The sequence below is a fragment of the Rutilus rutilus genome (assembly GCF_951802725.1).
Source record: "Rutilus rutilus genome assembly, chromosome: 5".
Taxonomy (NCBI): Eukaryota; Metazoa; Chordata; class Actinopteri; order Cypriniformes; family Leuciscidae; genus Rutilus; species Rutilus rutilus.
The window spans coordinates 14816097-14888185 of record NC_140213.1 but is presented as its reverse complement, the minus strand read 5'-3'; the positions used below and the strand labels follow the sequence as shown (position 1 = coordinate 14888185).

The 72089-nt window shown below is 37.9% G+C and overlaps 2 protein-coding genes and 1 long non-coding RNA gene across 4 annotated transcripts; all 3 read left to right on the top strand.

The window, feature by feature from the left end:
* Positions 1-15093: 15093 nt before the first annotated feature.
* LOC311290907 (uncharacterized protein) lies at positions 15094-29315 on the top strand. 2 transcript variants are annotated; one of them, XM_084409656.1, is made up of 7 exons: positions 15094-15169; positions 15964-16071; positions 20547-20631; positions 20804-20922; positions 23553-23634; positions 23778-23852; positions 29070-29315. In XM_084409656.1, the coding sequence occupies exons 2-7, from the start codon at positions 16066-16068 to the stop codon at positions 29180-29182; spliced, it is 480 nt and encodes a 159-aa protein (XP_084265782.1). In that variant the 5' UTR covers positions 15094-15169; positions 15964-16065; the 3' UTR covers positions 29183-29315. The 2 variants fall into 2 exon arrangements, with proteins under 2 accessions (XP_084265782.1, XP_084265783.1); XM_084409657.1 differs by lacking the exons at positions 15094-15169; positions 15964-16071 and having other exon boundaries at positions 20551-20670.
* A 4952-nt stretch (positions 29316-34267) lies between these two features.
* On the top strand, positions 34268-39657 carry LOC311290909. Its single transcript, XR_014627478.1, has 4 exons — positions 34268-34355; positions 36881-36946; positions 39424-39457; positions 39574-39657. It is a non-coding gene; the product is annotated as an uncharacterized lncRNA (long non-coding RNA).
* Positions 39658-45977: 6320 nt separating this feature from the next.
* On the top strand, positions 45978-66978 carry pdcd5 (programmed cell death 5). The gene is made up of 6 exons (XM_084409588.1): positions 45978-46371; positions 47115-47158; positions 51003-51064; positions 66192-66283; positions 66368-66439; positions 66536-66978. The coding sequence occupies exons 1-6, from the start codon at positions 46306-46308 to the stop codon at positions 66581-66583; spliced, it is 384 nt and encodes a 127-aa protein (XP_084265714.1). The 5' UTR covers positions 45978-46305; the 3' UTR covers positions 66584-66978.
* Positions 66979-72089: the final 5111 nt, after the last annotated feature.

Below are 72089 nucleotides of genomic sequence, written 5' to 3'. Positions count from 1 at the left end.
TGGTTAGACCTAAACTGCATTTCGTTGCCTTGTACCTGTACTTGTGTAATGACAATAAAGTTGAATCTAATCTAATCTAATCTAATATATATATATATATATATATATATATATATACACACACACATATGTGTGTGTGTGCCCTCAGCACATGCGTTAAAAATTATCCGGCGCCGCCCCTGACTGCAAGAAACAGTTTACAAGAAACTTTTTAACTGCAAGACACTACAGCGTTGGCTGTTGTCTACTGGCTATTTAAATCTAGCGGGTTTGTCTCGTGCATGGTCTCGTGTCGCAAATACAATGACACTGGTAGTGACGATTCTGTCTGACCAATCAGTGATCTTCAGTGTTTTCACGTCACATTTTAGTACCGGTACGGTACGCTTGGAACCTCAACAGAGGTGGTACCATTTAAAGCGAGCCGAAGCGAGCCGTACCGTACCGTACCATGCAGTGGAAATGCGCCATAAGCGTGCCGTACCGAACCGAGCCGTACCGTACCATGCAGTGGAAAAGCGCCAAAGCGTGCCGTACCGAACCGAGCCGTACCGTACCATGCAGTGGAAAAGCGCCATATGGGAGCTCAGCTCCCACTGGCTCCCACGTAATTCGAACCATGGTCCTAGATTAAAAAGGTTTTACTTAAAAGGGGTATAAAATAAAATGTGTTTAGTGGTATATATACCACAGTTTGGGAACCACTGTGGCTTACTTTACTCCATCTGTGATGGGTGGGGATAGTGAGAGCTTGTGTGTGTGTGTGTGTGTGTGTGTGTGTGTGTGTGCGGGCGTGCGTGCGTGCGTGTCCGTATGGTGTGTGTGAGTGCGTGTGCTAAGGTTTTTTTATTTTTTTATTATTATTTTTTTTTTTTTTTTATTTATTGTATCTACTCTGTTGTTCTGCTGTTCTATGTCCCTTACGAAAATTAACCATGGTTTTTTTGTAGTAACTATGGTTTTTTTGTAGTTACCATGGTTTAACTATGGTTTTTGCAGTAAAACCATAGTAACTACAAAATGAACTAGAGATGCACCAATTACAATTTTCTAGGCCGATTCCGATTTCCGATTTTTCATTGAGTTTGACCTGCCGATACCGATTTTAGCCGATTCCGATTTAATTTTTTTCTAACCACTTTACAGCACACACAAATATTTATTTTCGATCTTTTCTTTAACCCTTTCACACATAAGTTTAAAATATTCTAACTGACAACCCCACTCCCAGAGTGAGTTTTTTCAGGGCGAACGTTCCCTTTAATGTTTCCATGGCGACGCGTCACGCGATACACCGCAGCCACAATAATACTGTATGACAGATGTGTCGCTTTTATTTCGCTTTTCCTTTTTTATTCAAAATATTCACAAACTTGCTTACCATGTCATCAACTAGCCTATCTGGTATTCCGATTCTCAAATACGTGTAAGTGAGTGTGTTTGGTCGTTTAAAAACCTTTATAAATAATCTTGATCTATAAACATGAGATGGGCGCCGCAATGTTGTCCTGTCAGTCGGATTTATAGCACGTGAATTCATCAGTTTCTCCCGAAATAAATGCAAGAAAGTGGCCGGTGAACTGAGAAGAATAGAGTAAACTTTATAGTTACTTCCACTATGTTTGTCTGATATGAATAAAACATGTCGGCAAATTATATTTGAATAGATTGTTATTGCTGCTTCCACAGACATCAGTGTGTATTTTACAAACTCCAAATGTATTGTTTTACTCGTGCTTATGTGTATTTAAATATATGAAGCCTAAAATAAACATTATGAGGTTGAAAACACTGCTTAGTTGTGATATGACAGCGCTGAACGCGTCCGACTCTGGCTCAGCGCCAGCCAACGCGCGAAAGCACAGTTTGAATCTGGCAGTTATGCGACGTCACTGAACATTATAAATGTGGCGCCGTACTCTCAGGGGCACAGAGATAAAAATCCCATATATGAGACCGTACCGCTCAAAAGGTTAATCATGCGGCGCCCGAGTGCATTTGACCGGCATAAAATCGGCATATGGGTGATTCTCTGAATTGGGTGCCTTTTGGGTCATACCTTTTTTTTTTTATATACCTTAAATAGTTATATTTCTGATCATTTCATGTGATAGTGGATTAGTCAAACCTTTAAGAAAATACATTTTCCCACCTCAGGCATGAAATTCTAATCGATATTGAGTGTTTTTTCTTACTGAAAGTTGTTTTGGAGTTCAACCCCGTCACAGACCACTTGGACCCTGTTTAAATATGATTTAAAAAGATTTTCAAGTAAATTTTTGTAGAAGCTTTTCAATGAGATGTCCCTTGTTTGATATCATTTATTGCATGTAGAATTTAATTTTTAAATACTCACCATTTGAATACCAATTCAGGTCATGAAAACTGTATCTAACATTGGTCTTCATATCTTATCACAAAATATGTATTAACATTAGGATTTAATTAGGCTTTCATATTTTTTCCGACTGTCCTGTAAATTCTGCACACAGCAAAACAAACATTGACCTAATTTTATCTTCTTATCACGAAAATATTAATAAAAACTGTCAAATAACAGGGTTGAACTCTGCATAACGGGGTTGAAAATGATAACAGGGTTGAAGTGATGATGATTATTTCAATATAGTATGGATTTCTTACCTGTAAAATGAATGATATCACATTCAACAACATTTTATTTTATTAAAGTTGGCAAAAACAAACAAACATTTTAGTAAGTATTTAACATTAAATCAAAAGCATTAATTAATCAACATCAATCGATCTTTCCATTTGGTCCAAAAAAATCCCTTATAAACACAACATAGGCTATGGAAAACTACCTTGCTGGGATCTCATTTTGATTTAAACTTGTTTTTAGTGCTTAACATTGTTTTTAACATTAAATTCGTGAGTTTTTAACATTAACATGAACTTTGAAAACAGGACTTTAAGATGTCCATTAATTCATTCTTTATTCAGAAAGCCTGGCCCAAACATCTTTTTGAATTTCCATGTGCCGTGTTGTCACAGGCTTAGGAGGTGGGATGAGCTCAAGCACATCATCAAAAACATACCAAAGCACATCCTCACGAGCAGGCCAAAAGAACCTGTTTGGCCCGACACGGTGCATGCATTTTACTTGCACATGCGTTTCATCCATCGCAAGTATTATTCCTGGGAACAAATCTTCATCATAAGTGAGCACACACCACTGCCCTAGCACCTCTGGGTCTTCCCAATGGATTTGTGTCTGCCTCTGTGACACGGCATCTGGCACCTTCTTAACAAAGCTGAAATGATTTGTGTTCCAACACTCGCATTGTAACTGCTTCTGGGTCGAGCACATACAGCTGACATCACGAGACAGTATCTCTCCTGGAGCAAGAGTTACCACCTGATGTATCCGCATGGTTGCTGGGACTGCTGGTAGGTTTGATGGCATCCTCTCAAGTGCCTGCTCAACAGTATCACCATTGACAAAGAACAACTTGATCGATGTGTTGGTCTCCAAAAGGGCCTCGAAGAGCTCATGTGCATCTTGGATGTCCCGGCCATGGCTTATTAGCATGTCAGCAGTCCTCTTCAAGGCTGCTCCAACACCATCAGGTGCTCCTTTGCCATGGCTGGCCTCAAAAAAATTCCATGTCCCTGCCTTAATGCCTCTTTTCTCCAGCTCAGTGCTAAAAAGGAAAAAATTGCCCTTCTGCTTGTACTGGGTACAAGGCCCATCACTAAAAAAGTGTATCACAGAAACCTCTGGGTGTGTTGCCTGCACATAATCCAATACAGGGTTCAGATGCTCCCAAATAGCTGCTGGGCTTTTGTGCTTTGATGGAGATATTGTGCTGAAGCAGGTCGATTCTTGGCTACCGCCTACACAAAGAATCCCTGTATGTAGTGTCGCCTGTTGATGAGATGATCCAAAGTGCACTGCTTGTATTTCAGAACTGTACTTGCAGGTGAAGTTCTCAGAAAAATCTATGTGAATGAGACATTCATCAGTGGCCATGCTCTTTCTCAGCTCACGGTAGTAGGCATACTGTTGCCTAATATTGAATGAATGCTTCTTGAACTTGCTCAGGTGTGTGTGGAACTGCTCAGCAAGTTGCTCCTGGGTTCCCTCAACAATTTGTTTAACAGTTATCTTTACTTTTGGCCCCTCCTGATCATCTGTTTTTGCCTTCTCCTCTGTCCCCCACTGAGTATAGGACACTTTTTTTACACTGTCGTACATACTGGAGAGGGGAACTGTTTTATCTTTACAGTTCTCACACTCCCCATACATACAATCCTTGCGAGTGGTATCACAGGACACAGTTTTAGTAAGTCTCTCAAGATCTCAGGTCTCGATCAACTTCAGCTGATTAAGCTTTTCTGCTAGAAAGCTTAAATTTTCATGCAGTTTGCACTGGCATGTCTCACGATCAGACAAAGAGGGGTGCACAACCCAAAAGGGACGTAGGCGGCAAAATGAAGAGTATGAGATCCTCACATTATTCTCTGCTAGAAATTTTCTGTGGAGGTTTCTCATTGTATCTACAAGAAACCTTTTTTGCATCTTTACTTTGTTTCTAGTAGTGGTTTGTTTTCTTCCTGTAGTTATCCTACTGACATCATCTCTGTTAAAGAAGCTCTTTATGTTCTTCTGAATAGATGTATCTGCAAACCTGTTGACAGTCTTTCTGGTAAAACTGGTCAGGCTTTTGCTCTTCAAAAGGTTTCTGCGTTTCTTTGAAAACCCCAACGCCTGTTCTGACCATCTCTGCAGCCTATACTTTTTGACAGTCTTTCCCACAGTAACCTTGGCTAAGATTTGCTTATCTCTTTCATTTCTGGCATTCTGGTATTTTCTCTTGATGTCAGAAATGAGTGCTTCATGAAGTAGTAATGTTTTTCTGATTCTGCTGTTCACAGGACAGTTCTTCACCAGTTCACAGACTTTGGATCTTGGAGAATCATTTTGTTTTGCTGATCGCTGAAGCCTCTTTTTGTACTTTTCTTTAAGTTTCCTCTCCTTTGTGAGTGCATGTTGGAGTTGTGCTATCTCTTTTTGCAGTTTGTATCTTGCTCTTCGGGATTGTTTCTTTCCCTCCAAATGTTGCCTGAAACAAAAAATAACATTTATTATTTATTATAAATAAATAATAAATAAATAAATTATTATTTTTATTAAATTCAATTATTAAAATAAATAATTACCAAAACTGCAGCCAACATTTAAAATCTCACATGGACAAACCCCTATATACACTTACAGATACATACACTTACTCTCTTCTAACACACACTAACTTACACTCAACTTCATCTAATCTAAATTAACTCCTTACAACTGACCTCGAGGACCCAGATCTAGGTTGCTCTGCATTTTGATCATCCGGACTTTGTGGAGGGGTATCGCTATTCCTCAAAGCTTCCCTCTTCTTCTGTCTTTTTTTAGCATCCCTCCACATCTTTCGCTTATGTCGTTTAGCTCTGTCACCCAGATTGCTTATTTTTTTCTTTTTCCCTATCTCTGTGTCCCTTTTCCACCTTTCACGCTCACTCCTGAGATATGTTTCCCTTCTCTCTGCATCTGCATCTCTTCTTGCTCTGTACTGTCTTTGCCTCTCTGCTGCTGTTTTTGCCATTGGGATGTCTGAAAATATTGAACATAAAATACCATAATAAATTATTTCTGACAGTTCACATTACAATACGACAAGTCTACAATTGAGTAATCTACTAAGAAGTGTCAAACATTCAACCCTGTCACAACGATTCAACCCTGTTATAATAAAAAATGTGACGGGGTTGAATGTGACGGGGTTGAAGTTTTTGGCTAACAGTAGCTAAAACAGTTAGCTTAGCTAAGACAGTAGCACCACATGGCATTTAGGACATCATAAAATTTTAATGTTTTGCAAAACTATTATTTAATTCTTCTTAAACCGTTGTTTACTATCATTTAGTCATATAACAGAGTTGAAATGTTGAGCCTGACAATCTTAATCTGACAGTGAAAAACATGAAATATAGGTAAGAAAAGATACTGACACTTGCCTTTCTTTGCAGCATGCTCATCAAGAGACTTGTGTGATGTCACTGCCTGGATGTGATGCCACAGGGATTGATCCATTATTTTTATAGGGGGGTAAATAGTATGGCGTGACGGGGTTGAAAACAAACTGGAGGACGTGTATAAATATTGCAATTTCATATATAATTAATGCATTTTTATATATATATGTATATTTTAGTTAAAGTAGACCAACATATGATTATATTAGCAGCAACATTTTGGTATAAATTGCACTTTTTATTTGTTTGATATTCAATGAAAATGTAATGATGGTTAGTGAGGACATGCAAATATGCTTGTTGTCTACTACTTAGGCAACCCATTATATTTAAATTAAAATAAAAAAAAAGCAATTGTGTTGCATTATAATGCAAAGGCACCTGGTTCTATTAATTGACAGCGTTAAAATGCATTTTGTGATTTCCTTCAATTGAAAATCTTTGAAGTAAGTTTGGGGGACTTGAAGGGCACCCAATTCAGAGAATCACCCATATGTCAGACTGACCGGCCGGTCGCCGGTCATGGCCGATCACGTGAAAATCGGCCAATTCCGGTCACCAGCCGATCAATCGGTGCATCTCTAAAATGAACCATAGTTTAACTATGGTTTTTGCAGTAAAACCATAGTAACTGCAAATTAACCATGGTTTTACTACAATAACCGTGGTTTAACCATGGTTTTTTTTATAGTTACCATGGTTTAACTATGGTTTTTGTAGTAAAACCATAGTAACTACAAAATGAACCATAGTTAACTATGGTTTTTCCAGTCAAACCATAGTAACTACAAATGAACCATGGTTTTACTACAATAACCTTGGTTTAACCATGGTTTTTGTAGTAAAATCATAGTAACCATAAAATGAGCCATGGTTTTTATAGTAAAACCATAGTAACCATAAAATGAACCATGGTTTTTGTAGTAAAGCCATAGTAACTACAAAATGAACCATGGTTTTTGTAGTAAAGCCATAACTACAAAATGAACCATGGTTTTCAGTGTACTGGTTTTTTTTTGTTGTTGTTGTTTTTTTTTTTTTTTTGGAGCATGTTTTTGTTCAGTCCAATGTAAATATATCTGCTGTGCATATGCTGCACTGACTTGTTTGGTAAAAAAAAAAAAAAAAGTTTCAACAGCATATGTGTATCTGCAAATATTTTTGTGAACAATCTGAAGAATTTTCTACAATTTGAACTATTTTAGTATTATGGCAAAGCGTACTAAAGTGATTTTATGCCCAACAGTAGTTGGTTAGACAAAAATCTGGTGATATGAATGCAGTGTGTGTGCCATTTTGTGATGAAGTGTGCAACCATAGATATCATATATAAACACTAGATGTCTTATGGCGCAGTCACTTCCGGCATCATCGTTCGGCCATCTTGTGACAGTGCTCTGTGCATTAAGGTGAATGATCAGCACGCACACAAATCCTCTTATCTCGCTGAAATCTTGACGGATTTACAAACGGTTTGGTTTCTTACAAACGTTATTAACGTGGCTATAATTCCGAATGCTTGAACATGTATGTTATAATTTTTCATATGTATGCAGTGTATGTATGCAGTGTCATAACTACATCTCTGACGTTTATAACAAACCAAACCGTTTGAAAATCGGTAGAAAAATGAGCAAGTTATGGTTATTTAAAAGTACATGCACCATTGAAGTAGTGAGCGAGTACACTGTGGCAAGATGGCCGCCACGTGCGGACGTCGACCTCCATTGGCCAGCAGTGCGCACGAGACATCTAGCCTTAATATATGATAGCTGTGTCCCAAAGTGAAGGCTGCGTCCTTCGAAGGCCGTATTTGAAGGCCGGATGGCCGTATTTGAAGGCCGATTGCGTCACCGCGGCGCGACGAAGGACGTCCCAATTCAAAGGCTGCATCCTTGGAAGGTCGCATTTGAAGGCCGATTGCGTCACCGCGGCTCGATGAAGGCTGTCCCAATTCAATTCTCCATCCTTCGAAGGCCGTATTCGAAGGCCGGTTGCGTCATCGCGCCGCGACGAAGGCTTCCCTGATTCAAAAGCGACGCCAAATGCACCCTTCGTTTCCCCGTGAAAAGAAGGATACATAAATGGACACTTAGCGGCATATTCTACCCCATATGTCATTGCGCGCCGTTGAAGACGGCATTTATTTATTTATTTTTAAAGGCGGCCGAGACTAGAGATCGGTGGTGGACAGCAAATTCACATTTAAATGTAAGTATTATGTTTTCATTTACTCAAATAGCTAGCGAAACCAGAGTTAAAATTTCTTATAAACTTCATCTTAACTCCTTCGTCACCATTGCGTGGCTTCATTTATCAGGTAGTTTTAGGCAAAACTTGTGGTAATAACGTTATTAGTTTAACGACCTATTTGTAATATTTGCACTTGTGTATTATAAGAAATATCACTCACCCAATAAAGCCCAAAACAATAAGAAAAGCAGTAGATAAGGCAATGGGGTTTCACTTTTATGTGTTTTTGTAGTGTTGTCATCCAAGGTATGTGGTTTTAACCAAATTTTAGTATACAGAAATATGATTTCTTAAGTATTTTGTATGCATGTCTTGATGTGTCATATTTTGCAGTGTTAACAATGCACTTAAGATTGCTCCTCTGTGTTAAGTACCCTTTTCTGCTTTTTTAGAACAATTCAGGAAAAAATTGGTCTATATATATATATATATATATATATATATATATATATATATATATATATATATATATATATATAAAGAAAAGTAATTCACACATCTTTGCTGAAATGTATTGTCCTGTTGTTGTTAACAAGCCATGGTTCATTTTGCTCTGCCTTTAGGTTTGCAAGTGTCCTGGGACAGGAGAGGGTGTGAGTGGGAAACCCACTGCTGAAACTTGGCCCTGGTTTGTCCTCATGATGAGGTGTTGGGACAGATGCATTGCACCAACCCCCCTGTCCTCATCGCCTCAATCCCTGAGGACACACCAGGGCCGAGTTCAGCAGTGGGTGCCCACGGTGAGGAGGAGCCAGGGGCAGCAGCACCAGCACAAAGGCGGCGAGACAGGACGAGTTTTTGGACTTGATCAGAGAAGAAATGCAACTACAGAGGGAGGCAGAGGGGCGCGGAGTGCACAGGAAAGAAGGGAGAGGATGGACAGGCTGTTTTCTCTTCTTGAGAGAATGATTGAAAAATATATATATTTTCTACATATTCTTGTTTAACTTTTTTAACTTTTATTTTTTAAAAGAAAAATTATGTACATTTATTTTTATGCAACTTTAATTGTGTAAATAAAAGAGAATGAATTGTTCTGGACATTGTTTATTTTTGTAATGACAGTAGGCCTAATACTTTATGCATGAAACAAATTCTATACCTTTTTATTTTTTCAAATTTCAAATCATTTGTTCTTTAGGCTACATTAGTACTTTTTCCAACTATTTACAAAATACGTTAAACATATCAAAATCAACATAAACATTTAATTTTACAATACATAAAATAAGAAAAAAATGATGTAGATGTATTGAGCTGAGCTGCTGGACCGGGATGGGCTGCCCCTGGTAATGCCTCCTGCTGGTGGGACATCATCTGGGATGGTCTCCAGAGTGTTAAAGTGAATATTTCCACTATCCACTAAGTTGTCTACCAACAGGTTTGCAGGGCTGATTCAATCGACGGCTTTCTGAAAAAAGTACTTTTAATAACTACTGCATTTATATTAGGCTACTACTGCATTACTGCGTAGGCTATGTTGCATTTTACTTCTGTATATTTTCAATATACAGTAATATCTGGTTGTTACATTATATACTTTTGTGTAGTGTAATGTAATCACATTGTGATGTGAGGGAAAAAAGTACTTCAGGTTACTTCACATTTGTAAGTGAATACTTAACGAAATATGCAGTTCCGAAAACTTGAAAAATGTAGGCTTAAGGCCCGTTCACACCAAGCACGATAACTATAAAGATAACGATAAAGATAACTATATATGCGTCCACACCAACGAACAATAACGGTCTTTTTATTCTAAGCACGCGCGCGCCCGCCCCATTTTAAATGCGCGAGACCTTTAAATTAGAATGGATTCTGATTGACTGTCAGTGTTTTATCGTTTGACAGCTGGAAAAAAATCGTTCTGAAAGTGATCCCAACGATATCGTTCCTCATATCTTTATCGTTATAGTTGTGGTGTGAACTCTGTTATTCTTTAATATGGAGAACGATTTTTAGAATTATATCTTTATCGTTATCTTTATAGTTATCGTCCTTGGTGTGAACGGGCCTTTATTGTCACAATATTAACAAATTGTTGCTAACTACAGCAGCGTCCCATATCAAAGGGCGCATCTGACGCGCTCGGACCGGTCTAGCCTACGGAGGATTGTTCTTGTCGCCTGGCAACCGTGACAGCTGCAGATGACGAGCGCGAGAAATACTGGACTTTTTATATTAAATTGGGTTTTGTATTCAAACAGGGCTAAACCGAAAATACATGATCCGGCAGCGCCGGGGCACACCATGACCTCCAGTAAAATATAAAACATAAAAATGACAATAGCCAATTCTGGCTCCATAGCTGTTTACTCAGTTATCAAAATGAATGATCAGGATAGCAGCTGTCCTCTCGCACCGTTGCTTGGCGCCAGGAGCGGTGATCACCTGGTTGCACAATTAGGAAATCCTAGGAAGGCTACATGGTGCGTCCTTCAGAGGACGCATAGGCTGCATCCTTGAAGTCTGCGTCCTTCGAAGGATGCAGCCTTCAACATTGGGACACAGCTATTATCTATGTGTGCAACCACTACTATATGTAGTTTTGGTTGCAGTGCTTCATTTTGCATGATATATTCGGTATTTTGCAGTTTGGATGTGTGGTTTTGTAAATTGTGTTAAGTATTTTAATAAAACCAGGAAAAAAATAGTTTGCAAAATTGTGTGTTAGCAATTGGAAAAAAATGTTAATTGTTCTCACGTCAAGGCCAGGGTGCAGTGATAGGTCAAATGACTGTTTCATTCATGATTGGTTGATGCATTGAGTATGTGGCATAGCAACAAGACGCTGGTTGGTCAAAATCGCTTCAGCCAAGGAATTTTCCGAACTGACAGCTGGAAGCAGGCTCCCCAGCTAACACAGTTACGTTGTGAAGACGTAACCGGACCGGACCATATTCGTCGTAGCGACATACCACATAACGTTCCAGCGACGTAACTTTGTGATTCCCATAATCGTCGTGGCGACGTTATACTAACACATTAGGCTACATTAATAAAAATCTCATGAATTTAAAACTCATTTTGAAGCTCGACCCGCTCATATGTGCAAAATGCCGCCACTCCACGTGAAGTGTCACTTTTATTTAAGATTTTGTATTGTTGTTTTTACTACCACTCAACCTCCTTAATAATAATAAAAAAAATACATATAATATATATATATATATATATATATATATATATATATATATAACGTTGTATAACTACTACGATTACTTGTAATGCAATTTTCTGGAAAGTTATCTGCGGACCAGATGGGAAAAAATGGAACTTTACCACGACGTCCTCACAACGTTCTCCATGGGATAAACTAGCGACGTCTTTTGAGGACGTGCCCACAACATTTCTGGAACGTTAGCCAAGATTCTAAAAAATGGAACTTTACCACGACGTCCTCACAACGTTCTCCATGGGATAAACTAGCGACGTCTTTTGAGGACGTGCCCACAACGTTTCTGGAACGTTAGCCAAGATTCTAAAAAATGGAACTTTACCACGACGTCCTCACAACGTTCTCCATGGGATAAACTAGCGACGTCTTTTGAGGACGTGCCCACAACGTTTCTGGAACGTTAGCCAAGATTCTAAAAAATGGAACTTTACCACGACGTCCTCACAACGTTCTCCATGGGATAAACTAGCGACGTCTTTTGAGGACGTGCCCACAACGTTTCTGGAACGATAGCCAAGATTCTAAAAAATGGAACTTTACCACGACGTCCTCACAACGTTCTCCATGGGATAAACTAGCGACGTCTTTTGAGGACGTGCCCACAACGTTTCTGGAACGTTAGCCAAGATTCTAAAAAATGGAACTTTACCACGACGTCCTCACAACGTTGTCATAAAGTAATGTCACGCTGACCAAATGACGACTAACTGACGACGTCGTCACAACGTACTGTGTTAGCTGGGTCGTTACACGACAGCAGCGCGGTCGAGTTTATTGGTTTATTTGAAATATTTAACTTGAAGAAGACGAAATTTAAAGGTGAGTTCTGATAATTTACGTTTATATGTAGTTCACAAGTCGAAAATATAAATGTTATAGCCACTTGAGTTAAACTAGCTTTGCACCGAATGCTTTTTAGCCATGTTTGACTTGTAAGTTATAAGTTACACTTTTTAATCTTTGACTAGTATTAAGTCATTGCGTGTACACATAATATGGCGTTTGTTCTCCATTATCCACTATAACTGTTAAATGTTAACTTTGCTATTAGGCAACATAAATCTGATTGCCCAAGGTCGCTGCAGCCGTTACTGCATTTTCAAATAGATGGAGAGCGGGAACTTCGGAGCACGAGCACCACAACAACCATGGCTTCGCCCTCGCTTCACAGAGGCCGGACCCGAATTATAAGATGAAGAGAAGAGGAAATTCAAAGGTGGGTTTTATGTTTATGTTTAACCAAATAACAAATGTATAAAGCGTTACAACTTAACATGACAATAACGAGTGTAAATTGTGTAGGTACGAATCGAGTCGGTGATATTAACCGTCTGCAAATCAGAGTTTCCGCTAGAAAAAAATGGTGCCGGTCAAGTACCGGCAGAGGTTTCGTTTTCCGGACATTTTGATGATATGCCGGTCAAATATCGCCTCTTAATTAAGGGGGCGGGATTATTACATGATTTATTATTTATAATAATAATAATATTACCATCTTACGTGACAGTTCTCCATTACGGACGCGTCGCGACCGTTCAAAGCGGCACTAAAAGACTGCTTTAAAACTTTCACAGAGACCTCAAACAGAAAGCACAAAGCCTTTCTTTAAAACGAATTTCGTTTTGTATTAATTGTATCTTACTTTTAATCAGTGTTTCATTATCCAATTTTCTCGATTTAATAAATAAAAAGTAAATATAGCAGACAATAAATAATCACGACATGGAGGCGCCAGCGCCTGAACTGGAGCTAACGTTAAGCTATCATCCATGAACCGAAATTTAACGTATAAGGTAGCCTACTCGCCTCACACATCTAAAAAAAAAATAGAAATATATTATCTACAGAAATCTTTACTTTTAAACAGAACCATTCAAAACTAAATAAAACGATGTAATCCTATGAAATGTGTATTTCTCTCCGGCGCGTTCACTACTGCGAAGATCGCGAGTCAGACTTCATCTTTGCAGCCGACACAGAAAACACTTGTTTATTAATAGACAATTAAAATGTCTCACTGCAATATTTTACATATTCATAATCATTACTTTTGCTGGTTCTTTGTGACAGCTTTTAGGTGCCGTTTACATGAACGCGTCACTGCATCAGCACCGAAAACAGAGAGAGAGTCGCGCGCGTTATGAAAAATTGAGTGTGAGGGATTTGTTCACTTCACACAAAAAGATCTTGGAATGAGATGGCTAACTGTAGTAGCGTTTAGTCCACTGCCTGTAATAGCCTAATTTAGAGATCACGTTTTTTTTTTTTTACCGACCGCCGACAACTTTGATCGGTTAACGTTGATACGGCCCATACAGAAATGTAATATATTCACATATATGTGAGACACTGTTAAATATATTGAAATATATTTTGAAAATATATTTTCAACATGCATAAAAATTCAAGCATAACAGTTGATCTACATGTTGCATGTATAAATATGTGTACATGTATGTGACAATATATTTCATGCCTCATGTCATATGAAAATACATGAGGCATGAATAGTGTCACATTGTCACAGATGGTGTTGGGTTATGTTTCAGTTTCTTGTCATGTGCTTCCCTGGTTTGTCATTTCTTGTGAACCTGCCATGTACTCCCCTGTTCATGTGTCTTGTTCTCATTGGTTCATTGTTTTGTTCACAGGTATATGGTCACTGTCTCAAAGAGCATGCACAAAGTCCAAATTAAAAAATTCCCCATCGTCTAAATGAAACAATTCCCCATCGTAAGTACACATTGATGGCCTAAGACACGAAACGAGCGGTTTGTGTGAGAAAACGAACAGTATTTATAGTTTTTAACTCTTGTACACAACAATGAAAAACCCCTTACAAAAAATAATTGCAGTACAATGAAGTGCATCTGTAGATTTGCACTGCAGTATAACGAAGTATAGATACAATATAACTGCAGTACATTGAAGTTCAACAGCAGTAAAACTGCAGTACAAAAAGTACAACTTCATTATAGTGAAGTATAACTGCAGTACAACTGTAGATCTGCTGTATAATGAAGTATATTGAAACCAGATTGAAACAATAACACTGATGCACTGATATGCATGTGAAGACTTTAAATGCAAAAACCTCATCTGACTTTTTTTTTTAATCAGGCTCCTATGTTTAGGTTTAGTAATTTCACTTTAATGGCAATGAGGTCATTTTAGTTGTCATTAAAGTGAAATTATTGAAACTAATAAAGGAGCTTTATAAAAATAAAATAAAAAATAAAGCTTATTTAAATAAATAAAAAACCTTCAGATGGACTTTTTGGTTTTTGCATATGAAGTCTTCATAGGTCTACCGTTTGTACTGCAGTTATGCTGTTTTGTAAGACGAACTTTTTCACAGCCCGCATAAATTGCCCGCACGTGACCAGATCTTCTTCCTTCGCGCGGTCGTTGTCCTCACAACGAGTCTCGAGATCAGCTGATGCTCATTACGGGTTACGGGTCAGTCAGCGTATTTTCCCGTAGTGTCTGCTCCATAAAATACGGTTTGGTTGATTATTCACTGACGACATCATTCATATACGTTCATATTTGTGGACTATCACAATTAAAACACAAAGACATGACAGAAATACAACCCGTGGTCATTCACAAGTGGGACGGAAGAGAGGCGTTTTCTGGAAGAAAAGAAGTTCAATAAGCGAGGTTGGCCTTGTCAACTCATTCAGTTTAGCGGTGAGTATAACGTGCTAATGCCCTCAAATCTGTTTATTTTAATTTTAGAGATATGTAAAAAGACTTTAAGTAACGTTATATGTTATTCAAACCGGTGTGAGCAAGAGGAAACGCGCTTATGTGTTAGTTTTACACTGTTTTGTGTTCTGTTTGCAGCATTAGGCCTATGTTTTTATCACTGTAACTTACACAAAATTCAGTTTATTAATGATAATGATAATTGTACTCATCTTTGTTTTATGTTAGCCTAAATTGGTATCACTTTATAACAAGAACTAACTATGAGCAATACATTTGTTACAGTATTTGTAAGTTTGTAACTTTAAGGTTAATAAAAATACAGCTGTTCATTGTTAGTTCATGTTAGTTCACAGTGCATTAACTAGGCTAATGTTTACAAGGTTTTAATAAAACATTAGTAAATGTTGAAATTAAAGATTAATAAATGCTGTATAGGTGCAGTTCTTTATTAGTTCATGTTAACTAATGTAGTTAACTAACGAACCTTATTGTAAAGTTTTACCGTTAAATTTCTTTGGAATATCAGACACTACTGGATATACATAAAAAATACAATCAATTATGTTCAATAGTTAATTGACATTAATGTGCAGACATTTATTTTTTTTTTTTTAAATACTTCTTATTGTGTGATTGCTATTTTCAGGAAAATGCTCTGGTAACAACTAAAAACAGAAGATTTAAAAATGTAGGCTAATCCAACAGAAGATAATGGGTGAAACAGATGCACTCACAGTATTTAAAAATGATTGTGTCTTTCTGCTTTTCTTCAGAAATGCATGTCATTGTGCAAGTTGTGTAGACTGTCAGTGGAGTGATAAAAAGATCTCAGATTTCATCAAAAAGATTAAACGAACGTCTTGGATTGGAACGACATGAGGGTGAGTAAATAATGACATAATTTTCGTTTTTGGGTGAACTAACTACTTTAACTACCGTTCAGATATTTCAGTATCGATATTTATCGAAATATCGATATTTTTGACAACACTACTATAGAGTAGTATTGCATCCTTCATATCTCCAAAAAGTCTTTAGTTTTATTATATTTATAAAAGAAAGATAGGCTGTACCGAGTCTTTCCGGAAAAAAGCGAGCGTCTGGAGGCGGGCCGTGTTAAAGCTGTGCTGCTAACGCGTCGATTGCTAACATAGACAGTATATGATTGCTAACAACACACAGAGCGTTTTGAAGCAGTTTTACTCACCACCTGCGACCGCGAACCTTTATCATTGCGACTGCTCGATCCTTAAGCATTAGACGATCTGCAAATCCATCGATCTGGGCTTTGTTTATAAAACAATCATTGTCGAAATGCAGGGAACAAACAGTCTTGCACATCTCCATTTTTGCCCCGGAAAAACAAACTCCATCCACTGTTCCTAACGCTGGGTTCTTTGGGAAGCTAAACACGGTAAGCTTTCCCTCACATCCAAAAACACACTTTGAAGAGACATTCTTGAACAAATCCTATGCAGCGCTGCCGATGATTTCCTGTTGATGTGCGCGGTCTCGCTCTCCTCTGGTCGACGTGTGCGCGGGCGAGCTTTTCCGGGAGAAATGCTCATATAAGGAGTTCCTCTCTGGTCTACGTCATTAGATCCATGATCGAAAAAAATCAGCCGAAACTTGTACCAACCCGGAAGTAAGACCCCCCCCCCCCTTTAAGTTAATAGTCTATTCGTGTCTCAGCTGCGAAGCTGAGGTCATGTTCAGCCTCGCTCGGTGCGAGCCTGCGAGGGCATGCACATGAAATGATAGTGTCTGACAGTTATACTTATTATTATAACTATATGACAAAAATAATTGTCTAAATTATGTTGCATATTCCTCAACAGTTCTTGTGGTGATATCACTAGTTGACAACATAGTACTATTTTCGGAAATCATAAGCTATGATATTGCGCAGGTGCACGTGATGCAGCGCTGTCAGAGCTGACAGACTCGAGTGTCAGACTCATTTCAGTGCAAAATAATTGTCAAAAATGATTTAATATACTGCAAATAGCCTACTAGTTGTTTGTTTATTTATAATTCATTTAGGCGGAAATCACACAACGCGCACGACACGTCCAATTCGCGAACTAATGACTCCTTTGAACCGATTAATTTTAATGAATGGTTAAAACAACTGATCTTTCCAACAGTGAACTCAGGAGACGTCTGAATCGGTGTATAACTAATCAGTAACACTTTATAATAAGGTTCTATTTATTACATAAATTACATAAAAAGTACAGTTTGCTAACTCAAGCTTAAACTTTAAAATAAATAAAACCACTTTTTAAAAAAAAAAAGTAAAACATTTTTCCACACAGTGCTATCAAGAATCGAGAAAAAAGAGAGAAAAAAAAATCGGATCGATAATCAGAATCGTCAGTGGCATTATTATTATTGATAAAATGTTATCAAATCCCATCCCTATGTGAAGACAGTAAAATTATAATTAAACATTAAAGAACATGCATGTTTTTTAATAGTTTTTTTTTAAGATTTAAAAGATTAAAACATTTTGCTAACATGCTCTTATTGTGTGTCACTGTCAGTCTTGTTACATCAGTGCAAAACTAGGGTATGCAGATTAATTATTATTATTATACATCATTCATCAGCATGCATTGATTAATCCCATGGCATGTATAAAAAAAATAAAGTTAGTCTGCACCCCTGCCCCCCCGACACTGTCACCTTTTTTAGTGTGTGGAGTTTGCAGGTATGATTTTTATCCATATCTTTCACATCTACTGCAGTCAGATTCACCCGTTTTCACTCTGAAGCAGGGCTCCAGACTAACTTTTCCACTGGTTGCACTGCTGCCACCAACTTTCTCAGTTGGTCGCACCTGCATATGATTTGGTCGCACCTTCTTTTTTGTTTGTTTTTTTGCTACATGCCATGGGATTAATCAATGCATGCTGATGAATAGTGGTCTTAATCTGCATACCCTAGTTTTGCACTGATGTAAAAAAGACTTGACAGTGACACAAGACCTCATGTTAGCAAAATGTTTTAATCTTTTAACTCTCAAAAAAACTATTAAAAAACATGTATGTTCTTTAAAGTTTGATTATAAATTTACTGTCTTTACATAGGGATGGGGATTTTATCAATATCAATGCCACTGACAATTCTGATTATCGATCCGATTCTTTAACGATTCTCTTATCGATTCTTGATAGCACTATGAGGAAAAATGTTGTCATATGCTTTTCAAAAAAACAAGTGGTTTTATTTATTTTAAAGCTTAAGCTTGAGTAAGCAAACTGTACTTTTTATGTAATTTATGCAATCAATAGAACCTTATTGTAAAGTGTTACTGATTAGTTATACATTGATTCAGACGTCTCCTGAGTTCAGTGTTGGAAAGATCAGTTGTTTTAACCATTCATTAAAATGAATCGGTTCAAATGAGTCGTTAGTTCGCGAATAGGACATGTCATGCGCGTTGTGTGATTATCCCAGCAGTTAGGACATGGACATCCAAGATTTGTGTCAACACAGAAAACATTTCATCATTGGATAGTTTTTTTCGTTTAATTAAAGTGTTGTTTTATGTCAGCTGAATGTCCGGAATGCTTTTCAGAGAAGACAAGGCAACTTATTTAGCACAATTCACCCAGCGGTAATTCAGGAAAAAAAAAATCTCCGAATGCTCCACATGAAACTTTGGTCTTCCGACCTTTCGAAGGTCGGAAGCCGATTGAACCGGTCGAAGTTCAATCTGCCACAGGAGCTGCTGATCCAGTTCTACTCAGCCGTCATTGAGTCTGTCTTAAGCACTTCCATCACTGTCTGGTTTGGTTCAGCTACCAAATCAGACATCAGGAGACTACAACGGACAGTCCGGACTGCAGAGAGGATTATTGGTGCCCCCCTGCCAACCCTCCAGGACCTGTACTCTTCCAGAGTGAGGAAGAGAGCAGGTAAAATCATCACAGACTCCACTCACCCTGGACACCCCCTGTTTGAACTGTTACCGTCAGGACGGCGACACAGATCACTGGCCACAAGAACTTCCAGGCACAGGAACAGTTTCTTTCCACAGGCCATTTCCCTTCTGAACACTTAACATGCCCCCCAAAGCATATGCCTGTAAGTGCAATACTCCCACTGTCTAGTGCAATAAACTCAGGTGATATTTATATCTATATTATTCATACTACTCAAAATACTGTAAATATGTTTATAATCTGTAACATGCGCTAGACTCCCACTGTCTAGTGTAATATTCTCTAATTCAGGTGATATTTATATTACTCATACTACTCAAAATACTGTAAATATGTTCATAATCTGTAAATGTTTATTCAGACTAAACCCAACTGTGACCCTACTTTTTTACTTTTATACTATTTTTATTTATTTTTTATATATTTTCATTCTTAGAATTTGTATTACTATGTTCTTGTTGTATTTGTATTTGTATATGTGCACTGGAAGCTTCAGTACCAAGAAAAATTCCTTGTGGGTGCAAGCACACTTGGCAATAAAGCTCTTTCTGATTCTGATTCTGATTCTGATTTTACCACCGTGTCGATTTATTTTGATTAAAATGTGCGAGGGAGAGAGAGCAAGACAGCGCTTAGTTTGTAGACGGTGAAGTCTTGTTTACACTTTCGCCTGCTCCGAAGAGAGTGTGTGCGCGCGCAACCGGGTCTCTCTCTCTGCTCGTTCAGTTAAACATGAAAACATGTAACGTTAGTTCATCTACATTACTCACCGATCAAATAAGTCTTTGGCGGGACAAAAATTTATTTTGGCGGGCGCTAAAACAAGTTCAATGCAGGAAAATTCATGCGTGAATTTAACTGAGTTGTACATGACCATGCACTCGCACAAATGCGACCACATACAATTTTAACTCGCACATTCTCAAAAAATGGTCGCATATGCGACCATTTTGGTCGCAGTCTGGAACCCTGCTCTGAAGGAATCACTCACATTTTCTGTGCACTTGTAATGACACATCAAGGATGTTAAGAGGCTAAAAGCAGGTTTAAAACTTGCCCCATTGAAGTCAACAGGGTGCAAATTTTAAAAATAGAATAACTCGGTGTAGGCAACACCGATTTGTGTCGTTGTTCTCTGTATTGACAGCACTCCAAATGTACAAAAAAATGAGCTCAATGTTAAAATTGACCGGTGTTCTCCTTAAACTATTACTCTAATATTAAAAATGGTTGATATTTTTTGCAAAAACATTGATGCATTATTATTATTAACTAGAACTTTTATGACTCTCTTATTATTTTCATATTTCCTTATTGTCCGTGCAGAAGCCATTTCATTTCATTTTATTTATTTTTTCTTTGTGAGGTGCATGTTATTCAGACATTTATTTATTGTTTACACCAAGATGAAGACAATGAAAGTCTCACAGCAGAGAGCACTTATGGAGAAGATCCAGAAAAAAGACTTGCCACAACCATACAAGGACATACGTGAGGACATATCAGACCTTTGAGAATTTGTTGTAGAGAGTAAGATCTGCACAATATGTGCCTTATTATTTACGTCTCTTAAGATCTAACATTTTAGGAATATTTTATATTTCTTTTGCAAATTCCTTCGTACCCTCAATGTGAAGTATCTTGTTGAGATTTTGCATTTAAGAAATGGGAAACATGGAAGAGTCACTTCGTGTTATTCAACAGTCTATTGCGGAGCTTAAAAACATGATAACAGCACCTGGACAGTACCCAGTACCATCAGACAATGCAGCCAACACTAGTGTAAGTTTCTCAGACACCAAATCACTTAAATTCTTTCTTTTGATATGTAGTTTTCTTTGACCAAAAAATAACTTCCTTGTTTTTGATTATTCTAACTGTTCTAATACTTTTCAAGTTTTTTAAAGGAGTCATACCCTAGTATTACCTTGGATACCTGCTGTATTATAGTCTTTCAGGCCCTTCTAAAAAAGAAAAGTGGAAAAAAAATCAACACAGAGCTCCTCAGACCCTTATTTCTGTAGGCATTATTGTCTCGCGAGATCTGATGCGATATTTTGGCTGTCGTGGACGGTCATTATAATAATGCAAATGAGGGGCGCGTTGATTGGTTGCAGGAAGGAGGGGGGTTGACACCGCATGTAACGATTTAGCATATCATTACAAACTGACATCATGGCGCAAGTTGTGAATGAATGCGACCGGCTTCCCGGCCAGTGTATAAGTATGAGGCTCCGTTTAGGGCTTAAATCAAACTTCATTCACGCACACATATATGAAACACGCTTGCATATATAATAAGTAGTCACACATACATGTATATGAACCCTCACGCACATAAAGTTACTCATATGAGACACGAGCACAGCACACACACACAAATATAAGACGTGAGCACACACACACACACAAACTAGACGGCGCCTCATATATAAGCGTTAGGCAATAAATAAACAATAACCGAATTCATGATGATCTCAGTCATTTGTTTTTTGCAAAGTACGTTAGCAGCCATTCCCCATACCTCGAAGCTAATACTCCCGCCAGTGTTGTGCCTGAACGCGTTCATTGAACGATAGTTCATCAACTCGTTCATATTTTGGGCGAAAGTGAACTGAACGTACCGCATTACTGCCTGATGAACGTTACTGTGAACTCGTTCATTCTGGTGTCTGTGAACGCCACGCTCTCTCAGTTTAACTTCGTTCAGTAGGATGCCAGATTTCTATAAAGCCTTCCAGGCGAAAACCCACCTAGATGCTGTTTGTTACACACAGTAGAGCAATAAAAACACAGTCTCACCGTTTCAATTGCAGGCAATTTTGTTGGAATGGCGCTTTTCCCGAGCTTCGATGCCAACTTCGCCTGATATTGCCCCAAATTTGTGAAGGATTTCGGCGTACAATGTTTAGCACAAACACGTAACGATAAGCCAGTGGGAAGGGTTGAAGGAACCGCGTCAGTAAAAATTTATTTAATCCACTGGTCCCTGATAGCTAGGTCCGTTCTTGGTAGAGAAAACACATTTACATGTTGATTCTGGCAGTCAACCACAGAGCAACTCACGTGTGCACTTCGTTTCTGCATCTTTCGCGACTGAATATGAGGGGGAGAGGGGAGAGGGTAAGGGCGAGCTTCCTGCTGCGCTGTCCATATATGGCATATCCTCCCCCGTCGTGACGTCAAGACAGAGAAGAAATCAAAGGGTGTTTCTCAAAACCAAGAATGCAAAGAACGGACTTGTGTTCTTGGGGAGAACGCTCTTGCTAGTTGTTCTTGGAAGAATGAACTCACAAGGTGACGAGCACACAGAACGCCGCTGACAGTTTGAGACGATGTGTTCTTGCTGGTATTGCGCAATAACACCCCCGCACAGTGTCTGCAGTGCCCAAACATAACGAGAATTATTGACGGTAACAGCCAGGCTTTATCGCCCAAGCCTACCTCTCAGCTCAAGGGATTACTTTACAACACTATGTAATGTATATTCATAACAATAAAGCTACCTACGCTGAAGATTCTCACTTCCGAAAACGTTTGAGCGCATTTTCGAAAAATGCCAATATTTGAAATCTACACAGTTGATTTCTCGCATCAAATGTTCTCAGAAGTGAATTTAGCGATGAAATTGTAGAAAAACGACTTGCTGTATTGACCTCTCGTTCCTCGAATGCCGAAATGAATGCTGGGATATTTCTGCCGTCAAGTTCACACAAGTTACCAACCAATGCATCCTCGGTAAAATGGGCGTGTCAAGAACACTTCCGGGATTTTTAACCGTTCTTGCCAAAATGCAAACTTGTGTATTGGGACGGTACTTGGGCAGCGACTGATGACGTTTCACAAGTCCACAAGAACGCAAGTACAGACAAGAACGCATATTGAGAAACGGCCAAAATCTCGTATTTGAGTGCGCGTGCACGTGGGCTATTTTACAAAACCTGAGGTAAACAAACGCTTCACTTTTAAATATCGGCTTCCCGGCCAGTGTATAATCGTTAGGCAATCATAACATACATTGATTCTCGTGGAAAAGTGAAGATTGTAGGTGATCACTCCTTTAAGAATAAGCCTAACCCCAGTGAGTGTTTTTACAATATACAGACACACACTAGTGCTGGGGATCGATACAGATGTCCAGATTCAATTTGATTCCGATTAGCAAGATTTCAATTTTTGGTTCGATTTAATAATTTTCATAAAAAAAAATTGTGATTCTCAATTTATCCAGAATTGTGCATCTTTATTGTATTATAAAAAAAATAAGGTTATGACACCAAACACCATTTGATTTTTATGAGCCTGAATATTCGAATGCAATATTTTTGAAAAATGCCCATCACTACTTCTTATTTTTAATAACAAAGATAAAATAAAACATTATCTGGTCATTTTTGTTGTTGTATCCTTAGGTTGAAATCTATCCTGGATCAGAAGTGTTTGTGTCCAGAAGTGCATGGAGGGCAGCATCATGCCAATACGTCCACTTCTATGGTAAGGTGTCTCCTCTATAGTGTTTTTGACATGGAGACTCTTCTCCGAAGCAACCTTAGAGGTACATTTACAAGTACTAATAGTAATATACCATTATACTTTAAATGTTTCTTCCTACAAGTATCACTGTTTCCGGTATTTAGGTGGAAAATCCAAGACCGCATGCGGTGAAGAGGCAAGAGATCGCCTGGATCCAGGGAAGGTCAAGGCAATTATGAGTAAGTTTATTAATTGGTCTGTTTAAATGTATGACTGAACCATAGACTGCAAATATAGAAACCTCCTGTATTTGAGCCTGTCATAAACAGCCCTGAAAGAGACATTTTGACGGGAAAAATTAGTGAAAAATTACATGGTTTTTGCTTTCTTTCGCAAATATTTTGTCCTCCCCCGAGAATTTTTTTGCATTCCGACCGGGGGTTAAAAACGGGGGGAAAAATGTAATAGGTTATATTTACAGTACCAGTCAAAAGTTTGGAAACATGACTATTTTTAATGTTTTTGAAAGAAGTCTCTTATGCTCATCAAGTACAGTAATATACATCAACAGTAATATTATTAAATATTATTACAATTTAAAATAATTGTTCTCTTTTTTAATAAAATGTAATTTATTTTTGTGATGCAAAGCTGAATTTTCATCAGCAAGTACTCCAGTCTTTGGTGTCTTATGATCCTTCAGAAATCATTCTAATATGCTGATTTATGATCAATGTTGGAAACAGTTGTGCTGCTTAATATTTTTTTTATAACCTGAGATACTTTTTTCAGGATTATTTGATGAGTAAAAAGTTAAAAAGAACTGTATTTATTTAGAATAGAAATCTTTTGTAACAATATACACTACCGTTCAAAAGTATGGGAACAATAACTATTTTTTAAAGAAATTAGTACTTTAATTCAACAAGGATGCGTTAAATTGATAAAAGGTGATGGTAACGATTTATATTGTTAGAAATGTTTTTATTTTGAATAAATGCTGTTTTTATGAATTAATGCTGTTAACGTTTTACTCAATGAATCCTGAAAAAAGTATTCCAAAAAAATATATTAAACAGCACAACTGTTTCCATCATTGATAATAACTGAGTATCAAATCATCATATTAGAATGATTTCTGAAGGATCATAAGACACCAAAGACTGGAGTACTTGCTGATGACAATTCAGCTTTGCATCACAAAAATAAATTACATTTTAAAGTATATTAAAAAAGAGAACCATTATTTTAAATTGTAATAATATTTCATAATATTACTGTTTTTTAACTGCAGGCTTGATGAGCATAAGAGACTTCTTTCAAAAACATTAAAAATAGTCATGTTTCCAAACTTTTGACTGGTACTGTATATTTAGTTATTTTATATTTTAATATACTTTCAAATATAATTTATTCCTGTGATCAAAGCTGAATTTTCAGCATCATTACTCCAGTCTTTAATGTCACATCCTTCAGAAATCATTCTAATATCCTGATTTGATACTCTACTAAATACTTTGGTATTTTTCAATGTTGGAAATGGTTGTGCTTCTTAATATTTTCTTTTATAACCTGTGATACTTTTTTCAGGATTCATTAATGAATAAAAAGTTAAAAAGAACAGCATTTATTCAAAATAGACAACTTTTCTCACAATGTAAGTTGTTACTAGGGATGTTAACGATTAATCGATTAATTGATGATAATTCATTTAATCGATAAAACTTAAGCAGGTTCATGCTGCTCAAACCTTCATGTAAACACCTTAATCGGTCCGATTGAGCTCGATCCGAATGAAATTTCGATCGGATTGAAAGGGGTGAAATGCAATGTGGCGCCGCATGATTAACATCGCGCAACATCAGCATCACACGTGCACACGGAACACACATGTAGGAAACCTTGTGAATTACAGCCGTTTCACACCGCAAGCGTGAACGGTGCATATTTTTTCAGCATCCATGTTAATCAATGAGTGCATTTACACTGCGAGCAGGAGCGTCGTGTGAGCAGCAGTGAAGCGGTTTCGGCGCTGAGTCTATTTTTGCTGTGCAGCTCACGCTCAATTAAAATGAAAGCACACTTTTGATGGACAAAATAAATGTGATTTCACACAAAAACTGCCTAAACTGCACATAATTTGCATGTCTAGTGTGTTAAGTTTTAACAGAAGTGTTTGATGTCAGAAAAGAAAATGAAGACTCAAAAATATTTCTAGAAAATGTACCCATTTAAACTTGTCTTAATTATTCAGTTTGGGTAAAACTATATAGTTTTATAGGTTTGGCCAGAACCTAGTGGCCTTGGGCTTGGTATTTGGGGGGCCTTGTCATGGAAAAGTTTGGGAACCCCTGATATAAAGTAACACTAGCCAAAGGATGACAAAAATGAACGGATGCTGTGTTGATGCGTTAATTATTTTATCAATATTTAATCAATTTAACGTGTTAACATTGACAGCCCAAATGTATTTATTCCATAATCTCAGCATTTTGTGCATAATCACATAGCCTTGACATCGCGATTGCGATATGATTAATTGTGCTGCACTAATGATTACTGAAGGATCATGTGACACTCAAGACTGAAGTAATGATGCAAATTCAGCTTTGATCACAGGAAATAAGTAAATTTAAAAATGTTACACTATATTCAAATAGTCAAACAGTTAGGCTATTTTAAACTTAATTTTAATTAACTGAGCATTGGTGTTTTGGCACAGAGTTGACAACTCAGTTGCGGTCTGTGCGGGCATGAATCTCAGAGTTTGTGGAACCATGTCAACTGCCTGTTGCTTGTTTATCTTTGTTTTCTTCGGAACAGGTGCTTGGAAATGTTCATTGTCACATCTGTAAAAACAAACAAAAAACAAAACACTTGAGCATGCTCATAACACATACACATCAAAAACACATCAAATAAACTGTAGGTATTATTATCATTATCAATCACTAATGGCCATGGATTAAAAAAGACAACAGTTGTTGTAATTTCATACAAGAACATGTACTTTTGTATTATGACGATGTAAACAATTGCATTTCATCAGTAAAATATAACGTCTGTTTACTCAGTATGATTCTTGATCACACTGAGAACTGAACGACACCTGCGTTCCCCTCTGCGAGGTGCTGGAGAAGGAGAGCTTGATGCAGCCACATTCCAAAAAAAAAAAAAAAAACACGCATTGTCCAAAATAAACTGATTAATGGTTATGGATGCATAATGTATGTATATATCTGTTGATGGGCCATAGGACAGAGAAATAACTATTGATGGGCCATAGACCGCGTCACCGCGAGTATCAGTTGATGGGACATAGGCTATAGACCGCACGCATTTAGAGCATTTCAAACATGTACACCTGTATTCACAAACTTCTGTGCATAAGGCAGTATTTTAGCATGATAAGCTGGGCCATAGGCTAACCAAAATCTAACATTTTATACATAAAAATATATTGTCTAGTATTTAAACAGTATCACATTTTAACTGAAGCTAAAATATATTTGGACCAAATCACATAGGTTATATTTACATAGATATCCGCAAAGCTAAATTAGGCATAAGGCAGTATTTTAACATGATAATCAGTGTCAGAAGCTAAACAAAACTGAGCTAAATATATTGTGTATATTAATATGTTTAGTAACTTATCACATTACAAATGTTTACACCTGAGCATAGCTTACAAGAAAGTAAGGGACACTGTTAGGCAGTATTTCCCATAAGATGTCAAAAGCTAGCCAAAACTAGGCACAATATAGTCTGAAATTTATACGAGAACTATATTATCAGAAGAAGAATTATATAACACCAAACAACTTACTCCGTATCCTTGGCAGGATCAACTCTCTTCAAAATACAACTGTTCGTCATCTTGAGTTTCAATCTTGCTCTGAGGAAAAGTTGAATTCTTCCTCGCTGTCCAGAATCCTCTGAAGGGCCTCTTTACCGGAGTAGCGTGCCATACTCAAAACACGATGAACTATCAGTGAATCTGATGAAGGAACTTCGTGTTTTTGTATCATAGATCAGGGGCATGTGTGATGCATATAGATCACCTAAACTATTTACCATGTGAATAGCACCTGGGGTATGGCGGCCTCAGCTCATTAGAGATGAAAGGAGAACGAAAAAACTGTACATCTCCATGGTTTCAAACGGATTACATAAAATGAGAATATTTGTTTTTGATATGAATTACTTAATTTAAAAGTAGACATTCCAAGCTTTATAAAGACATCTCTCATGAAAGTGTGGCTAATATTCGCTGAGTACAGTTTATTTTCAGACACGTTTTAGAATGGACTTCACTGACAGAGATGGCAGAACTCGCATCATGTTTAAACCATTTCTGATGACCAACAAAACACATATCTCCGACTGGTGAAAAACCTTGTAACTCCATTTGAGCTTGATTTGGTCAAAAATGTAAAAAATGGCATTAAAAAGCATAAGATTTAATTTGAAGATACCTGCTGAAACCCTGTTCTGTCATTAATTACTCACCTTCAAGCCCCAAAAAGGTAGTAAAGACATCAGTGCTTTGTGAAAAAAACATAATTTGGCACTTTATTTACATATAATCTCCAACGCTGTCATGATCCTGCCATCTAGTCCTTGAGGTTCTTTAATTCTTGAGGCAGGATCATGACAGACCCATGTTTTATGTGGACACACATTTCCTTTTTCTGGGCCATGTGCTTGTGTTGTCTCATCATCTAGCCCCGCTCTCCTTGTTATCCTTGTTTAGTCATTATTGTTTCCCCATTATCACCTGTTGCCCTCATTATTTGTTCCCTATTTAATCCCCTCATGTCTGCTGTCTTGTGTCGGTTCATTGTCATTCAATGTCAAACTTTGTCAAACATTGTCAAACATTGTGTGATCACTCTGTGAGTATTCCTGTCAAGTGGATTGTCTAGTGTAGTTCTGATCTTGTATTTGCTGTTTGTTTATTGTCTAGTTAATTGTCAAAGTCATAGTCCAGTTTAGTCACACGTTGTCCTGTCTAGTCTTGTTTTGCCCCCTCGTGGGTTTTGTTTTCCCTTTTATTTGTATATAATAAACCTAGTGTGTCCTGCAAACTGTCTGCTATTGGGTTCATCCTTCAACCTCATAACAAACGCACGTTCACACAACGTCTGCCCTTGCTGCTCTAGTGGAGATGAATATTTTGTAAATAAAGTGGTAATCATTTTTTTTTTTTTTTCACAAACAAAATACTCGACTTGTCTTTACTAACTTTCTGGTGCTTGAAAGTGGTAGTTGCGTAGAATGTCAATGGAGGGAGAGATAGCTCTCAGATTTCTTTAAAAAGATCTTGATTTGTGTAAACGGAATGTCTTACAGATTTGGAATGACATGAGGATGACTAAATAATGACAGAATTTGCATTTGTAGGTAAACTAACCCTTTAACCATAACCACTGACATCTTGTATTGTTTTGCAGATGCTGTCATAAAACGTCACGAAAAGGCAACTGTTGGACAGTTGGGCCAGGCCATTAATTCCAAGTTGGCAGAACTGAGGTTCCAAAACAAGAAGAAAGAAACAGTTTTATAATAACTTTTTTTTATTATAAATGTTTTGTTCTACAACGTACACTGCACACATTCACACCCAAACATCTAGATACTTATTAAAAACTTATGATTTCAAAAGTTAACATAACTTCAACTAAATTCGTGTTTTCAGTATAGTTGTGTGCAATTTAGGTTGTAGAACATAACTCAAAGTATCCTCAAGTTGTTTACCACAGGCTTTATTTAGCTTGATTCATGTTTGAATCAATTCATGATTGATGTTTTAAGTGCAGTTAATATTATATGTACTTACTTTACCCTGTTTGTCAGCATCAATAAAAACATAATTTTGTGTAGTAGTGTGTTCCTGAATGCAATGTAAATATTTACATATATGGAGACTATTTGCATCAAGTGGGAGTAAATGTGAATATATTATATGAAAACATGTTTAGGTTTATTTGCATATATATGAAGTATACTAAAAGGAGCACTGAATATTTGAGTATGTTTCAGAATAGATTTACATACAGTATACAGAAATCTAATGTTAACAAATATTAGACGTTAATATATGCACATATATTGCAAATTAATATATTTACATAGATAAGCATCTAAATGTATTTACATACAAAGGAAATTAATATATGTAAATATTTCCAATTAAAATATATTTACATATAAAGAAATCTAATATGTTAACATATATTAGAAATTAATATATGTACATATTTTGCAAATTAATATATTTACATATAACGGAAATTAATATATGTAAATATTTCCAATTAAAATATATTTACATATAAAGAAATCTAATATGTTAACATATATTAGAAATTAATATATGTACATATTTTGCAAATGAATATATTTACATAGATTGATATCTAAATGTATTTACATATAAAATAAAGAAATATATGTAAATATTTCCAATCAAAATATATTTACACATATTTAATATATGTGAAAAATATTAAAAAGGGGCCAAAATCAAATATTTAAATATATTTTTAATATATATTTCAAAATATATTTACATATAAATATAACATATATTTTAATCTATTTAGATTTAAGACATTTAAATATATGAAAATATATTTATTATTAATATATTTCAATATATGTGTCTTCTGTATGGGGGTCAACCATCGATCAAACAGTCATCGGTTAACATCCATACTAGAGAGTAAACTTGACGGCACTCGCAAGAAAATGGATAAGTAGCTACATAATAAAATTCACAAATATTACCCCATTTAAAAAATACATAGGCTACTGAGTTACTAAAACATTCTTTGTCAAATAATAGGCTGCACCTGTTTGTTCACAGTTTTAACGTTCATGTTTCCATTTGTTTAATTTCAAGATCTGAGGTGAATTATATCCATTGTTGCTTTTACAGCTACAAAGCTGGAGCACTAAATGATATTCAAAGTCTGATTTCACGCTTTTAACATTAAATAAAGCACATAAACAGTACCAGAGATCAGTGGCGTTTTCTTGCGGAGGCCAAGGGAAGCCAGGCTTCCTCACTTTTTCAGAATATAATCGTCATTTAATAAACACTTTTGTTTTCACAGTTTACGCAATCCTTCTGTCATCTCCTCATCGTCTCTCTTCGTTCATTACTGAGTGTTTTATGATGTGTAAAACAGCGCCCCTATAAAAGTGACATGGTGAATGAGCGTTGAAAACATGGTACTGCACCCTGTGTCTGTGAGGAGGCCAGGCTGAGTTGGCATCCCTTGATAGAAAAAAAAAAGAATGACTAACCAATCAGGTGACGCTATTGTCATGACACTGCTCCCCTGTGATTGGTCAGGACAGTGTCAAGGGAAGCCATGAACTTGTTGGCATCAAGCCAATCACATCACGTTATCATCGTCAATGAATGAATGAATGAAATAGCGGAAGATTTGTGGTTTTGTGCCCATCTTTTTAATTCCTTTATTTATTGACCATACACTCAAAACAAAACAAAGACACATTTAAATGTAAGCCTTACAAACAACCTTTTCACACGTAAGTTTTTCAAGGCGACCGTTATTGATCGTAGTATCACTTTATGGTTCCCATGGAGACGCGTCTTTCATTGCTTGTCACACCGCAGGCACAATAGCGCTGAATGATCAGCTTTTATTTCCTTTTTTTATTCAAAATTTCACAAATTTATTAGCTATAGCAGGATATATCTGATATTCCGTTTGTCAAATATGTGCAAGAGGATGTGTTTTGTTGTTCAAACACCTTTATAACAATCGCGTTAGTTGAGCTGTATGCGCAACATATTTTAGGTAACGTTATCTACGTGCTCAAAGTGTTGGATTTTAACAAGCGTAAGTCCCGGTAAGATGATGGTGGGCGCTCTAATAGTTCATCCAAATAGCAACATATAAATGGTAACGTATGATTTTCTGCCCCCACCCCTTAAAACACACAGCTTAGAGGTTGTGTCTTAATTGGCTTCCTCAGAAATTTTCCCCACGCCACGCCACTGCCAGAGATTATCATTGCCAGTTTGCCACACTTTGTGTTTGATGTTCCAGCGCGACGTCGCAGAAAAATAGAAACCGTTTCTAAATTAGAAATGTCGCGTGTCCGCCGTGTCGCCATCACGTCTGGTCAGGACAAACTCTGATTAACATGGAAAAGATACATTTTATCGCGTGTCGCGGTGTCGCGTCGCGTGTAGTTAGATAGGACACGGTGTTAGGCAATTTTAATCGGACAATTTGACCGGAGAGATTTAATTTTGTCGGACATTTCATTTTTTTTCCGGCCAATGTCCGGCAATTACCGGACAACGGAAACCCTGCTGCAAATATATTTTAAAGCAATTGAGTTTCTGTGTCGTGAGTACACATTTAATAGGTAATTATTGTAAATGAATGCTTAACCAGAGGTTCCATGCTGGTGTACTTTACATTAGTCCACAATACTGTATGCAGTTGAACGTGACTGAACACCACTGAACAGTGCACAGATAAAATAGTTGATCACTCGTTCTCTGTATTTAACCCTCTGGGGTCTGAGGGGTTTTTGGGGTCCTTGAGATGTTCTGACATGCCCTGACATTTGTGCTTTTTTCAGTTGCTTATAAACATATTAATGGCAAAGGTGTAATTACACTCTATTTAGCACAAACAGGGCTACCATAATATGTGAACAACTTGCATGTACATGTTTGTATTTTTGAGAGAATAATGTTTATGCATAGTTTTTGAAAAACTAAAGTTTCTGAAATAAGGCCACAAAACACATACTAAATATGTGCCAATAAGACTTTTGACTAATGGATGTCGTTGCCTAGAGTTTTTTCTTCAAAATGATGTGAAAATCATCCTGCCTAATCATTCACATAACACAATACATTGATTTAAATCTTGTAAAACACTTTTTGTTTGTAAAGGCAATATGCGCAAGGGGCGTCAACAATCCAACACCATCATGCATATTTAGTGGTTCACACCTGAGGAGACAATGGGGCCAGCATACTTAATGAGCCATTCATTCAGGTGTGTCACCTATAGCCACAAGAAAGAATGCAAGAGCAATATATATATATTATACCAAATTGGTTCACAGTTGGAAGCATCTCAATTTTTTTTTTTTTTTTTTTTTTTTTTCACAAATTGTGCTTGCAAATTGTATAATATCCAAGGAAAACATGTCTAGTAATTGTGCAGTTAATTCTCATACTGTATTTTCAGTTTTGGAATATGTATCCTCTCCCCAAATTTGTCAATAATAAAACACAATAAAAATTATTTAAAGAAAAGGCTTATATTTACCTTTTAAAATTTGTTTACATCTACCTTGTAAATATATATTTTTATTAAAAAGTTTACAATTACAACAACAATTCAAGTGTAATCTTTCTTTGTAAAAACTAAAGTATACATTTTATCATACATATTTCAAAGTTAAGGATTCATTACTTTGAATATAGCCTACATTGACAAAACATACTATATTTAACATATTAGCAAAAATTGGCAAACAAAAGCTTATTTGAGGTGGCAGATATTTTACAGTAAAAATGTGTAATCTATCCAAAACTAGTCAACGAAATGTTGTCTTTCATATGTCTGTAACATAGGTCTTTCGTTTTTATTATAAGGAATATAAATGTTAATTTGCAGTTTAATACGTTGCTTATACAAATACATTTTATTTCAACATATTTCAGTCGATTTTTACTCAGTATAGCAATATAGTTTGCTAAAAGCAAAACATTTATTCACAAACAGAAACGCAATTCAAATTTAAACCGTCTTTTTGCGAGCTGTGGTAAACAGCGCATCTCTGCCGTTCATTCATTCACACAGAAACGCGATTTACTTGAGAATGAAAAAAACTTACTACAGTATTCCATCCGTTGCTCCTCGAAATACCAGCACTTCTGAGTTACATTTTCCATTATTATTATTCCTCACAGCGCTGCGAGACAGTGTAAACAAGTACCATGATCTGAATAAGCTTGATGTGTTTTCTCGAGCTGATATGGGGGCGTTCACAGGTTTGCATGGATTGCCTCATTTATTTGCGTTTGAATAGCGTGCGCTCTCCGTGGGCGGGGCAGTAATTAAAACGTAATTAGCTGAGATGAGAACGACTGAAATCTCTCTCTTTTCATAAAGATTACATAAACAGAGAATATTTTTTTATAATAAAAATTACTTCATTTAAAAGAAGAGAATTCAAGCTTCATGCCTGTGTGTCTGTATGTTTGTTTGACTGAGTATTCGCTGAGTTATGGTTCATTTTCAGACGCGTTTCAGAATGGACTACACTGACAGAGAGGAGGCAGAACTCGCATCATGTTTATTTTTCTTTATTTGGCGAAAAGCACAACACTTTGTTTTTATTGTGAGTATACACAAAAATAATACACACTTAACAGGATTGATTGATGTATAACACAAGCATATAAGATAAAAAGTAAAAAAAAAAATTTTTTTTTTTTTTTTCACTGATAAGGAAAAAAACGAGCCCGACCTCAGGTGGTTAAATGATTGCGATTAACTTACCTGATTCTGCCCTAAGTCATATACAGGTCATTCATTTTAACAGAGAACTTTGTTGAAACTCAGCAAATGTGTTTTTGATTTTTAGATCATGAAGATGATGGGGTAAACTACCAGTGCTGGTCTCACTGATCATCACACATCTGGAAGTCTTCCTGCATCCTCAGCTGTGAGGCAAGTAGTACAATGAGTTATTTGAGTTTCTTAAAGGGATACTCCACTTTTTTTGGAAATAGGCTCATTTTACAACTCCCCAGAGTTAAACAGTTGAGCTTTATCGTTTTCGAATCCATTCAGCCGATCTCCGGGTCTGGCGGTACCACTTTTAGCATAGCTTAGCACAGATCATTGAATCGGACAGGACCATTAGCATCTCTCTTAAAAAAATGAACAAAAAGTTTCGATATTTTTCCTATTTAAAACTTGACTCTTCTGTAGTTACATCGTGTACTAAGACTGACGAAAAATGTAAAGTTGCGATTTTTAGGCTGATATGGCTAGGAACTATACTCTCATTCCTGCGTAATAATCAAGAAACTTTGCTGCCGTACGTACATGAGTCCAGCAGGCGTAATGATATGACGCAGCGCCAGATAATAGTCCCCAGCTCAGTAGCCTATTATCAGGCGGCAGGCGCTGCATCATATCATTACGCCTGCTGGACTCATGGTACTGCCAGACCCGGAGATTGGCTGAATGGATTCGAAAACTGTAAAACTCAACTGTGTAACTCTGGGGGAGTTGTAAAATTAGCCTATTTCCAAAAAAAGTGGAGTATCCCTTTAATCTTAAGATATTCTTTTTTCTGGTGAGGTTGAATTTTTAGTCCTAAGAGTTTGTTTGCCATAATGACAGAGTGATGTCAATCTTGATAAAGTGCCTGCTGGGATTACTACACTAGCTTTAACATATAATTTGAACATACATTTGAACGTTTATATGTTTTTAAAATGATCAAAATGATAATTTAAGTTATGTTTCCTAGCATTTACACTCAAAGTTAAGGCACTTGATGCAGTGATTGACAGGGCGGTGCGGGAATGTGATTGGCTCGGAATCCTTTTTTTAAATCCACATTGAATTTTGCTACGTTCATTGCGGGTATTTATAAAAATGCAATCGTAAGTGTCTTAACTGTGAGTGTAAATGCTATTAAGAAAAAATAGCATTTAAATGATCATTTTGCTACAATTTTAACTTGAACATGTTAAAGGGTTAATTCACCCAAAAATGAAAATTCTGCCATTAATTATTCACCCTCATGTCGTTCCAAACTTTTAAGACTTTTGTTCATCTTAGGAACACAAATGAAGATCTAAATAATGAAATCTGAGAGCTTTCTGACCCCCATAGACAGCTAAGCAACTACCACTTTAACGCTTTAAAAAGTTAAAGTGATTGTAAAACGAATCCATATGATGACATGATCGCTTCCTTTATGATGAACAGGTTGAATTTAGGCTTTTATTCACATATAAACATTCATAAATTCACACATCAGTTACGGTAAACAGAAGCTCAAGCATGTTTGCTTGACATGCAAGAACAAACGAGGTTCATTCTCGTGTGTTGCGCAGCACGTTTGAGAGAGGTTTGCTCTCACGTGTCAAGCATGTTCGGTTGAGCTTCTGTTTATGTTCGCCAATCATTGTTTAAGTGTGAAGAAAAGACTAAATTAAATCTGTTGTGGCGATAACCGCAATATCGCAGTACCGCGCTACTGACAAGCCAACCGCAGAGGAATGTAAGTAACCGCAGCAACCACGATATTCGCGTGTTTTCTTTTTTCAAAAGGCTATACCCTTCTAGTTTTGAACTTCGTGCATGTGTATTGAATGTAAAATAAGTTAATAATGATAACAAGACTGTTTTTATCATGGTGGTTTGTGGCTTCGCTGATTTGCACTTAAGCCTAAACAGACAGTGAATGAGAGTGATCGACTGAGTGCGTGCGATGACCTGCGTCTGTTTTTGAGGTCAAGTCATATATATATTCGTGAAAAGGTTGCCGTGTCCAAGGAAAGCGAAATATTTGTCTTGTCATCCTTTTAACGTTTAAGGGTATTTAACATGAATGGTGACAGTGTCAACCTGTTCATCATAAAGGAAGCGATCATGTCTTCACAAAATTTAGACTAAACCATTCAATTTATATGGATTCGTTTTACAATCACTTTAACTTTTTAAAGCGTTAAAGAGGTAGTTGCTTAGCTGTCTATGGGGGGTCAGAAAGCTCTCAGATTTCATTATTAAGATCTTCATTTGTGTTCCTAAGATGAACGAAAGTCTTACAGGTTTGGAACTACATGAGGGTGAGTAATTAATGACAGAATTTCCATTTGGGGGTGAACTATCACTTTATTTACTTAATTTAAATTCTGAAAGTATCAAAAATATTGTCCATGTGACTTCTTCATCTTATTTTTAGTGAACATCTTGCCTTTCATCATACAGTAGCCCTAGCTCTACTTTGCACATTCAAGAGTGCATGACAAATTAAAGTTAAAGCAATATTTTTGTGTAAACAGTTTCTCAAATGTGGGAACAAGCTTCTATCATAAAAGTGCACAGTATGGAGAAGATTTGCGCTGTAAAATAGGGCTGCAGCTAACATTTAACTTTTCTGGGTACTTTATATGAAGCTTTTTAAAACTGCTGTGCTTTTTTGTGAAACTGTTGTTTTCTTATCTGCATTTCAGTCATTCCAGAAAATGGACCGAGTGCATGCTGTGGTTGAATTAAGGTGTTTCCAGGATTCCTTAAAGGTATAGTTCAGCTAAAAATTGTTTAAAAAAAATTCTGTCATCAATTACTCACCCTCATGTCGTTCCAAACCCGTAAGACCTTCGTTTATCTTCGGAACACAAATGAAGATATTTTTAATGAACTCCAAGAGCTTTCTGTTCCTCCATTGGTAGCCTATGCAACTAATACATTCAAGCCCCAGAAAGGTAGTAAAGACACCATTGAGGTAATCCATGTGACTCCAGTGGTTTAACCTCAATTTAATGAAGCGATGCAAGTGCTTTGTTTTGTGCAAAAAAAACCCAGCATAATTTACCTCTATATTTACAAAATAATATTATCTAAAGCACATTCACGGAACAACTTCCGGTCTTGAGTCAACACAATTCGCATATGTCGCAGTGCTCCTCCTACTGGATTGCAGGTCAGTATTTTGTATTTTTTTGCAAAAACAAGCAAAGCACCGGCATCGCTTCATAAAATCGGTTAAACCACTGGAGTCACATGGATTACTTCAATGATGCCTTTCCTATCGTTCTGGGCCTTGAATGTGTTAGTTGCATTGCTCCCAATGGAGAGACAGAAAGCCCTCAGAATTTCATAAAAAATATCTTCATTTGTGTTCCTAAGATGAACGAAGGTGAACCGAAGTGGGAGAGGGAGTGCGGTGTGATTGGCTACTGTGAGAACCTGGCAGATCTATAACCAATTCAAATTGAATTTGAATCTAAAATCTTGTTCCGTATTGTTAATATATTTTGACATCCACACCAGAGTTTCCGCTAGAAAAAAATGGTGCAGGTCAAAGTGACCGGCAGAGGTTTAGTTTTCCGGACATTTTGATGATATGCCGGTCAAATATCGCCTCTTAATTAAGGGGGCGGGATTATTACACGATTTATTATTTATAATAATAATATTACCATCTTACGTGACAGTTCTCCATTACGGACGCGTCGCGACCGTTCAAAGTGGCACTAAAAGACTGCTTTAAAACTTTCACAGAGACCTCAAACAGAAAGCACAAAGCCTTTCTTTAAAACGAATTTCGTTTTGTATTAATTGTATCTTAATTTTAATCAGTGTTTCATTATCCAATTTTCTCGATTTAATAAATAAAAAGTAAATATAGCAGACAATAAATAATCACGACATGGAGGCGCCAGCGCCTGAACTGGAGCTAACATTGAGCTATCATCCATGAACCGAAATTTAACGTATAAGGTAGCCTACTCGCCTCACACACCTAAAAAAAAATTAGAAATATATCTATTATCTACAGAAATCTTTACTTTTAAACAGAACCATTCAAAACTAAATAAAACGATGTAATCCGTATGAAATGTGTATTTCTCTCCGGCGCGTTCACTACTGCGAAGATCACGAGTCAGACTTCATCTTTGCAGCCGACACAGAAAACACTTGTTTATTAATAGACAATTAAAATGTCTCACTGCAATATTTTACATATTCATAATCATTACTTTTGCTGGTTCTTTGTGACAGCTTTTAGGTGCCGTTTACATGAACGCGTCACTGCATCAGCACCGAAAACAGAGAGAGAGAGAGCGTTATGAAAAATTGAGTGAGGGATTTGTTCACTTCACACAAAAAGATCTTGGAATGAGATGGCTAACTGTAGTAGCGTTTAGTCCACTGCCTATAATAGCCTAATTTAGAGATCACTTTTTTTTTTTTTTTAACCGACCGCCGACAACTTTGATCGGTTAACGTTGATACGGTCAACCATTGATCAAACAGTCATCGGTTAACATCCATACTAGAGAGTAAACTTGACGGCACTCGCAAGAAAATGGATAAGTAGCTACATAATAAAATTCACAAATATTACACCATTTAAAAAATACATAGGCTACTTAGTTACTAAAACATTCTTTGTCAAATAATAGGCTACACGTGTTTGTTCACAGTTTTAACGTTCATGTTTCCATTTGTTTAATTTCAAGATCTGAGGTGAATTATATCCATTGTTGCTTTTACAGCTACAAAGCTGGAGCACTAAATGATATTCAAAGTCTGATTTCACGCTTTTAACATTAAATAAAGCACATAAACAGTACCAGAGATTATCATTGCCAGTTTGCCACACTTTGTGTTTGATGTTCCAGCGCGACGTCGCAGAAAAATAGAAACAGTTTCTAAATTAGAAATGTCACGTGTCGCCATCGCGTCTGGTCAGGACAAACTCTGATTAACATGGAAAAGATACATTTTATCGCGTGTCGCGGTGTCGCGTGTAGTTAGATAGGACACGGTGTTAAGCAATTTTAATCGGACAATTTGACCGGAGAGATTTAATTTTGTCGGACATTTCATTTTTTTTCCGGCCAATGTCCGGCAATTACCGGACAACGGAAACCCTGATCCACACAGAATTGTCTATCCATGCACAGGTCTTAAGCATTACATTTAATGACATTGGACAATTTGTGACTGTCAAAAATGTCATTTCTATTTATCATCTTCTTTAATACAGACGAGAGAGTGTGAAACCATCAGCTGTTTGCCAGGTAAATAGTGAAGTCATAGTGAATACCATTAATAAACATATAATGATTATATGGTATGTACTGTATATCTCAATATTTTGTGTTTTTAAATCTTTTTTTTTTTTTTTTGTCCCCAGTTTGCCAAAAAATCCTGTCCAATCTATACCAACATGAAAAAAAGAATTCTTGGACTGGAAGAAAGCGAGTTCTATTGGCAATTCGAGTTTATTAGTGGTAAGTACATTTACAAACCAATTAATTGTTGTCTAACAAATGTCAGTATAACAAAATATGATAAACATTAAAGGGATAAGTAACTTACCAAAAAATATTTTATAACTGTCGTCATCTACTCTCACGTTTTTTCAGACCTTTATGACTCTGTGGAACACAAAACATGAACTTTGGAAGTAGGGGTGTGCGATATGACGATGTTCTGGCGCCTCTGTCCCAACATACTGAACAACGCGACGTATATTCACATAAAATGTTAACGCAGCGGAACGGGACACTGCAGTTCACAAAAGTTCATAATTTGCATGTGCTTTAATGCCTTGTCGGTTAAACATTTAATTTGCGTGCTGATGCGCTGTTCTAACGTGTGCGTTTCTCAGCGCCTACACGTGAAGCTCACATGCACTAAAAGCCTGTCTACCAGCGCCTGGATACTGGACTAAGTTATCTTTCGAGTCTTATTGTGCTAATACTGTCAAATACACACAAGGTTTACATAAACAAAGTCGGTTATGTCTAAACTGAACGCAAACTAATAAAACAACAAAATGCAAAGAGAAAATCACTCAACTGCTCTTGACTGATAACTTTTAATAGTAGCTTTAATAAGTATAAATGTATAATTTATACAGTGAAGTCTATGTTTTGTTTTATTTTCATATTTGTTCATTTAATTACTTTCTTCAATGCTACTGTAAAATACACCTACTGTAGCTGAAAATATAAAGCACTGTTTATTTAATTTGTATATTAAGTTGTGTATGTGTAATGTGTATCTTTGATCTTAATATTTAATAACAAAGAAAATAATGACAATTTTTTTTATCTTCGCCCCTGTCTGCCATTCTTTTTTATTTTATATTTTGTTACCTAAGGCTTTGTTTTTAAAATATGGACATTAGTTTAGTTTGGCTGTAATGCTCAGTCACAAAATAGTAGAACCAACATAAAAAAGAATCGTGATAAAATCGTGAATCGTGATTTTCCTGAAAAAAAAATTGTGATATGATATTTTTGGCATATCGCCCACCCCTATTTGGAAGAATGTTCTGATTTGTTCTTTCCATGTAGTGAAATGTAACAGATATTTTTTTAAACTGTAAAAGGAATGAAAAATCACCATAAAATAGGTCCACGTGACTCATGCAGTGTTTTCCAGGTTGAAACAATACAATAGCTTTGGGTGAGAAAAAACCTTTCTTGATTATCTGTTATCATGCATTTACGATTGAATTGAGTGTCTAGAGCTCTATCCCTTTGTTGGTTACAGATGTCTCTACTCAAACCAATACTTTCTCCATCTCATTTTCTCTTTCGTGAAATGATGTATATATGAGACTTGTACTTTTTGTTCTGTTTAACCTTTCAAGAGTATAAGTAAAAGAAAATACACTCAGCTGATCATATAATATACATTCTTTCTGCTTGGCTTTTGGAGCCCTAATAATTTATGGGTTATTTATGAAAACACTGGCTGAATGGACATTATTGCACTTGGACATTATTACTCGGCTACTCAATAGTACAGTTGAGTATTCCAGCAAGCCGTGTGTTAATGTGGTGTGTATTCTTCTCATTTTAGCTCCTGTGTCCATTTGGGCTGAAGGTCAAGACAGAACCAAACCAAAGCTGGACTGTAACCTACTGGCCTATATGACAGACTTCATACTGACAACTACTGGCATGGATGCTGCATCACATGTTATTGAACAAAAACTTCTTCACCTAGAGTTTTCATCCCCCTTGAGGAGACTCCATGTCTTCATCTCTTGAGGAGACTCCATGTCTCTGAGTTACTTACAGCTGTCTGCCCCATGTCCCCGTCCACCATCATTATGGGAGATTTTAACATCCATGTGGACTCTAGCAGTTGCCCTTTTGCTGCTGAGTTCCTGTCTCTCCTGGACTGTTTCAATGTGTCACAGCATGTGCAGGGTCCCACACATGTCAAAGGGCATACCTTGGACCTGGTGTGTACCTTTGGCTTAACCCCTGTTCACCTCGAGTGCCTTGACCTAGCTGTGTCGGACCACCATGCCGTCCAGTTCTCTGTACCGATGCCACAACCTAAGCATCGTGCTAAACGAACAATCACATTCAGGAACATCAGGCGCGTGTCCATACCCACGCTGTCAAACATGCTTGCAACACACCTTGCCTCGCATCCTACCTGCCATACTGCAGATGGCCTTGTGGAGCACTATAATACCGCCCTCTCTCTGAGCCTGGATGCAGTAGCCCCTCTGAAGACCCGGTCCATCTCTTTCACCCAGCCAGCTCCTTGGTTCACCCCTGAGCTCCGCCTCATGAAAGCGGCTGGGCGGCGGCTTGAAAGACTGTACAAAAAATCTGGCCTTGTTGTCCATCACGAGATCTTCAAAGACCATGTCAGGGACTACAAAAAAGCTCTCTCTCAGGCAAAAACATCATACTACTCCACTCTCATCAATAATCAACAGAACCATCCCAAGCGTCTCTTCTCAACGATCAACCGTCTTCTCCGCCCCCCAGATGTCCCCCAACCCTCTGATGCTGCTGAACTCTGCTCAGAATTCAGCAGGTTTTTTCAGGAAAAGGTGGACACCATTTATCAGCAGCTTCACCAGACAGGAATTCCGTCCATTCCTGCCCATCAACTGCTGGACTTCAACTCAACTGCCTCAGTCCACCCACCACAGTGCTCTCTCTCCTCCTTTGCCGCCCTGGAACACAACCAAGTCATGGACCTGGTGTCTAAAGCTAAGTCCACCTTCTGCAAGCTGGACCCCATGCCTACTACCTTGGTAAAGGCATGTTTGCCTACCCTGTGCCCTGCCATGGCTAGTATCATCAACATCTCGCTGGCACTAGGGGTGGTCCCCACCAGCTTCAAAACTGCTGTGGTGATCCCCACACTGAAAAAGCCTGGCTTGGACCCGGATGATCTCAGCAACCACCGCCCTATATCCAACCTTCCCTTCCTCAGCAAAATTCTGGAAAGAGCTGTGGCTGTTCAGCTACAGCAACACATGTCCCACCATGAGCTCTGTGAACCCTTCCAATCTGGCTTCAGACCCCATCATAGCACCGAGACCGCCCTCATCAAAATCATGAATGACCTCCTCACAGCTGCCGATAATGGCCTCATCAGTCTCCTCATCCTCCTGGACCTCTCTGCGGCTTTTGACACTGTCTCCCACGCCATCCTCCTCAACCGCCTTCATGAATACTTAGGACTCACTGACTCTGCTCTTTCTTGGTTTCAGTCTTACCTCTCCGGTAGGAAACAATACATCACCATCAAAGACTCAAACTCAACCCCTGCTCCAGTCAATCATGGTGTGCCCCAGGGATCGGTACTTGGCCCCCTTCTGTTCACCATTTACATGCTCCCCCTTGGTCAAATCATTCGTCACCATGGACTCAGTTTCCACTGCTATGCTGACGATACACAGCTCTACATAAGCACCAAACCCTCGGCTCAGCTTCCTCCCATATCCCTTGTCGACTGCCTGCATAAAATAAAAACTTGGATGACTGCCAACCTACTCCAACTTAATAATAAGAAGACGGAGCTCTTGGTGGTGGCCCCCCCATCACTGGCTAAGAAGGTTGGTGATCTTTTCCTGGTTGTGGATGGCTATACCATCAGGCCATCCCCAGAGGTACGCAACCATGGTGTCATCCTGGACCCCATACTCTCACTCCAGGCCCATATCAAAACCACCACCAAGTCGGCGTTCTTTCACCTCAAAAACATCTCCAGACTCCGGCCATCACTCTCTGACTCTGTGACTGAAACACTCATCCATGCCTTCATCACATCCCGCTTGAACTACTGCAATGGTGTACTGTATGGTCTGCCCAGTAAGACCCTGGATAGACTGCAGTATGTCCAAAACTCAGCTGCTAGGGTCCTGACACGATCGAAGCCATGGCAGCACATCACCCCCACACTCAAGAAGCTTCACTGGCTCCCTGTCAAATCCCGCATTTCATACAAAATCCTGCTATTAACCTACAAATCACTCCATGGACTTGCACCCCAGTACCTCGCAGATCTCCTCCACCGTTGCTCACAGCCAAGGTCCCTGCGATCCTCTGACAAGGACCAGCTTGCCACTCCTCGCACCAGGCTACGGACCTTTGGTGATAGAGCATTCTGTGTTTCTGCCCCCACCCTCTGGAACAAACTACCTCTCCACATACGTCATGCCCCCACACTGTTGTCTTTCAAAAAGCACCTCAAGGCATACTTGTTCACAGAGGCCTTTGGTCTCTAACCTCTCTAACCCCCCCCCCCCCCCAACCAGTTCCCACCCTTTGTAAAGCGGCCTTGGGTTTCTTGAAAGGCGCTATAAAAGTCAAAGTTATTATTATTATTATTATTATGTCTTCATCTCTTGAGGAGACTCCATGTCTTCATCTCTTGTGAGTGGATATCATTTTAAACATTCTTCAAAGAACTGCTAATTTCTTCTGAATTTGTTTAGTAGTACAGTGCTATGCATAAGTTTAGACACCCATACTAAAGTTGACTAAAAAGAGGAATAAAAAATCATCTTTTGGAAACTGAACTTAATGCCTTAATTAAAAAAATTAGGAAAAATCCAACCTTTAAGGACACCAATTTTCTTTGTGAATGAATAATGCATCGTAAATAAATAAATGTTCTTCCTTAAAATACAGGGTGCATAAGTTTGGACACCCCTATGTTAAATTCCCATAGAGGCAGGCAGATTTTTATTTTTAAAGGCCAGTTACTTCATGGATCCAGGATACTATGCATCCTGATAAAGTTCCCTTGGCCTTTGGAATTAAAATAGCCCCACATCATCACATAGCCTTCACCATACCTAGAGATTGGCATGGTTTTATTTCAGTTAGCCTAATAGCTAGTTTGATTTGCATTGAGAGATGATCTTATGGAAAGTACCCCATGCCAATCTCTAGGTATGGTGAAGGCTATGTGATGATGTGGGGCTATTTTAATTCCAAAGGCCAAGGGAACTTTATCAGGATGCATAGTATCCTAAACAAAAAATAAAAAAAAATACTTAAAAATAAAAATCTGCCTGCCTCTATGGGAATTTAACATAGGGGTGTCCAAACTTATGCACCCTGTATTTTAAGGAAGAACATTTATTTATTTACGATACATTATTCATTCACAAAGAAAACTGGTGTCCTTAAAGGTTGGATTTTTCCTAATTTTTTAAATTAAGGCATTAAGTTCAATTTCCAAAAGATGATTTTTTATTCCTCTTTTTAGTCAACTTTAGCATGGGTGTCTAAACTTATGCATAGCACTGTATATGTAAGAATTTTCCATTAAACTTTTAGTAATGTTTAAGAAATGAAGTAATGAATTAATGTTGTTGTCATCTTGTTAATGTATGTACAGTATAAATTGCAAACATGCTTGTGTTGAACACGTGTTTACATGTTATAGACATTTTTAGAGGAGGTAGATGCTGTGTATTTAAAGGTGCTCTAAGTCATGTTTATTTGTGTTATTTTTTTTTGTATATAAATCATTATTACAGTGGAACAAATTGCTATTTTTTTATTTGTAAATTAGCAACTGAATTTAACCATTGCACTTTATCACCAATAATTTTGTATAACTTTGTAGTTTATTGTTTTATGTCACATGTGAGAACAAATGCAAGTCTATATGTTTTCAGATTATGTAATTTCTGTAATAAAGTCTGTATCATAGAATGGTAACTTCTTTCTGTTGTTATTTTGTAGATGTTTGTTGTAAGTAAATGGCTTAAATGTAATTCAAGAATTTTGTAAAACCATGGCTACACTGTGGTAATACTACAGTAAAACCATAACCATGACTGTAGTAACCGTGGTTTTTGGAGAAAACTACAGTCATGGTTACTATGGTTTTACTGTAGCATTACTGCAATATAACTGTTGTAAAACCATGGTATCAAAACCATGGTTTTTAAAAACCATGGTTTCCGCCAAAATACCACGGCTACTACGGTCGTAGTTAACTACAGTTTTACTATAGTAAAACCATGGTTAATTTTCGTAAGGGGTTGTTTGGACATGATCCTGAGGACCCCCATGAAAACGAGATGTTTCATCTCATGTCCTCTAATAAATGTTCAGGATCCTCTAATAAATGTTCATAAATAAATAAATAAATAGTGCGATATAATGTTACATTATTTTTTGCTTTTCGTCGGCTGTTTTCAAAGCGACAGCGAGCATTTTCTGTTGTTTTGTTTTTGCCATAATTGGCACAATAACACAAAATGTTTTCGGTGTCTCATGGCGACATCATGTGGTGAATATGCAAATCTGACGTGCGATTGATTGGAACGCAGGTCGGAAGTGGGACATTTCTCCATTTCACCGCTGAAATTCCCAGCTCCGACTTCGTCTGGAACGCGGCATAAGTATGTTAGGAAAGGGATGATAGTATACAATCTGAGCGTCAAAGTGCTAACTGCTAAAAAATAACTCGCCAAACTCTGCCCCTATGAATGGATCGGTGAGGTTCGATCGCTCTGGTTGTGATTAATACAACCTGGACCCAACATAGCTTCATCTGCTGTCTCTCCATTAATAAGCACAAAACAGTGAACACACACGAATCGTATCATATTTCTCTCTGGAAGATCTCTGTGTAAACCATGGCTGATGAAGATTTGGAAGCCATTAGACGGCAACGTATGGCAGAACTGCAGGCGAAACATGGGGTAAGAGAAACAGAGAACGAAACGACCAAAATATCGCGTTTTATAGCGGCAAATTGAACAGCACATGTCCGGCCCTTAAATATGAGTGAAATCAGTCTACATCATTCGTGTTTTTGTTGCCTGGGCCGCACTAAGTCCATCTCGTTCTCTAATATCTGTTCTCGTTCTCGAGCTGTTTTGTTTAATATCTGTTAGTGCTAGTCTCGTTCTCGAGCTGTTGTTTAGTAAGTTAAACCGACAGCAAATTGTAGCCATTGAGCTAATCAAGTGTGAAATGTTATACAGGCTAAAAATATAAATGCTTTTTTTATATGTAACTTATATTCATGGGCTCCAGAGCTTCATACTGAACATGAGTTCAGGTATAAAGAGTTACTTTTATGATTTCAGTGGAGTAAACGGAAGCTAGCTAGCAGTGGCTATTAGTTAGGCTAAGGCTAACGTTACATCAAGCGACAGCCCTCTGAAATATTCATCCTAAAAATCCGTTCATTTAGAAATAAAGATGCAAAACTTATATTTCTGCAATGTTAAGGGATACTTACCAGAAGCAACCATAACACATTTTAAATGTCTTCAAAACATGAAGTTCAATAGTCAGTCCTAGCATACATGGACGATTAACAGTCAAATTCCTTACATGGTTTCGTTTCTTAATTTATAGGCTTCATTTAGATTAAAAGTCTTAATTGGAATAGAATGATGAAAGATGATATGTGTGAATTTTACATATCCCCTTTTAGGACCATTCCAGTGACCAACAGGGGCAACAGGAGGCCAAACAGAGGTACAACAATAATAACAAACAAAAGTTTCTGTGTTGCATATGAAATTGTATTAATAATTATTGGTCTTTGGAAGAAAAAGAAAAAACATTAAGTACTATTTTGTATTTTTACATTACTGTTACTCAAGATCAGAAGGTCTCTTAAATTTGTAGTTAAATGTACACCTTTTTAATAAAATAAAATGTAATGCTCAATTTATTTAAGGGATAATCCACGGCTAGCAGTGCATTAAACGATTTTAATGCAGGACTTGGAGGCTAAGAACCACCCGAAACAAAGCGGAGTGAATTCAAATAGTTGTTAAAATTGACCCTTCGCTAAGCCCCGCCCTCCTTAGTTACTGTTGCTACGCCTGTCAAGCTTTTGCGCCTGGCACGTCTATTACAGTATGTATGCACCGGTTTCAGACATTCCCAAGGAGATAATTAGTCATTTTTGGCGAACAGGTGAAAATCTGAGAGAGCAAGACAAAAGGGACTGCAGTATGCATTTGAGGGATATATCCACGACATAATATGCAAACGATTAGAGAATAATTTCATACGCTGACCATTCAAATGGGAAACACACAAATTGAGGAACAGCTATGTGCATGCACAGCAGGGTGAGGGAAATTTGAAAATCTAATATTTATTAATCAAACAGCTTATCCATAAGTATTGTGGAATAAACACAAGACATTAGCCTGACCACTTTGCAATGATAACATTCTCCCGCTTATATTTTTAGTGCGCCAGGCTACAGCTCACACGTCGTGGGTCACATAAGTGACTAACGTTACTGTTATGAACTGATTAAGTTTGCATACCAACCTTTTCCTTGGAGATCTCCGGCAAGCCCCCTGATGTTCCCTCCTTTTACTAACTACCTTTTACTTATACTAGAACTAACACCGGGAGAGTCGCGATCGGATTGGGGTACTAGTTTAGCCGTCGATTAACAAAATGCTGAAATATATTTTTAAGTAACGTTAAGTTATGTCAGTGAGCCTCCGTCTTGCCTTTAATCACACTGCTTGATCCACGAGCTGGACAATAACTTAATAGTTAATATAAATGAAGATGACGCCCGGCATTTCTCCCCTTTGGTTTTAGGTTTCGGGAAGGGAACAAAATCCACCACCCCGTCCAAACTTTTAGGATACCGGGTATCAGATTTGCACAATCCATACGCATAACGCTTGGGCATGTTTCCCTCGCTCGAAAGCTTGCCAGACCTCCCGCGCCTAGTTACGGTTGCTAAGCCACGATTGGCCAGTGGCGGTTTTCGGGCGTGGCTTAGCGAAGGGTCAATTGTAGCCTAATAAATTACCTTTTTTTTAAACAAGCAAATGTATTTCACAAAAATGACTGACACATACAAGTACTGTCCCACTTAACATACACATAAATTGTGAGAATATCACTAACACTGATGAATATATAGTATAAGGTAAGTCTATTAAATATCAGTTACAAATAAAAGTGACACAAAGTGTCAACAGATTTCATCCACGTCTTCCAAAATAAAAGTCTCGCATTTAAAAAATAGTAGGATTATGTTTTTATGTTGTTTATTTTACTGCACACTCCATGACCCACTCAATGTTTTTGCAACTCGCTTTTAGGTCACGACCCACCAGTTGAGAAACACCGGTTTAATGCACAGCTAGTCATGGATTATCCTGCTTATGCCAAGCATTGACAACTTAGAGGGCTTTCGCACTGGGCACGTTTGCTGGGGTCTGAGTTCGAGCGTGATTGTTCCCGGTGCCCCCCACAGCTTTGGTCTGGTTTTACACTCAACTTGATTCTATTGAACCCTGGTGCATTTGTGTTCATCTTACGTTATCACAAACGTGCATGGCTCATGATAGAAAACCAAGTGCAGGTCAATATATTGTATTTTTTATTAATTTGGTACTATTATGCGCAGCTTAGTAAACGACACTTGGGTTTACTGTATGTGCATTGCATTCTGATGCTTGCAAAAAGTCTCTTTTAAGGAGACAGTGTATTGCCATTCATTTGTTGTCCTGATTGCACACGTTATGCGCAAATACACTGCAGACTCACTCTCGCTCGTATCCAAGATAAATCAACAACACCATCATCCCTTACATGTGTTTTATTGAACTAAAATACGTAATTGGCTAAAACGCATGCGTAGGTTACTTTACTTCCTGAACAAGTGCACACCCGAGTCTGTTGTTTTCACATTCACAGCCACAGTTTTAATGTAACCGAACTCAGACCACCTCCTTCAGGTAGTCTCTGGTTCAGCACCCAGGTCCGCATTTCAGCTTTCATATGACTAATTTCATGCAAACCATGCCCCGTTTCGAGCTAAACTGCCATTGTGAAAGCACCCTTAAAGCTGTTATTTGTGTTTGCAGTGAAATATTTGACTGAAAGTATAAAAATGTCGGTTATTACAGACTGGAACACATGCAAGAGAGATTGTGCAAAGAGGTTGTAAAGTACCCTCATTTGTACAACTCTGAGACCCGCGTTTCAATAGCGCACGCTCTCTGTAGGCATGTTCACGTGAGCAGATGAGTTGCCATGAGAACGACTGACATCTCTATCCTTTCATACAAATTACATAAACAGAGAATATTTCTTTTAGTTTTGAATTAGATAATTTAATAGCAGAGGCTTAAATGATTATAAAGATATATAGCTCATGTGTGTGTGACTAGTGTTCGCTGAGTTTTAAGTTTAGAGACCAAGTTCACGGAGACCAAGAGGCAGAAAGCACACCCTGTTTATCTTCTTTATTTTACAAAAGCACAATGTTTTGTTTCGATTGTAAGTGGACACATAAAAAAAACATTTAACAGTTTAATTTTTCATATTTCTTAAGTTTGTTAGACCATAAATGACAGTAATATGGTAAAATAATTGTATGGCTTTTACAATAATTTTACAATAATATTATGGCTTAAAATAATATTTTAAGTCTATTTTTGCTGCTATGTGGAAAAAATCCAGCAAAATGCACCGCCGCGTTTGTCGACCCCAGAGGATTAACTTTAGCCTAATAGGAAGAAACATAAATTGTGACTAAAAATATATGCTCACTCACATCAAGTGAGTGAGTGGAGTCCATGCAGGAGGAGCAGCGTTTGGCACTGTGTCACTTTTCAGCACGAGCTGTGCTGTTGCAATTAGCAAAACTACATCTACGTCCCATCCTAACCACTATACTAAATACAGATTAAGCTAATGCTAAAAATCTACGCTAACTTGAAGCTATCCTAACTGATGCAATACTATGCTATGAACTAACTATGCTTCTATCAATACTACACTAACTGCGAATTAACTACCAAGGCTACACGAAATAATCTAAATAACTATATAAATGCTATGCTAACTAGATGCTAATATACGCTATCCTGATCGTTTTCAATACTCGCAATTCCAACTCCTGACTCGCTACAGTGGTTTTGACTAAACAAGATGTTTTTATACCAGGGGCTGCCAAGGGCGTGGTAAGCTGGTGCCATCTTACGTCACAGGGTACCACAACTGCCAATTGGAAAATTCAACTGCAGTAGCCACTGTTCAACCTGAAGAGGGCAGCACTCAGACGTTTTTACACCATATATTATAGAATCAAAACACTTTATACCCAAATGTCAAAAAATTTACTCGAATCAATGAACAGCACTAATAAAGCCCCAGTCTTACAGATCATTTACTAAAAAAAGCTGTTTTGGGGTTCTGTGCTCCTGAATGTCTCTGTGTGTGCGCAGTGCGATCTCCGATCTCTTAGTGCGAGTGATGTGTGTGTATGCGCTTAAATGATGACAGTGCATTAATATAGAACAGTGATTCAACTCTATTGTTTCTTTCACAGAGAGACTGAAATGAGGAACTCTGTATTGGCTCAACTCTTAGATCAGTCTGCCCGTGCCAGGTGTAAGTCCATTTACAAACCTTTGACAAGCTATTACTTGTATTATCATGTAAGCATGTATTTAAATTTGACCGGGACAGCTTTGCCTTCGAATATTGTTTCTCTATTTTTAGCAGAAATTGTTCTCTGCTGTTGTTCAAAATCGATAAGGCTTTTGTTCATCTTTAGAAAACAAAGAAGATATTTTTTTATATTCTTTCATCATTTTTGTCCATCTTATTGTTTAGTGGTGTAAGAAAATATCGATACACACGAATATCATGATATTATGTTTGACGATACTGTATCTATTTATTTGTTTACATCCAACATTTGTGTAACTGTCATCAGTGTTCTGTCAGCTTTTACTAGCTTAAATCTTCATATTTTTTATATTTACTCCAGGGCATTATTTACTTTTATAAAGGCCTTTTTTATCTTATTAAATGTATGTGTCATCTTTCATGTCAAATTCTTACATTTGAGCATTAAATTCAATGTTAATAATATGACTCTATAGGTCTGTTACTAGGGATGCACTGATACCACTTTTTCCAGAATGAGACCGATACTTTCATTATTGGTACTCCCATAGACTGTAAAAAAATATGGACGTAGTGTCCGTGACGTCACCCGTAGGTTTCTGAACAGCATTTTTGAAGCCTAAAGTGGGCGTCGCCGGCCGTCGCCATCTTGGCCTTGCGTCACTCCTGGATAACAGAAAATGGGCAAAGAGGCTGAGGAGCCTGGCTATCTGAAATCACGCCCACCTAGCTCGACGTGATCGAGTTACTGTACGTTCACACCGCCGCCGACTTGAGCTCAGGGTTCCCACGGGTTCTTGAAATCCTTGAAAGTTTGTGAATCTGAAAAAAAAAATTCAAGGCCCTGGAAAGTTTTTGAAAATAAACATACATAGAGACAGGTCCTTTATTTTATTTTTTTGTGCAATAAGTTTTCTGGAAAAAATTCCATATTCACTCCGGTCCCCTAATGTGTTATTTCGCCAACAGTTCATGGCCTATGCATACTAGCTTGCTTGATTTACACTAGTTAAGCGCATTTACGCGTTACGTTACCAGGGTTTTTCCTGCATAGAGAATTATGAGGCGGCCGCCTCCGTCAAATTTCGTGCCGCCTCCGGCTCTTGACAATAAAAAATAACTAGGGAATCACCGAAAACGTGAGGATGATTCTGTTTTATCTCATTTAATGTAAGTGGTGATTGATAGCCTATAGTTGATAATAATATAGGCCTTCCTAACGGTAACAATGTTGCGCTGTTGAGGCTTGCGCAGTTATTTATAACATATTATAGTTAAGAAACAATATATAGCCTAGGCTACACACGACCAGAGAGCTGTTTTCCTGAATGCCATCAAGATTGAAACCGAGACTGATTTCACAACAGTTCAATAAACAAATAGTTAAAATTAAGTTACTTACATTTTAGACGCAATGACTGTTTTTGTTCTGTTTCAGCAGCGAAAAAGTTCCAAACAAAGATCACAGAACCATAGCGCATCTCACACAAACACTTGTTGCATTACTGAATGATTAAGCGTTTTGAATGAATCGGTTGAGTCAAAGATTCAATTACCCATTCTTAAACTTAATAAATCAGCTGTTTGAACGAATCATTTGAATGAATGACTCAATGACTCGCTCATTAAGACGGTCGCCTGCCGCCTCCTACTGGCGGTTTAGTTTCATAAAGTTTCATTCTCATCAACATTCCTTATTTGTATATTCAAAAATATTTAAAATAATCTAATTTAATACAGTTATAATTTTTCAATGTAAATATTTAATTTGATTGGTAACAGCCTAGTGTCTTATTATTTTAATTGAATATATTGATCAAATGTAAGAATTTGAAATGAAAGATGGAGATACATTTAATAAAATGAGGGGAAAAATGCCCTTTATAAAAGGTAAAAAAAAATTAGTGTTTTCAAACAGTGATGTAATGAAACATTGACAACTTAAGTTTGAAGGGAGTAAAGCCTCTGTTTAGGCTATTAAGGAATTATGTAATTTTGCCAAAAGAAGAACTTTTATTTTAAATAAATGTTCATTTTAAATCAGCCTACTTCAGTGTGATATGTTACCATATTATCATGCTTAACACTCATTTGAATAATTGTAATGTGATGATGATCAGATGCAGATATCTAAATCAAAGAATATGGGTGGTTTTGCGGGTGGATTATTTCTTTTTAACAGTGGATTCGGGTGACTCAAAGTGCACCAGATTAATGAATTTATCTTTAAAATGTAAAAAAAATTCTTCTGGGGGGGCATGCCCCCGTACCCCCCTAGAGGTACCAAGCTCCACCCACAAAAACAATGTGGGAAACACATTAGGCTATGATGATCTACAAAAAATACTAATTTAATTATCTTATTAAAATATATTATTAGGATTTTACCACGTCCGCCTCATTTTAAGCCAGGGAAAACCCTGGTTACGTTAAGTGTTTCCCGCATGAGGTACTTTGTGTTGTACGCGCGCATGAAACTACCATGGTACCTCATCGTTTGTTGTTGTACACAACAAATGTGTCCCCACATTAAGTCCTTGAATTTGAGGGTATTGGACCTGGAAAGTCCTTGAAAGGTCCTTGAATTTGAAGTCAACCAAGGTGTGGGAACCCTGTGAGCTGAAAAGAAGCTCTGGCCACCCTGTCAAGGACGCTTGTCAAAAAGTACGGGGAAGCTTGTTGACGCTTTGGCCGCTCTGACGTAGCAGCATCTATGTTCGATCATGGGAGAAGAAAGTGTCACACCATGAAATGTAAACAGAAAAAACAAGCAATACATTGACACTAGAAAGTAGAAACCTTTTATAATGACAGCATTTTTATAACCGTTTTGGTCACATGTGGTCGGGAAAAAAGAATAATTAGCTATTATTATTATTTTTATTTTTTTTATTATTAATAGACAAGTGAGTGTGTGCGCGCGGCCGGGGCTCTCTCTCTCTCTGCTCGTTCTATGCCCTGTCATGTTAAACTGACAGGACTTAAAAACACATGCAAATGATAAACTTTAACTCTATGATGGTTAAACTGTGCAATTAATCCGATAATGACAGGAAACCCAACAACGGCGACGATCAGCTTATCCTCCATTTTCTCGGAACTAATGTTTTGGTAGGAACTAAAATTTACATCATATGTTTCTCCGGAATCAGCCAGCGCGAAGGACGTCTATATTCCGATTGGTTGCTGGCGTTTGCCGCTGCTTGCCGCCAGGGGGGCAGCGTTTCATATTATGTTGAAGCTTCCCCGGGCGCCGCCATTGGCTATCAGACCATCACCTGCTGTTAGCATCCCATTGACTCCCATTCATTTTGGCGTCACTTTGACAGCGAATAACTTTACATCTGAGGCGTTTAAAGACTCCATTTGTCCATTATTTATTTCTAAAGAAACACGACAATGTATAAAAGGCTCCATTACCTTGTATCTTGCGTTATGGCCCCGTAGAAGCAGTTTTTGTAAAAATAGGCTAACGATTGCGTCATACCAACGCGACTCTCTGTCGCACAGTAGAGAGATTACCGTATGGACAGGAGGAGAAGCTCGCGGGCAATCGGGGGGACGTGGAGGCAAAATGGCAAAGTAATTAATCAGAATACTTAGCAAAAGTTTCTCCTGCTCCAGCTCATGGACACCTCCTACTCACACTCTCCGTCTCTGCAAGTTTCGGAAGGGAATGATTCAGATTTCTCTTGGCACAGCTACTAGAAGACAGACGGGTTGCTCACGTCACATCTACGTCGTCAAGCTCAGTTTGAGTCTGCGCAGTACGCTCGACCATCAGGAAGTTAGTGCTTCTAATTGACTTCACTTGCCTCCGTTGAATCCAATGGGGTCGCTGTGTCCAGTTTATATACTGTCTATGCTTGCCGCTAAACCGCGTCATAGCTCATTACCATAAAGTTGAGCTACTTTCAACTTTCTGATTGACGCTCAAAACGCGACGCCGATGGATTTGACGCTCCTTGCAGCTGAGAGAAGCCAGCTTCCATTGAAAATGAATGACTTCCGGTAACTTTGGAAGCTCAAGTCGGCGGCGGTGTGAACGTACAGTTAGCTCAGGCTGGGGAGGTAATGCTATAACGTTATGCTACTGACAGTACCAAGTCTGCGACTGCACAGGGCCTCGCGCTAAAGTGACAGTTGATGATGTAAAGCCAATTAAAAGTTCCTATTTTTGCCCTTCGAAATATTATAATAGTTAAAAGACATGGCTACAAGTGAGACTGTGTATCGTGATTCTGTACTATTCTGCTAGTTGAAAATGTATTATGCAGTAACTTAATATTACTCTGAGAGAGTGTGTGTGACAGTGATTTATGTGCATAACGTTACATGTCAGTCACTCTTTTTTGTATAGTCTATGGTCCGTCAGCGCGGCATCGCTCGTCAAGTTCGTAGAGAGCTTATTCAGTCCATTTTAAATTCTGATTTTGGCCGCCTCTCAAATGGGTTAAACCATAGATATATTGCCTATGAAGTTCAAGTAAATGCGCTAGAAAATCCGCGCTCATTCAAGGATGTGCATTTATTGCATGGACGGAGAAAGCGCCGACACCTGCAGGATTTCACATAAGCATATTATAATCTATCTGTTCCGTGAGAGCAGAACGAACGAGCCTTTATTGACGTTTTTAAATCTGAAAACTCCAAAAAGCAACGAAATTGTCAGACATCCATTAGTGCATGTTCACAGAGGAAAACAACTGAAATACAGCGCTGGTTGTTCTCTCGAACGATACTCGACGACAACGACGGAATCCTAAGCCGTGGGCGAAGTAATGGGTGTATTAAATTGTATGAAATAATGCCGAAAAAAAGCACAAAACACTGCAGAGATGGCAAGTTCAGCAGCTAAAATCTGCTGAGGTGAAGTGACGGCTAGTAACAGCAGACAAACGGCTAGCATTGATAACAGCGGGAATCCATCTGTCACTCAAGTGGCCACACCCTTAATTATGCAGAACTTTAAATATTAATCAACTAAACGGATGAGTTATAAAAAAAATCACCCCCCTCACAGTTGTTATGAAGGGCAAAATTAGCTGTATAGACCAAAGCCACATAGAGATCCAGGCTGTAAACATGTTTTTTTCTGCTGTAAAGTTATAAAGGTAATTTTAACATGGGGGAGATACATATTTGACTCACTTGTGCAGCCAGCCCAAGCGGCCAGTCAATGAATTGCAGTTTAACTCACTTCCGTGTTGGTTTCAAGAGAGAGACGGGGAGGTTGCCTCTTGGTACTCCCTTATAAATAATTTTAAGAGATTGTTTTGAATTCTTTTTTAATATACATATAGGAAATGTTGGAAAAAATGCAATGGTACCAGGGTTTTTCCTGGCTCAAAAATAGGCTGAGGTGTTAAAATCCTGATCATGTGCGCACTTGCAAGTGTACTGCGTCTTCAACTGCCATTTTGATAAGATAAATTTATTTTTATTTTGAGAACAGTGTTTCCCACAGGATTTTGTAAGACTGTGGTGGGTGGACCTCCGTTCCTCTTAGGGGGTTTGGGGGCATGGCCCCTGGAAGAAAATTTATAAATTCATTAATTTGGTGTACTTTCAGAGTTCAAAATTAAGAGCTCCAACCCATGTTCAGTGTGCATATTAAACAAAGAAAAGGTCTGTGCATTGACCTGAACTTTAAAGGAGGCTCGTGTGCTAGAGATGCGTGGATCAGCTGAATCCGCCGTTGAAAATAAATCACCCACCTATGTTTTTCTGATCGTCACATTACAATTGTTCAAATTCTCAGTGTTAAGCATGATGATATGGTAACACATCACACTGAAGTAGGCTTAAATTAACATTTTAAATAAAAGTTATTCTTTGGCAAAATTACATTTTCTTGATAGCATAAACACAGGCTTTACTCCCTTCCAACTTTAATTGTCGCTGTGTCCGTGACTGCAACTTCCCAAACACACACACACACACACAATACATTAAATACATTCAGCCCAGGCAAAGGCTGGATATAGGCTTTATTAGTTTGTCAAATACATTACATACAGAGCTTCACAGCCGTTAGTCCGTTACATATCACATACCCAGCACTTGATTCGTCGTGGTTCACTATTTCAGGAAAATGCTGGTACAGGTACAGTTTTTAATTCTCCTTTTAGAAATTTCTCTCAAACCTGTTTTGCCTCCATTGCTGCTTAAACAAGGAGGAGATAAAGACCCTCCCCTATAATGAGCCTCAATGTGGAATGTGACAGAGAGGGAACTACAAGAAAAAAAGAATTATTTTTTTTCCAAAGTGTTGACAACTTAGTGTTAACTAATAATTGTTGCAAACTGGTACTACCAACAAAATATTAGTGCATTCCTGGAACTGGGTGTCGTTACACTACATCCTTATGCATCGCTTTCTACCAGGACTTTTACGTGCTTTTCGCCAAACCACTGAAGTGATGTCGACGTCCGGGTTAGCAGTAGCATGAGCCATCAGGCAAGTGTTATTTAAATAAACTCCTGATGTACTTACAAACTTTCCAGTGCCTCGTTTTATGAGTACAGAACCTATTTGTACTACTGTGTAAGTTTGGTACCATTCTGTGCATTATTAGTGGGGTAATTTACGAGATACATCCTTTGATCCGTTAGCGCCTGCACTAAGCCATCCGGCTGATTTCTCTAAATGAGCTCTAACTTTAATAATGTTCGACCAAGGAAAAAAAGGCTTCTGGGGGTGTGTTTGGCTCGAGGTCATGGTGCAAAGGACCCTAGGTTGATTTTACTACGAACCATCCCTTTAATTACGTGATGTGTCCGATGTTGTAAAGATCAATACCATCCTTTACCTCGGCAAGTTGGCCGAGTGAATCTGTGAGCTGGCGTGAGTGGAGGCGGGGCTAATTAGAATATTCATGGATCCGTGTATACTAAATGAAGCAAGGGTGTAGAGTTGCATTCAATCTATTTTAAAGCTGCTGTACTTTGGGCGCTCTAGCGGCTATTAAACAGAACTGCATGCGTCTTGCGGAAGAACATTGTAGCCGGAGCTACTTTTCTCTGTTTGTCTGACGAGTCACGCAGGTACTAGGCTAGTCCGCAGCAGTACGACCCGAACCAGTCTAAAAATAGTCAGAATATAAACACTTAATATAGGTGGACCGTAGTGATTCAGGATAAGACAAAAATACGATTTGGAAAATGGATTCATTATGTACTCGCTCATTTTAAAAATTTTGTCCCTGAGTTCAATATGCGCAATCCCCTTTTTCCTGAGCATGTTATTGGCCAAGACTTTCCGTCCCTGGATCGAGCTTCTCATCTCAATCCTCTATAATAAACAGTAGATGGCATCATAAAGCCTGTTTTTTCACAGATGATTGCTTTTAAAATATATTATTTGGGGTTTAAACCAAATAGAAGAAAACAATATCAGGTACAGCACCTTTAAGGCATGAAGAATTTTCTTTCACAGGAGAAAATGTTTAAATATGTCATTTGGGTGGTCAAAGATGAGTTTTAAGGGACAAAATTATTGACTACATGGGGACTTTAAAATAGAAAAGTTATTTTAATAAATTATATAAATAAAATAATAAAATTTCACAATATTAGTTTTTTGTTATACTCCTGTATTAATGCAAATGCAGATCACACTATTTTAGTTAAATCTTTTTTTTTTGTTATGGTTAAATGCATATGGTGGCGTGTTCTTTGCAAGTTTTTCTAAAATTAGATTCTCTTTAAAAAAAAAAAAAGAAAGAAACCGCAATATATCGCCTTTATTACACTACCGCAATATAAAGTACAGTGAGGAAAATAAGTATTTGAACACCCTGCTATTTTGCAAGTTCTCCCACTTAGAAATCATGGAGGGGTCTGAAATTGTCATCGTAGGTGCATGTCCACTGTGAGAGACATAATCTAAAAAAAAAAACCCAGAAATCACAATGTATGATTTTTTAAGTATTTATTTGTATGATACAGCTGCAAATAAGTATTTGAACACCTGAGAAAATCAATGTTAATATTTGGTACAGTAGCCTTTGTTTGCAATTACAGAGGTCAAACGTTTCCTGTAGTTTTTCACCAGGTTTGCACCAAGCGGCAACCTCCCCGTCTCTCTCTTGAAACCAACACGGAAGTGAGTTAAACTGCAATTCGTTGACTGGCCGCTTGAGGCTGATGTCAAAAGTGAGTCAAATCTGTATCTTCCCCATGTTAAAATGCCAAATTTTACAGCAGAAACAAATGTGTTTACAGCCTGGTGTCTGTATGTGGCTTTGGTCTATACAGCTAATTTTGCCCTTCATGACAGCTGTGAGGGGGGTGAATTTTTTTATAACTCATCCGTTTAGTTGATTAATATTTAAAATTCTGCATAATTAAGGGTGTGGCCACTTGAGTGACAGGTGGGTTGTCGCTGATGTCAATGCTAGCCGTTTGTCTGCTGTTACTAGCCGTCACTTCACCTCAGCAAGTGTTAGCTGCTGAACTTGCCTTCTCTGCAGTGTTTTGTGCTTTTTTTCGGGATTATTTCATACAATTTAATACACCCATTAAGTTACTTCGCCCACGTCTTAGGATTCCGTTGTTGTCGTCGAGTATCGTTCGAGAGAACAACCAGCGCTGTATTTCAGTTTTCCTCTGTGAACATGCACTAATATGTCTGACAATTTCGTTGCTTTTTGGAGTTTTCAGATTTAAAAACGTCAATAAAGGCTCGTTCGTTCTGCTCTCACGGAACAGATATAGATTATAATATGCTTATGTACCGTCAGATGAAATCATGCAGGCGTCGGCGCTTTCTCCGATCATGCAATAAATGCACATCCATGAATGAGCGTGGATTTTCTAGCGCATTTACTTGAACTTCATAGGCAATAACATTATATCTATGGTTTAACCCATTTGAGAGGCGGCCAAAATCAGAATTTAAAATGGACTGAATAAGCTCTCTACGAACTTGACTAGCGATGCCGCGCTGACGGACCATAGACTATACAAAAGGAGTGACTGATTTATGTGCATAACGTTACATGTGTTGTCACTGTCACACACACTCTCTGAGTAATATTAAGAGTTCCTGCATTATACATTTTCAACTAGTAGAACAGTACAGAATCACGATACACAGTCTCACATGTAGCCATGTCTTTTAACTATTATAATATTTCGAAGGGCAAAAATAGGAACTTTTAATTGGCTTTACGGTCATCAACTGTACGCAGACTTGGTACTGTCAGTTGCATATAACGTTATAGAATTACCTCCCCAGCCTGCATAGAAATAAACATATATCAATGCCCAGCCTGAACTAAAAACTCGATCACGTCGAGCTAGGTGATTTCAGATACAGCCAGGCTCCAGCTCACGCCCCGCCTCTGCCCATCCGGGAGTGACGCAAGGCCAAGATGGCTACGGCCGGCTCCGCCCACTTTAGGCTTCAAAAATGCTATTCAGAAACCTACGGGTGACGTCACGGACACTACGTCCATATTTTTTTACAGTCTATGGTTTGCACACACTGCAGGAGGGATTTTGGCCCACTCCTCCACACAGATCTTCTCTAGATCAGTCAGGTTTCTGGGCTGTCGCTGAGAAACACTCCAAAGCTCAAACACTTTGAGCTCCCTCCAAAGATTCTCTATTGGGTTTAGGTCTGGAGACTGGGTAGGCCACGCCAGAACCTTGATATGCTTCTTACAGAGCCACTCCTTGGTTATCCTGGCTGTGTGCTTCGGGTCATTGTCATGTTGGAAGACCCAGCCTCGACCCATCTTCAATGCTCTAACTGAGGGAAGGAGGTTGTTCCCCAAAATCTCGCAATACATGGCCCCGGTCATCCTCTCCTTAATACAGTGCAGTCGCCCTGTCCCATGTGCAGAAAAACACCCCCAAAGCATGATGCTACCACCCCCATTCTTCACAGTAGTGATGGTGTTCTTGGGATGGTACTCATCATTCTTCTTCCTCCAAACACGTTTAGTGGAATTATGACCAAAAAGTTCTATTTTGGTCTCATCTGACCACATGACTTTCTCCCATGACTCCTCTGGATCATCCAAATGGTCATTGGCAAACTTAAGACGGGCCTTGACATGTGCTGGTTTAAGCAGGGGAACCTTCCGTGCCATGCATGATTTCAAACCATGACGTCTTAGTGTATTACCAACAGTAACCTTGGAAACGGTGGTCCCAGCTCTTTTCAGGTCATTGACCAGCTCCTCCCGTGTAGTTCTGGGCTGATTTCTCACCTTTCTTAGGATCATTAGCCGCTTTCCGACCGGAGGAACCTTTTCACAGTTCCTAGAACTATTGGCTAAAGTACCCGGATGTCGGCGTGTTCGCACCGCAGGAACTAGGAACGATTTTAGTTCTAGGAACTCCATTTGGAGGAACTAATTTAGGTCCTACTTCAGAGTAGGGTCTAAACCAGCACTATAGGAACTACCCGTGACGTTAGTGTACGCTGATTGACCGAACACACGCGGAACACCAGCACCCGCCATTTTTTAAAACAGCTAGAATGTAAACACACAGATTATAGCCTATATTTACTCCAGAAACTAGATACAAACATGGAAAACAGTGATAGATGGGTCTCTAAACCTTTATGCTGAAGAGAAAATCCAACGCAACTTTGAGGGGACCAAGCCAAACATGATTATGTTTATCTGCCCAGCTAGCAACACTGGACATCAACCACACGGCATAGGCTAATAACCTTTTTTTCATATACTGTCTACTTTCTATAACAGTTATATCTAATAACATATTAAACAGTACTGTTAGACAGATCGCTAACTAATAAACACAGAGAATGCGAGCATTGTTTGCTCTGGCGTTCTCAGCGCCGCCAAAATAAAGGTCCGTCGCGCCGTCAAAATAAAAGTCACCGTGCTTGCGTCACGCCCTTACTCCTCCTACCAGTTCCTATGGCCGCTTGGCCAGTGCGAACGCAAACAGCAAAACTGAGTTTGGGGGAGAGTAGTTCTTAGAACTGTTTAGAAGTGGACAGTTCCTAGAACTAAGTTCCTGTAACTACTTGGTCGGAAAGCGGCTATTGAGACCCCACGAGGTGAGATCTTGCATGGAGCCCCAGTCCGAGGGAGATTGACAGTCATGTTTAGCTTCTTCCATTTTCTAATGATTGCTCCAACAGTGGACCTTTTTTCACCAAGCTGCTTGGCAATTTCCCCGTAGCCCTTTCCATTCTTGTGGAGGTGTAAAATTTTGTCTCTAGTGTCTTTGGACAGCTCTTTGGTCTTGGCCATGTTAGTAGTTGGATTCTTACTGATTGTATGGGGTGGACAGGTGTCTTTATGCAGCTAACGACCTCAAACAGGTGCATCTAATTTAGGATAATAAATGGAGTGGAGGTGGACATTTTAAAGGCAGACTAACAGGTCTTTGAGGGTCAGAATTCTAGCTGATAGACAGGTGTTCAAATACTTATTTGCAGCTGTATCATACAAATAAATAGTTAAAAAATCATACATTGTGATTTCTGGATTTTTTTTTTTTAGATTATGTCTCTCACAGTGGACATGCACCTATGATGACAATTTCAGACCCCTCCATGATTTCCAAGTGGGAGAACTTGCAAAATAGCAGGGTGTTCAAATACTTATTTTCCTCACTGTATCTTAATCCCTATATCGAAATGCGTGCACAGCCCTACCATTGAAAGTCCTAGCAACCAAAATTTTCAATCTTCAGAGTTAATGTAGATATTGTGAAAGTAATCCATATTAATCAAGTGGTTTAAAGCTTTCTAAAGAGAGACACTTTTACTAGGGATGCACCGAAATGAAAATTCTTGGCCGAAACCGAAAACCGAAAAAGAGGAAACCAAGGCCGAAAACCGAAAACCGAAACACCGAAGGAAATTATGCCAATTATTAGTACGATTGCATTTATGGCTATGACTTTATAACTATAACTTGACTATAACTTTACTAAAATCAAGGCATTTCAATTGCATAAATTAATATTAAAGTTTCAAAGAATAAATCAATAAAAATTTTATGCAAATATTTATTTAGCACATTGCAAAGTATAAAATTAAATGTTTAACTAGACCCCACTCATGTGTACATTAAATAATAATGTAAAAGCCTACTGGCCTGCAGAAAGGTTTAAAAATGAAATGTTCTCTCATAAAAACAAACTGCATTTAGGTCAATACTGCCATAGCCCATAATAATATCTGCACCTATATGCTCATGGACGTGAGTTGCAAAAATCATAAACAGCTAAGGTAAACACACACACACCTCTGAGAAATGACGGCTGCTCTGCACACACACACACACAAGGTCTCTCGCTCCCTCTCTTTGCCGCGCGCCCTACGTATGCGCGCTCATGCTCGTTCGCGATTCCGGGAGATTTAAACTAATTTGCGGGCAATCAGGGAGCCGCTATCAATACGCGGGAGACTCCCGGAACTTCCGGAAGACTTGTCTGTGTTTTGAAAATCGCTGTCCGTGGGTCACTCTCAGATATATTGAAATACGTCCACACCGCCGATATGTAATGTTGCTTCAGACAAGCACGTGCAGGTCGCGGTGTCTGCTGTTTGCGTCATCACAACATTTCGGCCGTATTGTTTCGGTGATAAAAGTATTTCGGCCGAAAACCGAAAATGCACTTTTGGGCCATTTTCGGCCGAAAATTTTCGGTGGCCGAATATTCGGTGCATCCCTAACTTTTACCCACATATAAATATTGATAAGTACATAGAGCACAACAGATATGATAAACGGAGGCTCAACTATGTTTAACTCCATATCATCTCTGGTCTGTTCTCACGCATTAAGCAAGCATTTGTGACCCGTGCTGGCAAAATGAGTCGGAATGCGCATGGGCCAATTACGAGCTGCAGGCAAAACAAGTGAAAAATGTCACTTTTGGTCGAATTTGAGGTTTTCTTAAAAATTTGTTCATTAAGCTAGTGATCCCAATGCTCTAAATAGTGATTAAACATCTAAAATTATATTTATTTGTATGTTTTTCTGAGAGGTGTACCTTCCTGAATCTTTTTGTTTTAATAACCCATTAAATGTTTTATTTTTCTCTGCTCGCTTTTCAACTACTGATGCTTCCCCTCAGCACAAGTTTGGTATCGTTGTAAAGTGCAGAATTCCAACTTTGTGAATATTCATTCACATTCAGAAATTACAGTATTTCAAAATATTTGTCTTGGAGTGTATTCACGCAAACATTATCTGTTATGTCTTATGCCTGGCTCACACTACAGGAGTTTTAAAATCCTAACCGACTGAAAAATCTGGTTGCAGCACACACTTAAGGAGAATCTTTGCAGATTTTCTTCCCTCAAATCTTTAACATGCTCACACTACAAGATTTGAAAATCGCGCCGCACTACAAAATGTTATCAAGATTATCGTGCCAGAGTGAGAGCCTCACGTGATCTCACGCAGCAGATCTGAAGCGGAAAAGCATGTAAACACAATATCTGTCCTTCATATCAAGTCATATTTGTGAAAAGGTAGCCGTGACCAAGGAAAGCGACATCTTTCAAAAATCATCCTTTTAACATTTAAGGATGTCTAATGAATGGCGTCAGCGCTGTTCAATACAATGAATCAATGCCATTGATCATGAAGTGACGCATCAGCTTCAGTGTTGCCCATGCGTCGCATTGCTGCTCAGCTGAGCCTTGTAAAGTGGAACTCAAAGTTCAAATTAAATATTACAATAATTAACAGCTTGTTTCATTACATCTATCTTTGAATGAATCCGCTTTTCTTTTTTTTACATTTCCCTTGAATGAACAGTTTAATGACTCACTCAAAGACTGTTCCTTCCCTCCACCTGGTGGCGTAACAATGTAACTGGACTGAGTGACAGCCTGTCTAGAAAGCGCAGAGACTATCAATGCCAATACTGGTGAAATATCAGCAGAAAGTCTCTCGTAAAGTGAGATTCAAGGAACTAACTGTTATATAGCAATGGCCTAACAAGCTCATTGTCAGGTTTATGTTGTGGTTATCATATTATGTGGACCCGACCCATATTTTGACATTTGTATCTTCATTTTACTCCACTTCGTTTTAATGTGCTTTTTAGTTTCGGTTTTATTACTGAACATGTACTCGTCTTCGTGACTGCTGACCACAGCATAACACTTATTTATTTAGCAATAAATAAATGGAGATAAAAACGTATATCGTGCTGTTGAGTCACTCAAAATTACCTCAAGGGAAATTCCTTCACCACGACAGCCCTACTTGTTTCTTATTGGCTATTTTGACAGTACTGATGTAATCACAGTCTTGCTCATCCCGATTTAAAATCCTAAATATCAAACATGTTTGATGTGATCGGGGCGAGCCCGATTTGTGTGAGAGCAGATCGGGAGGTGCAAGATTCGATCTGTGTACGCCTCACATTACCAGATAATCTGCGCCGAACATCGGAACCGATCGAGGTCATCGACAAGTTTTTTTTCTCCGATTCTCGGGAGGGGAAAATCGGGGGATAAAACGGCCTAAAACTCCTGTAGTGTGAGCCAGGCATTAAGTGAACATTTCGTTAACTGTTGTGAAAAAACATCTTATGTGTAACATTATATTAGATCTGTGCATTTACAGTAGAGTACAGCTACAGTAGCAGTCTCATTAATGTTAATCAAACAATTGTAATATCTTGGGGAAAAAAAGTTGCATATATATTTTTCCTATAGATATGACATTTGGTGGTATTATCAGGGATTTTAAGGTATGGTTGCTTGATGATTTTGTTTTGGAATATATATATATATTTATTTATTATTATTATTATTATTATATTTATTTATTTATTTTTTTTTTATTTTTTTTGTTGCTGATTCCAACAAATCATAAAATCTTCAAAATGATTTTTAATAGAGTATGTGAAAATAGCTACATTTTTGGAAATTTGCTCATTGCTATTATTTTTGACAGCACGGGTCACATTTTTCTGTATCCATTTACTATGTTTGATGTGCGTTATGCATGTGCATTGATTTGCGTTCTGAAGATGAACAAATGTTTTATAGGTTTGGAAAAAAACATGGGGGTGAGTAAAAGATATCATTTTTATTTTTGTATGAACACTTTTAATATTGATGATGTTGCTTCTGCTTTTTCTTTAGTGAGTAATTTGGCTCTTGTAAAGCCAGATAAAGCAAAAGCAGTGGAGAATTACCTGATTCAGATGGCTCGCATTGGACAGCTTGGAGGAAAAGTAAGATGACAGATGAAGCATCATTAATAATGTGTTTTAGAATGTAAATGTACATTTTTCTAGCATCGAGTGTTGTATCTTTAGATTACAGAGGCTGGATTAATAGAGATCCTGGAGAAAGTTAGTCAACAAACAGAGAAGAAAACAACTGTAAAGGTAAGTACTTTGCTATCATTAAAAATCTGTTCTCAAGATTGTAAAAATGAAAGTGTAAACATATATGTTCTGTGAATGTCTTTGTTTTGTTTCCAGTTTAACCGACGTCGGGTAATGGACTCCGATGAAGAGGATGATGACTAAATGCAGGTGTCATAAGTCAGCTGGGTTTCTGTACTCACAGTACTTTTGGTACTCTGGTGTGACTGCTGACCAGGGCATGACTATGACTGACAGATCAATTGTCCAGCCCAAAACACAATCACGGCCAAAGAACTTTGATCTGTGGTGATACAGGAACTCTTCACTTAAATACGGTGTCTGTTTTAGTTTAGTGTCTTAGATTCTCTTGCATTTTTCTTTGCCTCATACAACACATTGCAGCAATGCTGCTACATTTTTAGAGACTTGTTGAAAATACGGTGGACATTTCTGATCTATTGTTATTGCAATAATTGGAACTGGCCTCATATTTTTGATTGTGTGGACTTTTTTGAGGAGACAAACAACTGTTTACATAATAAAAGCCTTAAACAAAATTTTGAGATTCTTATTAAATCAGTTGCTTTGCTTGTCTCACACTGTGTACTATATTTACATTTAGTCATTTAGCAGACGCTTTTGTCCAAAGCGACTTAAAATTTAGGACTAAATTAAGCGAGTCATCGTGAAGAGGCAAAAACAACTGTCGTAGATCTTTTCCCTAAACCTAACTAAGTCCTATCTCATCTGACCTAAGTCTACCTGGGCCTATAATATTTATACTCTAGCGTGTCTACACATCGACGGCGGCTGAGTCTAATCCTATACCCTAGCGAGTCTACACATCGACGTCCGCTGGATGCTAATACCTGTTCCCGTAGCTAGCTTACTTCCTGCGCAGGAATAATCAACAAACAGACCTCAGCAAATGTCCTTTAAATGCTTTAATCACGGTCTGAGAATCTCTCGAGCAGTTCTCAGAGAATTTCCCCCAAGAAGAAGCAAGGCCGGAGAATCTCAGACAAATTCCAGAATCCCACCAGCTAAAAGAATACAACAGTTTTTATAGAATAAGGAGGTTAGGCAAAAATGTAATGCTGCATTACATAATTTCCCCACAATTTGATTGGTTTTCATAGACACCCTTCTGTTACCAGGTAAACCAAACTTTGTTTTAATGATTACTTCATTGTTAATCACAAAGTTCAAATTTAGTCACCTGTTTCAATTCCCATATTTGTTATTTTTACACTCACACAACCAAAGTAAAAGGGGTATGGCAACATAAAAAAAATACACACACACACACACACATATATATATATATATATATATATATACACACATACACACATACACACACACACACACACACACACACACATATATATATATGATTCCACCAAATCAGCTTATCTTTGTGAAATGGCACAGCTTTTTAAATATCTTTATGTATACTCTTAACATCAGTCAATCAAGCATTATATTATGATAATCAAGCACTATTAGAACTTTAGTAATTAGAACTGAAACTGAAAAGAAGAAAAGAACTAAAACTTGGTAACTATGTATGAATGCATATTTTTCATTTTAACTGAACTTAGGATCTGTGATGGTGCTTAAGATATTGTTTGTCATTCAGTGTTTTTCTTAAAAAAATATCGATAATGGTAATAGATAATACTAATTATTATTAAAAGATAATAATCCTACTAATAATAATAACAATATACAATGCACTAAGGCTTGATGAGCTGCTGGGTTTATGAATATTAATCATGTTGTCAGCTTTCGCTCTAACTGATTTGCTGAAATCAAAACAGGGATGAGCGCCAGACAATGAGATTGCCGTTTGCGCATTAGTTCCGTCCACTACCCATCTCTATCATACCAGTAACCATCTCTCCTGTTTGTTCTTAAAAGCTGATGTATTGAATATGTCAGTTTTTTTTTGTTGCTAAATTTATTCTATTAACATCTAAAGTGAAATCAGTGGACATAAATTCATCCAGCATTTTTAATATAGTAGGACTATTCATGTTGTCTTTGAATTGATCCAAGCTGGATTGATTCCATTTGAGTTTAGGTTTCAAAGGAAACAGTTTTTCAGATTCGAGTGGACAAGTTTTAGTTCTTTCACATGGAGGTTTTCAGATAAAGCCCAGTTTGGCAGTGATCGGAAATCGGGAGCAGAGGTCTGACTGTGAAGGCATTAATAAAGTTTGGATCAATATCTGTTATTGAATAATCAACCACACTGGTTCCTAATCTGGAGCAATAAGTGAATCTACCTAATGTATCTCCTCTAGTTATGCCATAAATTATGTATAGCCCTAAACCTTTACAGAGTTTTAACATTTGTTTTCCATTCATGTTCACTGAATTATCGTAGCTGTTTCTTGGTGTGATATTTGATGAGGAATGAAAAGGTGTTGTCATTGAATATGTGGTCATTATCTACAATATTTACATAATCAATTTCTCTCCCTGTTCTGGCGTTTAAGTCTCTGCATATTAGGATATTTCCTCTGGACTGAAAGTGTAAGGTGTCAGTCTGTAATTTTGGAAAGCTTTGCTTTTCGTAATAGGGAGAGTCATGAGGTGGAATATAGATTGCACAGAGGTAAAGATTCACCTCAAGCCAAATTCGAATGAATGTTTCAAATTGTCTTTGTGCCACATAATTATTCCACCGAAGTCTCGGCCACATTTTATTTGAGAATTTTTTAATTAGAGAACAACAATTTTCTTGTATCCTATTTGACAATGTAAAGTCTTATTACTACAACACCATGTCTCATGAAATATACAGATGTTCATATCTGTTACACTGCTGAGTAGATCTTGGTCTGCAGTCATATTACCAAAAGTAGAAGAGTGCAGACCCTGTATATTCCAACAACTGATTTTAAATTATTTCATGGATAGGTTTTTCTGTGTAGTGTGTGTGTGTGTGTGTATAATGCAGGTTATGTCCTTAGTCTGGAGCAGATGATGTTGGTAACACTTTAGAATACTGTTTCTTACTGCATAACTAATAAGGAATTATTGAAGAACTAATAGGTAATTCTTCATTAACTACTTCTTCACTACTGTTAACTACTAAGGAAGATGTTAACTAATCAGTATATTATAGAATTTTATGATTGTGTTAAGTAACAGTTAGTTAATCAATAACTAATGAATTCTGTCATACCTCCTGAAGAACTACTACTAAATATCTACTAATTAAGGTTAAAAAAAATAACTAAGTAACTAATGAACAGTCATACAAAACTACATTGAGTTGTGACCTTCCTTATTTACTAATGTTATTAATAGAAGTAGTATAACGAAAATACAATCTTAACAAATACATATTGAATTGAAGTTAAAGAGGTTTTTGCCTGTGTGGTTTTGTGAGTGTGTTCAACTTCAGGAAGGAACCCCACCCAAGTGCCTTGCCATAACTAACCTCAGATTAGTTTTTATATTTTGTATACAGTGTGTCTGTTTTCCTCAGCATAGAATGCCATTGAGTAAATTCATGTATTTGATGCAACGACTGAGGGAAACTGAAATATAGGGAACTTATTAGTAATTAATAAATAATTATCAAATAATTCTGCAGGAACCTGATTAGAACCTGAAACAGTATTCTAAAGTAAAAATATAGGGTTAATTTGCTCTGCCTTAGGATTGCACGTGTCCTGGGACAGGTGAGGGTGTGAGTGGGAACCCACTGCTGAAACTTGGCCCTGGTTTGTCCTCATGGATGAGGTGTTGGGGCAGAGGCATTGCATCAACCCCCTGTCCTCATTGCCTCAATACACCAGGGATACACCAGGGCCGAGTTCAGCAGTGTGTGACCAAGAAGAGGAGGAGCCAGGGGCAGCACCAGCACCACGAAGAAGGCGAGACAGAGAGGACGAGTTTTTGGACTTGATTAGAGAAGACATGGGACTGCAGAGGCGAGGAGAGCACAGGAGAGTAGGGAGAGAATGGACAGGCTGTTTTCTCTTCTTGAAAGAATGATTGAGAAATATATATATATATATATATATATATATATATATACAGTATATATTCTTGTTTAACTTTTTTTCACTTATATTTTTTAAAAGGAAAAAAAAATCTGTACATTTATTTATTTTTATGCAACTTTAAATGTGTAAATAAAAGAGAATTCATTGCTCTGGACATTGTTTATTTTTGTAATGACAGTCATAATTTCTGCATGAAACAAATTCTTCTATACCTTTTTTCCCCCAACTATTTACAACATACGTTAAACATCTCAAAATCAACATAAACATTTAAATTTACAGTACATAAAATAAGAAAAAATGATGTAGACTTTTATTCAGCTGAGTGGGAGACCCTGGTGTGCTGCTGGACCGGGATGGGCTCAACATTAAAGACCCTGGTAAGGCTTCTGCTGGTAGGACATCATCTGGGATGGTCTCCAGAGTGTTTGACTGCATATTTTCACTATCCACTAAGTTGTCTACCAACAGGTTTGCAGGGCTGACTCATGGAATAAATATTGAGATACTTTATTACACTAAAGTACTTTTAATAACCACTAATACCACATTGGGGGAAACTACTAGTCATATATTTCAAACCTTAGTTAAGCTAAATTATCTTTCATACTCTAATGTACTTAAGGCATCAAGAGTAAAAGTAAAGGAATTCTGCAGGAAAAAAACCTTGTCAGGGTTTTTATGATGGTTCTGCTTTTATATTACTGCATATGTTGCATTTTACTTCTGAATATTTTCAAGGTTGATACATTTAAACTATATACTTTTGTGTAGTTTAATGTAAAACAATGCATCATATTGTAAAATAACAATTTTGTAGTGTTGCTGTCCTGTGTGGGAAAATTACTTCGAGTATTAACGAAGTATGTTGTTCCTTACATATCACCACTGGTTATTTTGAAAATTAAAGTAACAAAATGTAGGTCTATTGTCACAATATTAACAAATTGTTGCTAACTACAGCTCCGTCCCATTTCAAAGGGCGCATCTGAAGCGCTCGGACCGGTCTAGCCTACGGACGATTGTTCTTGTCGCCTAGCAACAGTGACTGACAGCTGTCGATGAAGAGCGGGAGTAACATTCGCACTGGACTTTTTATATTCAACTGGGTTTTATATTCAAATAGGGTTGAAAACCTGTGTAAATATATTTACCATGGTTTATTTATGTGCATAATAAAAATAATACACTAGCCTACAATATCACATCAAGGTAAGATATAAATGAACATTTTAATCGATCGGCTAAGCCGAAAGTAGGCTACATGACCTGAAACATCCGTACCATGTCCTCCAGTAAAATATAAAACATAAAAATGACAATAGCCAATTCTGGCTCCATAGCTGTTTACTCAATTATATCAAATTAATTATCAGGATGGCAGCATACTCTCGCACCGTTGCTTGGCGCCTGGAGCGGTAATCGGGAACACCTGGTTGCGCAATTAGGAAATCCTAGGAAGGCTACATGGTGCGTCGTTCGGAGGACGCATAGGCTGCATCATTTTAAGTCCGCGGCCTTCGAAGGATGCAGCCTTTACATTGGGACACAGCGGCTGTGTCCAAATTCAGGGTCTACATCCTTCGGAGTACTCATTTGAAGGATGTTACGTCACAGCGCCGCGACGAAGGCTGTCCAAATTC

Coding starts and splice junctions, on each gene's coding strand:
- LOC311290907 (XM_084409656.1), top strand. Junction 23,635..23,777: donor CCAATACGTCCACTTCTATG/GTAAGGTGTCTC, acceptor TCCGGTATTTAG/GTGGAAAATCCAAGACCGCA. Junction 23,853..29,069: donor GAAGGTCAAGGCAATTATGA/GTAAGTTTATTA, acceptor ATTGTTTTGCAG/ATGCTGTCATAAAACGTCAC.
- pdcd5 (XM_084409588.1), top strand. CDS start 46,306: ATGGCTGATGAAGATTTGGAAGCCATTAGACGGCAACGTATGGCAGAA. Junction 46,372..47,114: donor AACTGCAGGCGAAACATGGG/GTAAGAGAAACA, acceptor ATCCCCTTTTAG/GACCATTCCAGTGACCAACA. Junction 51,065..66,191: donor TCAGTCTGCCCGTGCCAGGT/GTAAGTCCATTT, acceptor CTTTTTCTTTAG/TGAGTAATTTGGCTCTTGTA.